Source organism: Arachis duranensis, chromosome 9 (assembly GCF_000817695.3).
Source record: "Arachis duranensis cultivar V14167 chromosome 9, aradu.V14167.gnm2.J7QH, whole genome shotgun sequence".
NCBI classification, from domain to species: Eukaryota; Viridiplantae; Streptophyta; class Magnoliopsida; order Fabales; family Fabaceae; genus Arachis; species Arachis duranensis.
In genome coordinates this window covers 60,061,016-60,122,416 of record NC_029780.3, presented here as the reverse complement: position 1 = coordinate 60,122,416, position 61,401 = coordinate 60,061,016, and the positions used below count along the sequence as shown (strand labels likewise).

Here is a 61,401-nt window from a genome sequence, read left to right as displayed (position 1 = left end):
AGTTGGTTGCTGAAACCTTCCAAAATCGCCAGGCACGTGTTGCAATAACAGAATCACGTGCGGACTACGACGCGTGCGCGCTTGGTACGCGTGCACGTCCCTGGTCGATTCTGCAATGTGCGCGTGGGCGCCTTGTGCGCGTGTGCGTGCTTGATCGAGATCAATTCTTTGGCTTTTGTGCTTCTCTCCACTTGCATGCTTTCTTCCTTGCTCCTTTGATCCATGCCTAGCCTATTTCAACCCTGGAATTACTAGCAAACACATCAAGGCATCTTATGGAATCAAAGAGGAATTAGAATTCATCAAAATAAGGCTTAAAAAGCATGTTTTTACACTTAAGCACAAATACGGGAGAGATAACAAAACCATGCTAATTCATAGGCTAAATGCCAGAAAAGGTTATCAAAATACTCTAAATTCAATACAAGATAAACCCTAAAAATGGGGTTTATCAGTAGATCCTAGGGAAGCATTGGTGTTTGTAATCTTGAAAAAGAGATAGTGAAATTACATTATAGTTGTGATGGAGATTGGATGTAGGCTACAATAAACTAAGTAGCTGAACCAGGATACATCTGGTGTTATTCCCTCTTCTCTACTTCGATTCTGTCTCTGTTACTTAGCAGACAAAATGAAAATGTCTCTCAACTTGGTACGAGACAAAAAATAAAAATATTTCCTAAGTTTCTGTGAGAAAATAAAAGTGTTATATAGCAGAAAAAGAAGCTAAGATTCAACACCCCTTCTCTTAGCCACTGATAACCATCAATTAGTATCAGAGTTTTGTCTCAATAAGATCAAGCTTTGCAGCTTGGAGAAAAGGTCCTGATGGCAAATAATAGTGGTTCTAATGTGGTGGCCTATACTCTGACAAAAGGGCAATCCAGCAACAGACCTCCGTTCTTCAATGAAAAGAACTACAGCTATTGGAAAGAGAGAATGAAGATCTTTGTTCAATAAGTAGATTACAACATCTGGAAGATCATTCTGAATGGTCCCCAAGTCCCAACCAAAATAGGAGTAGATGGCGTGGTCACTCCTAAGACTAAGGCCGAATAGAATGAGGAAGATAAAAAAAATAGAGCTGAACGCCAAAGCTTTCAACTTGCTTAATTGTGCTATCAGCTTCGAGGAGTTCTAAAAGGCATTTAGATGCAAAACAACAAAAGAAATCTGGGACAAGCTTCAAGTTACTTATGAAGGCACTACACTAGTCAAGCAAACCAGAATAGATATGCTGAGCAAAGAGTACAAAATGTTCTCCATGAAGGAAGGAGAAATGAGATGAAATGTTTGAAAAATTCAATGTCATCATCACTGGCTTGAATGCTTTGGGGATCACTCATCTTGAACTTGTGCTAGTAAGGAAAGTTCTGAGAAGTCTCACTAAAGAGTGAAAAACTAAAGCTATAGTTATAGTTGAGAGCAGTGGCATTGATCAAATGACATATGATGATCTGAGAGGAAATTTGCTTGCTTTTGAAATTATTTATTTGAAAAATAACACAAAAAAAAGGAATTGTTCTTAAATCATTCACTAAGTCCCTGAATGATGAATCCAGTGGTAATTTATCTGACGATGATTTTGTTATTTTTGCTAAAAAATTCAGGAAATTGATGAAGCAAATGGAACGAAGCAAAGGAGGCAACTCAAGAAAACAAAAATGATACTTAAGCAAGATCATCTGCCACAACTGCAAAGAAGCTGCACATTACAAGTTTGACTGTCTGAAATTGAAGAAGGAAGAAAAGACCAAGAAGGAAAAGAAGAAGGGGATGATGGCCTCTTGGGAAGACCTAGAAAATGATTATGATGAAGAGGTTGAATCGGAGACCAAATTCCAAACATGTTTCATGGCCGATCAAACTGATGAGGTAATTTTCATTGAACTTACTACTGAAGACCTTCATCTTATGATTGATCATTTCACTGAGAAACTAAGATACATCTTAAATGAAAATCATGAACTTGAATCTCAAAATGACATTCTAAAGACAAAAAATGATTTTCTTAAAGATAAATTAAGGGAAGTTAAAACTGCTATTGATTTTGTTAAAGAAAAAAAGAGGCTAAAGGAAAAACTTAAGGGCTGTGAGAAACAACATTCTGTGATCGCATACTTAAATTGTTTTAAAGAAAATGAAAGGTTGTACAAAGAGGTAAAAAGTCTAAAAGAGGACCTAGCTAACTTTGCTCAATGTTCTGAAAATTTGAATCAACTTTTGGTTAGTCAAAAACCTGTCTATGATAAAGCTGGTTTGGGTTTTCACAAGAAATCTAAAATATTTATTGAAAAATCCCCTTTTTCAAATATGGCTTCCACTTCAGATGACATAAAATTTCAAAACCCAACAAAACTGAAAAAATAGTAACCAAAAAGATTTTGTCGGTTATGCAATCAGAATGGGCATTTTCCTATTCAATGTTTCATAAGTGAAAGAATCATTGGAGATAAAGTGTATAAAGTAATTGAGAACTACAATGGTCTTGGACAATAGAGATGGTTTGACATTAAAGGATCCAAATGATTTGGATACCTAAGGTCACTTGAGAATTTTTGTAGGTTTGCCTAGCATCTAAAAGAAATGACAACATGTGGTATTTGGACAGCGGATGCTCTAGCCATATGACCGGAAGGTCTACATTCTTCATCAAGCTAGATGAGTATGATGAAGGGTTTGCAACTTTCGATGACAATGGAAAAAGGAAAGATAGTGGCCATAGGTAAAGTGGGTAAAAATTTTTCATCCTTCATAAATGATGTTTTTCTTGTTGATGGTTTAAAACACAACTTGCTAAGCATTAGCCAATTATGTGATCTTGGATATTTGGTTATTTTTAGAAGATTGAACTACTTAGTCATTTGTGAAAAATCTGGTGAAATTTTGTTTGAAGCAAAAACATGTAACAATGTGTATGGAATCACACTAGAGGATTTAAAAGATCAAAAAGTAACTTGTTTTACCTCCATGGAATATGAAAAATGGCTTTGGCATAAGAAATTGGGACATGTTATCATGTATCGAATTTCAAAACTTATTAAAAAAAATTTAGTTAGAGGAATTCCCAAAACTAAATTTGACAAGGACTTCACTTGTGATGCTTGTCAATTGGGCAAACAAATAATATATTTTTTAAGCCCAAAGATGGAATCTCTACCAAAAGTCCATTAGAAATATTGCACATTGATCTTTTTGGTCCTACTAGAACTAAAAGTTTAGGAGGTAAACATTATGGCTTGGTAGTAGTTGATGACTACTCTAGATTTGGATGGGTACTTTTCTTAGCTCACAAAAATGATGCTTTCAATGCTTTTCCTTCTCTTTGTAAAAGAATTCAAAGCGAAAAAGATTTGAAAATTGCGCATATAAGAAGCGATCATGGTAAAGAATTTGAAAATCAACATTTTGAAAATTTCTGTGATGAGTTTGGAATTTCTCATAATTTTTCATGTCCTAGAACTCCCCATAAACTGGGGTTGTTGAAAGGAGAAATCGAAGTCTTCAAGAAATGACTAGGGCAATGCTTTGTGAAAATGAGGTTCCTAAATTCTTATAGGCAGATGCTATAAACATAGCTCGCTACATTTTAAATAGAACCATCATTAGAAAACATTTGAAGAGAACTGCCTATGAACTATGGAAAGGAACCCCTTCAAATCTCAAATACTTTCACATATTTGGATACAAATGTTTTGTATTAAATAACAAATATAACATTGGAAAATTTGATCCAAAGTCTTATGAAGGTGTGTTTGTAGGATACTCAACTACAAGTAAAGCTTATAGAATCTATCTCAGAGAACATAGGACTATTGAGGAATCCATACATATGTCTTTTTCTGATACTAACTTCATTCCAAGTGCTATAAATGATGATGCAGGAAATAAAGTTGAGTGAAGTCCTCAAGTGAATCAAGATAATGTCGATTCAGGTCCCTCTATGGAAACTGTCAGTTCTGTACCTGCTCCTCAGAACGAAGGAGACATTTATGTTTTGTCTCCTGATGATGCCAGAGAAGTTAGATCGATGAACGATGCAGAACCAAGTCAAGGCTAAGGTGAATCCTCATCCCAAAAGCCTAGAGAGTGGAAGTTCTTGAAAAACTACCCACATGATTTTATCATTAGAGATCCATCTCATGGAGTAACTACAAGATCCTCAAGAAAGAAAGCCGAAACTAACAATGTTGCTCTCTTATCCCATTCAGAACCTCAAAATGTAAAGCAAGCTCTTGAAGATCCCTCATGGGTAAAGGCCATGGAAGAAAAGTTAAGTCAATTCGAAAAGAATGAGGTTTGGTCTCTCATACCTTACCCAAATGGTAAGAAGGTAACGGGTACAAAGTGGATTTTCAGAAATAAATTGGGTGAGGTAATGCATATGCATCTGAGATAGATTAGTGAGCTAGTTTAGTTAGTTTTAGCTTAGTTTCATGCATTTTCCTTGTAATAAACAAGCATTTGGATGTCTTATTTCTTCATGCATTAATGCATCAAGTACTAGTTAAATTGTGGTCAATTTCATGAAAATAATACAAGATTATATTGCTTTTAAATCAATGAAATATCTTGTGATTATTCATGGAATGGCAAAACTTTGATGCAATTGTTGTGGTTGATGACAAGTGAAGCAGAGAAGTAACAGGGGATGGCAAAAAGCAGAGCATTAGCAATGAACGTCCAAGCCACAAACACCAGGGGAGAGCGTTATTGGCGCTAACACTAGCCTCACAAACTCTAGCAAAGAGAGATGGTAGCAACATTATTGGCGCTAATGCTAGCCTCACAAACGCCAGCAAAGAGAGATGCTGGCAGCGTTATTCGCGCTAACTTGACCCTCACAAATGCCATGCAAGATATTAAAGGGCGTTAGCAGCGTTAACGTTGGCCCATTAATGCCAGACTCAAAGAGATGGGAGCGTTGGCCAGGCCAACACTGTTCTAACAATGCCCAAGGTCAACAAGCACCATGCAACGTAGCGTTAGTAACGCTAACGCTAGCTTCAGTAACGCTAGGCACAACGTTAGTAGTGCTAGCGCCACTTCAGCAACGCCAGGGTCTAAATGGCATGCACGCTTCAGTGTTATTAACGCTAACGCTATGCCTAATAACGCCTGCGATAGTTTTCAAACTTGAGATTGGAGAAATTGGCCATGGTGCGTATGCACGACCCAGTGCACGTACACACAAAATGATGATATTTCAGGCATGTGTACACATGGGACAGAATGCTTATGCACAAGGGCAGATTTTACAATGGTGCTTACACACGTGCAGTGGTGCGTACACACAACTGAAGAATATCGTTGGTAAAGCTAACGCTGGGGAAACGCTACGTGAGCCTGGGAGTAGAATTTTCGTAACGTTAGCAACGCTATCGTCAACCCACTAACGCCAACTCCATGTTACCAATGCCAAGTACACAAAAGGGATCTGATTGAAGATTTGAAAGGTCCACTTCCAGAGATTTGAAGGTGTACCTCAGGAGCTCGAAAATTTGTATAAATAAGTGGTACTTTGAAATAGGAAAGGATTTTTGGGACATTCTGAATACCACACTCTAGATCACTTTTACTTTCATCTCTCTTGTTTGTGCTTCTCTTTTTCTTCTTATTTTTGGATACTTAGTTTAATTTTCAGTTTGGAATTTTCTTTGTAGTGAAGCTATGAGCAATAAACCCCAATTCATTAGGGGGGGACTCTATTTTAGTTTCAATGGATTAATACTTATTATCTTCTTCTCAATTCAAGTGTTATTTATCTTAGAGAAAATCTTTGTGCTTCATAGACCCAATCACCATCAAGAGAGGGATTGAATCTACTTAAATTTCATGATGAACTTGAGAAAGGAGTCATGAAATTCAGATTGTGATTTGTCTCTCATAACCCTCTTGATTGATACATTCTTAGTAGATAAGTGAGATATAATCTCTTTGAATTGAAATCCTAGGGGTAGTGTGGCATTAAGATTAGGAATTGAGTTTCATCTTTTCTCATGAGTAGTTAGATCAAGAGATTGGCAATTGTTTATGACAAGAGAAATTAGATTACCGAGAGATTGGAATCCAATTACTTATAATCTGCTATAGATCTATTTCACATGATTGAGAAGGAAATGATGAACTATTGATTCAGGAAGGATTATAATATCTCCAATCCCTAATGATATCACCCATTATCATTTTTTATCTTAATTCTCTTAAATTGCCAATTTAATTTGACACCCATTACCCCAATGTCCTTTACAATTATGCAATTTACATTTCTCTGCCATTTACATTTCTGCTTTTAGTTTCTTGCAATTTAAATTTCTTCCATTTACATTTACATTTCTCTTTAAATTCCATTACTCTTTATTCTTATGCATTTTACTTTTCTTGTTATTGTACTTGTTGAATATACAAAAAAATTCATTAAATGTCTGTTTAACTAGAATATCCACTTAACTAAGGTTGCTAGATCTATCAATCTCTGTGGGATCGACCTCACTCAAAGTGAGTTATTACTTGTTACGATTTGGTATACTTGGCGGTGGAATCATTGTATAATTTTTCCGTATCAAGCTTTTGCGCTGTTGCCGGGGATTCATATAGATTGACAATGATTAAGTTGATGGATACCTAGATTAAACTTTTTTTTCTTCTATTTTGCACACTAACTGTTTGACACTTGGTGTCACCTAACTCTAACCTCACTCTTTTGAGAGTGATCACTCTTTCAAGTTGGTTTGTTTGTGTTCTGGTGTGTGCTAAGAGGAAGAAGAGGAGGATCAACTTCTTTTGATTTTAAACCTGAGAGGACTTTCCTAAGGTTAAGGAGAGACGCAAGAGGCAAAGGGGTTATTGGTGAAGAGGAGGAAGACCTAGATCAAGAATGGAGGATGACATACACCATCAACATGAAAAGGTTGCTAACAATAATGTTCAACCTAGTAGAAGGATGTTAGCCTCTTATACCATTCCCAATCCCAGGAATTATGGAAGCAGCATACTTACTCCTAATGTGCATGCAAATAATTTTGAGCTCAAACCTCAGCTCATCACTCTAGTCCAGAACAATTGTCAGTATGAAGGAGGTCCCTTAGAAGACCCCAATCAACACTTGTCTGTATTTTTGAGAATATGTGATACAATTAAGGCAAATATGGTGTATCCTTACATATATAAGCTGCTTTTGTTTCCCTTCTCTCTAAGAGACAAAGCATCTCAATGGCTAGAAAGATTTCCCAAGGAAAGCATCACAAATTGGGATGATTTGTTTAACAAGTTTTTAGCCAAGTTCTACCAACCCCAAAGAATCATCAAGTTGAAAACAGCGGTGCAAACCTTCAGGAAAATGAAGGGAGAATCACTTTATGAGGCTCGGGAGAAACACAAAGCACTAATAAGGAGGTGCCTGATGAGCGGATAATTTATATGCTTTTTGGCATTGTTTTTAGGTAGTTTTTAACATGATCTACTTAATTTTAGGGATGTTTTCATTAGTTTTTATGCTAAATTCACATTTCTGGACTTTACTATGAGTTTGTGTGTTTTTCTGTGATTTCAGATATTTTCTGGCTGAAATTGAGGGACCTGAGCAAAACTCTGATAAGAAGGCTGACAAAGGACTGTTGATGCTGTTGGATTCTGACATCCCTACACTCGAATTGGATTTTCTGGAGCTACAGAACTCCAAATGGCGAGCTCTCAACGCCGTTGGAAAGTATACATCCAGAGCTTTCCTGCAATATATAATAGTCCACACTTTATTCAAGATTTGATGACGTAAACTGGCGCTCAATGCCAGTTCTATGCAGCATTCTGGAGTCAAACGCTAGAAACACGTCACGAACCAGAGTTGAACGCCCAAAACACATTACAACTTGGCGTTCAACTCCAAGAGAAGACTCAGCTCGTGGATAGATCAAGCTCAGCCCAAGCACATACCAAGTGGGCCCCAGAAGTGGATTTATGCATCAATTACTTACCTCTGTAAACCCTAGTAGCTAGTTTAAGTATAAATAGAACTTTTTACCTTTGTATTATTAATCCTGGATCCTGAATTGTATTTTTTGATCCGGTGACAGAGTATTTGGACCGTTTTCACTGAGAGGATGGGATGTAGCCATTGACAACGGTGATGCCCTACATACAGCTTGCCATGGAAAGGAGTAAGAAGGATTGGATGAAAGGAGTAGGAAAACAGAGATTCAACAGGGACAAGCATCTCCATACGCTTATCTGAAATTCCCACCATTAATTTACATAAGTATTTCTATCCTATTTTATTTATCTTTTAATTATCTAATCCAATCACATTTGAATCAGCCTGACTGAGATCTACAAGATGACCATAGATTGCTTCATACCAACAATCTCCCATAGATTGCTTCATACCAACAATCTCCGTGGGATCGACCCTTACTCACGTAAGGTATTACTTGGACGACCTAGTGCACTTGCTGATTAGTTGTGCGGAGTTGTGACTAAATGTAATTCATGTGTGAGAGCTACCAAATTATTGGAGCCATTGTTGATGATCACAATTTTGTCCACCAAGTTTTTGGATCCGTTGCCGGGGATTGTTCGAATATGGACAACTGACGGTTCATCTTGTTGCTCAGATTAGGTAATTTTCTTTTCAAAAACTTTTCAAAAATCTTTCAAAAAAATATTTTTATCCCTATTTTCAAAATTTTTTTTTAAAAATAAATCATTCTATGGCTTCAAAACATTTAAGAATGGATTCCAGAGTTTCATGAAGCATGTTGAATCCTGGCTGGCTGCAAAGCCATATTCAAACTCCTTTGGAATTGGTCTTCAACTAATCACCACAATGCATGTAATTCCATCCTAAAGCTGACTGGCTATTAAGCCATGTCCAACCCTTTGATTGGAGCTTTGGGCTAATATTGAAAGATTCCTGGAATTCTTCTTAAAGATTTTGAATTTCTTATTTTCTTTTTCCTATATGTTTTTCGAAAAAATAAAATAAAATACAAAAAAAAATTAGAAAAAAATCAAAAATATTTTGTGTTTCTTGTTTGAGTCTTGAGTCAATTTTTAAGTTTGGTGTCAATTGCATGTTTTTAAAATTATTATGCATTTTTTGAAAATTCATGCATTCATAATGTTCTTCATGATCTTCAAGTTGTTCTTGGTAAGTCTTCTTATTTAATCTTGATGTTTGCTTGTTTTGTATCTTTTGTTGTTTTTCATATGTATTTTTTGTTTGTTAGAGTCCAAGCATTAAAGAATTCTAAGTTTGGTGTCTTGCATGTTTTCTTTGCATAAAAAATTTTTCAAAAATATGTTCTTGATGTTCATCATGATCTTCAAAGTGTTCTTGGTGTTCATCTTGACATTCATAGTGTTCTTGCATGCATCTTGTGTTTTGATCCAAAATTTTTATGTTTTGGGTCATATTTGTGTTTTTCTCTCTCATAATTAAAAATTCAAAAATCAAAAAAAATATCTTTTCCTTAATTTTCTCATAATTTTCGAAAATTTGAGTTGACTTAGTCAAATATTTTTAAAATTAGTTGTTTCTTACAAGTCAAGTCAAATTTTCAATTTTAAAAATCCTATCTTTTCAAAAATTTTTCAAAAATCAAATCTTTTTCATTTTTATCTTATGATTTTCGAAAATTTAAAAATATTTTTCAAAAATCTTTTTTAATTTTATCTTTATTTTCGAAAATTATGCTAACAATTAATGTGATTGATTCAAAAATTTAAAGTTTGTTACTTTCTTGTTAAGAAAGGTTCAATCTTTAAATTTTAGAATCATATCTTTTAGTTTCTTGTTAGTCAAGTAATTAATTTTAATTTTAAAAATTAAATCTATCTTATCTTATCTTTTATATCATATCTTTTTCAAAATTTTGTCTTATCCAAAAATTTGATTTCAAAATATCTTCTTATCTTCTTATCTTTTCAAAAATGATTTTCAAATCTCTTTCAATCAACTAACTAACTTTTTGTTGGTTTCTTATCTTTTTCAAAACCACCTAACTACTTTTCTATCTCTAATTTTTTCAAAACCACCTAACTACTTTTTTATCTCTAATTTTCGAAATTATCTCCTTCTTTTTCAAAAATTATTTTTAATTAATTAATTGTTTCAAATTTTAATTTTAATTTTAATTTCTTATCTTAATTTTCAAAAATCATTAACTCCTTTTCAAAAATATTTTCGAAAATCTCTTTCTCATCTTCTTCTATTTATTTATTTATTTACTAACACTTCTCTTCACCTCTCTTCATCTCAATTCACTACCCCTATCCTCACCCTTCTGTTTGGAGGCTCCTTTCTTTATCCCATTTCTTCTTCTACTAATAATAAGGAACCTCTTTACTGTGACATAGAGGATTCCTCTTCTTTTCTTGTTTTCTTCTCTTTCATATGAGCAGGAACAAGGAAAAAGGCATTCTTGTTGAAGCTGATCCAGAACCTGAAAGGACTTTGAAGAGGAAACTAAGAGAAGCTAAATTACAACAATCCAGAGACAACCTTATTGAAATTTTCGAACAGGAAAAAGACATGGCAGCCGAACCTAACAACAATAATGCAAGGAGGATGCTTGGTGATTATACTACACCTACTTCCAAGTTTGATGGAAGAAGCATCTCAATTCCCACCATTGGAGCAAACAATTTTGAGCTGAAACCTCAACTAGTTGCTCTAATGCAACAAAACTGCAAGTTTCATGGACTTCCATCAGAAGATCCCTATCTTTTAACTGAGTTCTTGTAGATCTGTAAGACTGTAAAGACGAATGGAGTAGATCCTGAAGTCTACAGGCTCATGCTTTTCCCTTTTGCTGTAAGAGACAGAGCTAGAACATGGTTGGATTCACAACCTAAAGATAGCCTGGACTCATGGGATAAGCTGGTCACGGCCTTCTTGGCTAAATTCTTTCTTCCTCAAAAGCTGAGCAAGCTTAAATTGGATGTTCAGACATTCAAATAAAAAGATGGTGAATCCCTTTATAAAGCTTAGGAAAGATACAAGCAACTGATCAAAAGGTGTCCTTCTGACATGCTTTCAGAATGGACCATTCTGGATATATTCTATTATGGTCTATCTGAATTCTCTAAGATGTCACTGGACCATTCTGCAGGTGGATCCATTCACCTAAAGAAAATGCCTGCAGAAGCTCAAGAACTTATTGACATGGTTGCAAATAACCAGTTCATGTACACTTCTGAGAGGAATTCCGTGAATAATGAGATGGCTCAGAGGAAGGGAGTTCTTGAGATTGATGCTCTGAATGCCATGTTGGCTCAGAATAAAGTGTTGACTCAGCAAGTCAACATGATTTCCCAAAGTCTGAATGGATGTCAAAATACATCCAACAGCACTAAAGAGGCATCTTCTGAAGAAGAAGCTTATGATCCTGAAAACCCTGCAATGGCAGAGGTAAATTATATGGGTGAACCTTATGGAAACACCTATAATTCACCATGGAGAAATCATCCAAATTTCTCATGGAAGGATCAACAAAAGCCTCAACAAGGTTTTAATAATGGTGGAAGAAATAGGCTCAACAATATCAAGCCTTATCCATCATCTTCTCAGCAACTGACAGAGAATTATGAACAGAATACCTCTAACTTAGCAAATTTAGTCTCTGACCTGTCTAAGGCCACTTTAAGTTTCATGAATGAAACAAGGTCCTCCATTAGAAATTTGGAGGCACAAGTGGGCCAGCTGAGTAAGAAAGTCACTGAAACTCCTCCTAGTACTCTCCCAAATAATACAGAAGAGAATCCAAAGAGAGAGTGCAAGGCCATTGATATAGTCAATATGGCCGAATGCAAGGAGGAAGGGGAGGACGTGAATCCCAATGAGGAAGACCTCATGGAATGTCTCCCAACCAAGAAGGAGTTCCCTATTGAGGACCTAAAAGAATCTGAGGCTCATATAGAGACCATAGAGATTCCATTAAATCTCCTTCTGCCATTCATGAGCTCTGAAGATTATTCTTCCTCTGAAGAGGATGAAGATGTAACTAGAGAGCAAGTTGCTCAATATCTAGGAGCCATCATGAAACTGAATGCCAAGTTATTTGGTAATGAGACTTGGAAAGGTGAACCTCGCTTGCTCATTAGTGAACTTGATACATGGGTTCAGCAAACTCTACCTCAAAAGAAACAAGATCTTGGGAAATTCTTAATATCCTGTATCATAGGCACCATGACCTTTAACAAGGCTCTGTGTGATCTAGGGTCAGGCATAAACCTTATGCCACTCTCTGTAATGGAGAAACTGGGGATCATTGAGGTACAGCCTGCCTCATTCTCATTACAATTGGCAGACATGTCAGTAAGACAAGCTTATGGATTAGTAGAGGATGTGTTGGTAAAATTAAAGGCCTTTACATTCCTATTGATTTCATAATCTTAGACACTAGGAAGGAGGAGGATGAATGCATCATCCTTGGAAGACCTTTCCTAGCAACAGCAGAAGCTGTGATAGATATTAACAGAGGAGAATTAGTCCTTCAATTGAATGGGGACTACCTTGTGTTTAAGGCACACGGCTATCCTTCTGTAACAAGGGAGAGTAAGCATGCAGAGCGTCTCTCAATACAGAGTCAAACAGAGCCCCTACAATCAAACTCTAAGTTTGGTGTTGGGACTATACAACATTGATCTGATCACCTGTGAGGCTCCATGAGAGCCCACTGTCAAGCTATTGACATTAAAGAAGCGCTTGTTGGGAGGCAACCCAATTTTTATTTATCTAATTTTATTTTTATTTATTTGTTATTTTGTGTTTTAGTAGGTTCATGATCATGTGGAGTCACGAAAAAAATATTAAAATTAAAAACAGAATCAAAAATAGCAGAAGAAAAATCACACCCTGGAGGAAGGACTTACTGGCGTTTAAACGTCAGTAAGGAGCATCTGGCTGGCGTTCAACGCCAGAACAGAGTATGAACCTGGCGCTGAACGCCAGAAACAAGCAACATCCTGCCATTTGAACGCCAGAAATATGCCATGAGGAAAGCTGGCGCTGAACGCCAGTAACAAGCATGGAACTGGCGTTCAACGCCAGAAACATGCAACACATGGGCGTTGAACGCCTAGAACGTGCACCACTTCGGCGTTTAAACACCAGAATGGTATGCTAAGGCATTTTACATGCCTAATTGGTACAGGGATGTAAATCCTTGACACCTCAGGATCTGTGGACCCCACAGGATCATCACAGAATCTGTGGACCCCACAGGATCCCCACCTAACATATTCCCACCTTACCTCCTAATTAATCCTATAACACACTTTCCCAAAAACCCTTCACCAATCACCTCAATCTCTCTTCCCAATTACCCCCTTCACCACTCACATCCATCCACTCTTCCCCATAAACCTCACCTACCTTCAAAATTCAAAAATATTTCCCACCCAAACCCACCCTAAAATGGCTGAACCTACCCTCTCTCACTTCCCTATATAAACCCCTCCATTCTCCTTAATTTTCACACAACACACACCTCTCTTCTCCTTCTTTGCCGAATACACCTCTCCCCCTCTCCTCCATATTTTCTTCTTCTTCTTCTTCTTTTCTTTCTTCTCTTGCTCGAGGGCGAGCAATATTTTAAGTTTGGTGTGGTAAAAGCATAAGCTTTTTGTTTTTCCATTACCATTGATGGCACCTAAGGCCAGAGAATCCTTTAGAAAAGGGAAAGGAAAGACAAAAGCTTCCACCTCCGAGTCATGGGAGATGGAAAGATTCATCTCCAAAGCCCATCAAGACCACTTCTATGATGTTGTGGCCAAGACGAAGGTGATCCATGAGGTCCCTTTCAAGCTCAAAAAATGAGTATCCGGAGATCCGACATGAGATCCAAAGAAGAGGTTGGGAAGTTCTAACCAACCCCATTCAACAAGTCAGAATCTTAATGATTCAAGAGTTCTATGCCAATGCATGGATCATTAGGAACCATGATCAAAGTGTGAACCCGAGTCCAAAGAATTATCTTACAATGGTTCGGGGGAAATACTTAGATTTTAGTCTGGAAAATGTGAGGTTGGCGTTCAACTTACCCATGATGCAAGGAGATGCACGCCCCTATACTAGAAGGGTCAACTTTAATCAAAGGTTAGACCAAGTCCTTATGGACATATGTGTGGATGGAGCTCAATGGAAAAGAGACTCCAAAGGCAAACCGGTTCAACTAAGAAGACTGGACCTCAAGCCTCTGGCTAGAGGATGGTTGGAGTTCATTCAACGCTCCATCATCCCCACTAGCAACCGATCTGAAGTTACTGTGGATCGGGCCATCGTGATTTATAGCATCATGATTGGAGAGGAAGTAGAAGTTCATGAAGTCATCTCCCATGAATTTTACAAAATAGCCGATAAGTCCTCTACTTTGGCAAGGCTAGCTTTTCCTCATCTTATTTGCCATCTATGTTACTCAGCTAGAGTTATCATAGAAGGAGACATCCTCATTGAGGAGGACAAGTCCGTCACTAAGAAAAAGATAGAGAAAACAAGAGAGCCTACTCATGGAACCTAAGAGACGCATGAGGAAGCTCATCACCAAGAAATTCCTGAGATGCCTCAAGGGATGCACTTTCCTCCCAACAACTATTGGGAACAACTCAACACTTCCTTAGAAGATTTGAGTTACAATGTGGATCAATTAAGGGTGGAGCATCAAGAGCACTCCATCATTCTCCATGAAATTAGAGAAGATCAAAGGGCAATGAGGGAGGAGCAACAAAGGCAAGGAAGGGACATAGAAGAGCTTAAGGACATCATTGGTCCTTCAAGAAGAAGACGCCACTAAGGTGGATTCATTCCTTGTTCTTTTTTTTTTCTGTTTTTCGGTTTTTATGTTATATGTTTATCTATGTTTTGTGTCTCTACTTCATGATCATTAGTAGTTAGTAACTATGTCTTAAAGTTATAAATAAATTCCATGAATCCTTTACCTCTCTTAAAAGAAAAATGTTCCTAATTCAAAAGAACAAGAAGTACATAATTTTTGAATTTATCCTTGAATTTAGTTTAATTATATTGATGTGGTGACAATACTTTTTGTTTTCTGAATGAATGATTAAACAATGCATATTTTTGATCTTGTTATTTATGAATGTTAAAATTGTTGGCTCTTGAAAGAATGATGAACAAAGAAAAATGTTATTGACAATCTGAAAAATCATGAAATTGATTCTTGAAGTAAGAAAAAGCAGTGAAAAAGCAAAAGCTTGCGAAAAAAATGGCGAAAAAAATTTAGAAAGAAAAAGAAAAAGCAAGCAGAAAAAGCCAATAGCCCTTAAAACCAAAAGGCAAGGGTACCCTTAAAACCAAAAGGCAAGGGTAAAAAGGATCCAAGGCTTTGAGCATCAATGGATAGGATGGCCCAAGGAAATAAAATCCAGGCCTAAGTGGCTAAATCAAGTTGTCCCTAACCAAGTGCTTGTGTCATGAAGGTCCAAGTGAAAAGCTTGAGACTGAGTGGTTAAAGTCGTGATCCAAGGAAAAAAGAGTGTGCTTAAGAGCTCTGGACACCTCTAACTAGGGAATCTAGCAAAGCTGAGTCACAATCTGAAAAGGTTCACCCAATTATGTGTCTGTGGCATTTATGTATCCGGTGGTAATACTGGAAAACAAAGTTCTTAGGGCCACGGCCAAGACTCATAAAAGTAGTCGTGTTCAAGAATCAACATACTTAACTAGGAGAATCAATAACACTATCCGAAATTCTAAGTTCCTAGAGACATATTTTGGGATTTATAGTATATTCTCTTCTTTTTATCCTATTTGATTTTCAGTTGCTTGGGGACAAGCAACAATTTAAGTTTGGTGTTGTGATGAGCGGATAATTTATACGCTTTTTGGCATCGCTTTTACGTAGTTTTTAGCATGATCTAGTTACTTTTAGGGATGTTTTCATTAGTTTTTATGCTAAATTCACATTTCTGGACTTTACTATGAGTTTTTGTGTTTTTCTGTGATTTCAGGTATTTTCTGGCTGAAATTGGGGGACCTGAGCAAAACTCTGATAGGAGGCTGACAAAGGACTGCTGATGCTGTTGGAATCTGACCTCCCTACACTCGAAATGGATTTTCTGGAGCTACAGAACTCCAAATGCGTGCTCTCGACGGCGTTGGAAAGTAGACATCCAGAGCTTTCCAGCAATATATAATAGTTCATACTTTATTCGTGATTAGACGACATAAATTGGCGCTCAACGCCAGTTCCATGCTGCATTCTGGAGTCAAACGCCAGAAACACGTCACGAACCAGAGTTGAACGCCCAAAACACGTTACAACTTGGCGTTCAACTCCAAGAGAAGCCTCAGCTCGTGGATAGATCAAGCTCAGCCCAAGCACATACTAAGTGGGCCCCGGAAGTGGATTTATGTATCAATTACTTACCTCTGTAAACCCTAGTAGCTAGTTTAAGTATAAATAGAACTTTTTACCTTTGTATTATTCATCCTGGTTCCTGAATTGTATTTTTTGATCCTATGATCACGTTTGGGGCCTGGCCATTCGGCCATGCCTGGACCTTCACTACTTATGTATTTTCAACGGTGGAGTTTCTACACACCATAGATTAAGGGTGTGGAGCTCTGTTGTACCTCGAGTTTTAATGCAAGTACTTCTATTTTTTATTCAATTCGACTTATTCTTGTTCTAAGATATTCGTTGCACTTCATCTTGATGAATGTGATGATCCGTGACACTCATCATCATTCTCACCTATGAACGCGCGTGATTGACAACCACTTCCGTTCTACCTTAGACCGGGCGCATATCTCTTGGATTCCTTAATCAGAATATTCGTGGTATAAGCTAGAATTGATGGCGGCATTCATGGGAATCCGAAAAGTCTAACCTTGTCTGTGGTATTCCAAGTAGGATTTCGGGATTGAATGACTGTGATGAGCTTCAAACTCCTGAAGGCTGGGCATTAGTGACAGACACAAAAGAATCACGGGATTCTATTCCAACCTAATTGAGAACCGACAGATGATTAGCCGTGCTATGACAGAGCATTTGGACCATTTTCACTGAAAGGATGGGATGTAGCCATTGACAACGGTGATGCCCTACATACAGCTTGCCATGGAAAGGAGTAAGAAGGATTGGATAAAAGCAGTAGGAAAACAGAGATTCAACAGGGACAAGCATCTCCATACGCTTATCTGAAATTCCCACCATTAATTTACATAAGTATTTCTATCCTATTTTATTTATCTTTTAATTATCTAATCCAATCACATTTGAATCAGCCTGACTGAGATCTACAAGATGACCATAGATTGCTTCATACCAACAATCTCCGTGGGATTGACCCTTACTCACGTAAGGTATTACTTGGACGACCTAGTGCACTTGCTGGTTAGTTGTGCGGAGTTGTGACTAAGTGTAATTCACGTGTGAGAGCTACCAAATTATTGGAGCCATTGTTGATGATCACAATTTCGTCCACCAAATTTTGAAAAGTATGTTTATATGTGACTTATGAGCCTTCGGGCGATGCTTGTGAATATTATGCGGGGACGCCCGTATTGTGATGTTGACGTAACTGCTCTATATACATATGAATGCAACTATATGGTTTTGTCTACATGATTAAAATTAGATAAGTTCTCTAAGACAAAACATGGGGCAGATTTCACTAATTCAATTCATATTGTAAAAGCAGATAAATTTGTAAGAAGATAGCTTGTGAAAGTAGGGAATACAGGACTGAGCATTGAACCCTTACTGTTGGTGCGTGTGCACTCTAATCATCTCTAGTATATGGGCTAATGACTCTATCCTTCTCTAATCATGCCTTTCGAAAATTTTGTTTTTCACCTAACCAATCAACAATTTTAAAATGCACATGCAAACATCATGAGGTCTTTTCGTGGTTGTAATGGGGCTAAGGTAAGGGTGAGTATACACGTATGGCTAAGTGAGCTTATACTTTGAATCTTTAATTAACCTAAGCTCTCACCTAACATACATATATTCTATATAATTTTAACATTCATCTTAGCTACCCAGAATCTCCTTTTCACATTCCATATTCATGCATCAACCTTTATTTTAATTTTACCATATGTGCATTGATTATTAAACTCTGACTTATCATTGGGGTGATTTTGTCCCCTTATTTATTAACATAAAGGAAAAATTTTATTTTATTTTACTTTTTTTATCAATGCACATAGATTTGTAATTTTTCTTTTATGGTTTCACATGAATAGGTACCCAATTTCCCTTTATTTCAACACGACATATTTTCCTATTACCCTTTATTCCTACAATTTTCCCATACTCAGTTAACACACAAATTCTATCTTAAGCTAACCAAAGATTCAATTGGGATTTTCAATTATTTTTCTGCTTAAGGCTAGTAATGTGGTAAAATATAGAACAAATGGGATTAAAAACGGCTCAAAGTGGTTAACAAATGTAATTAAAAGGGCTGGCTTATTTGGGTATGTGAGCTAAACAAAAAATGGCCTCAATCATATGCATGCACATAACACATTAACATTGGACATATAAGATAAAACAAAATTTAGATCACAGTCATAGAGAAGAAAACACACGAGAAAAAAAAATGTTTATGGTTAAATAGTGTAACCATGTATTTAGGCTCAAAGTCTCACGGGTTGTGTGTTCTTTTAGCTCAAAAATCCTATTCCAATTTCAACTTCAACAAATTTAACATAAATGTTTTGATCTAAATTAGTAGTGAAATTTTCGAAAAATATATGGTCTTAAAAGAAACTTATTGTCTTTTCAATCAAGTAGAACATGCATGCAATTAACCTACTAATATGTAATCTATCCTATTCTAAAGAAAAAGAAGTTGGTGTTAGGGGGAAAGAATTACATCCGGAAGTCAGGTACTGACCGACCTCCCCACACTTAAGGCTTTGCACCGTCCTCGGTGCCATCTGTCAGGAACAAGGGTGGGCTGGTGGCAGTATCTCCACAGTCGGGACCGTCATGGCTCCCTGTGCTGGTAAAGGAAGTGGAGTCCAAAGTGCCTGGGTCCTCGTCAGGTCTGTGGTTGCCTGTGAGTAGCTCCTTGAGGTATTTGAATCTGCGGTAATTGCGGTGCTCGCGGAGCTTTGCTTTCTGACCTTGTTGGTCTAACCTCTTCACTATTTGATGCAGCAGCTGGTTAGTAGATGGTGGAATGTCTGGTAGTGGAAAGTGGTGGCCTAAGATATCTCCTGTTAGGGACGTACTGATCATCCTGTGGAAGTATGGCCTTGGTGTCCCCAGCTCTGTAGGAGACTCCAGCTGCTGAGACAAGATCTGAGACCAAGGCGGGGAAAGGAAGGTTGGCCGCGATTTGCACGTGTCCCATAGCATTCCGGATGTGTCTTGGTAGATTTAGAGGTTGGTCTGTAAGGATGCACCATAGTAGAATGGCCATGTTTGCGGTGAAGGAGGACTCATGAGTGCTCGAAAAGACGTAATGGGACATAATCTATGCCCATACGTGAGCCTCTAAGGTGAGTGCAAAAGCCGAGATCCCCTTAGGACGGGAACGATGGTATCCGAAGATCCATTTGCTGCCAGGTTGTGTAATAACTCTGAGAACAGCGTCCCAGTCAAATTTGTACGCCTGGCGCTTGAGTGCAGTTTCTTGAAATGCGTCCAATCCTTCTGGAGCAGGGGGGAAGATCTAGGGCTCGCTGAATGGCCTCTTCTGTAATGGGGACTTGCTTCCGATGGACATAAACAGACTGCAGAGTTGGCAGGTGAAAATTGGAGTAGAACTCAACTACCCAAGAAAGGTTAACCTGTCGTGGTTGTCTCTGTAGGAATCCCCAATGTCTTTGTGCAATTTATGGCTCAACAAAGTTGGCAATACGAGGTGGAAGGATAAGAAGGTGTTCGTTGTTATAATTCTGAGCTGCTAGAATGGGGAACATCTGCTCATAGTAACGATTGAGAAATCGTGCAGTGTCCTTTGTTGGGGAGGCTTTCTCCTTTTCATCGACCTTTATAATCCTTTTGATTCTTTTTGTTAAGGGCTTCACTGCAGTTGAAGATGGCTCTGCCACTAATGCTCTTTTAGTTCCTTTCCTTGCTGTGGATTTGGTGGTAGCTTTCTCCTTGCCTTTCTTGGTGGCCATCCTGAATGGAAACGAGTAAAGACATGAATATTTTAAGGGTTATAGTAAGGAAGAGAATGGAAAAGGTGGTAATCAATGCACAGGAAACAATAATGATGTGAACACATGGTCATGACTACATGTGGCAAATCAACAATGAAAATATAGCAAGTGCATTTGGTGACAGTTAAATGCAAGGTGTTTATTGGCATGCCGGCAAGGGCATGAGTAGTATAGATCAAGCATTCAATGTCCAAGTTAGATTACCAAGTCTTTCAAACAAACAATATGCTTGTAATAACAAATATATTTAATTAATAAAATATAAGAAGGGTTTTGTGAAAAGCAGGCATTTAGAGTAGTAGAGTGAAAGAAATCTAAAAATAGTGCAAAATGCCATATGGGCGTTTTCACAAACACATAGCATGCATGTTAAATAAGGTATGGAAAATATGGACTGGAACATGCAAGTAACCCTATAAAAATAATGTATAATTGTTAAACAAGTCCTAAACAATTCACAAGCAACATATAAAAATAATGACCCAAATAAATCTCCAATACCAATAGGGGGAAGAGGAAAGAAAAAGAAAACATGGATAGGGAAAGTAGAAGAGAAAGAAAAAGAAAACATGAAAATAAGAAGAAGAATGAAAAAAGTAGGGAGGGGAGAATAGAAGAAAAGACCTTGATAATGGTGGTGGGAAAGAGGGGGTAGAAGAGAGAAAGAAGGGAGGAAGAAGGAGGGGGAGGGAAATAAAATAGAACTGGGAAGAGAAAAGAAAAGATAATCTGGCAGATTTGAATGAGTTGGGCGGCGCAAGCGACGCGGATGCGTGGGGCACACGGTCGCGTGGAAAGCCTGTAAATGAAATGACACGGACGCGTCGGTCACGCAAACGCGTGACTTGATTTGCGCTAGTGGTGCGAGGGCAGCTTCACCCTCGCACAACTCTCTATTTAAAATATGTTTTGCCAAAATTTAGGGTGACACAATCGCGTGGTTGATGCGATCGCGTGGATGGCTAGATTGATAAAATAGCGCGGACGCGTGGTGGCACGCGTTCGCGTGGCAGGGCTTGTGCTTGGAGCACGAGTCCAGCCCAAGTCCAGCTCAACTCTCGGTCATTCACCTTTTTTACGTCGATTTATAGGGCACGCGTTCGCGTGGGTGACACGGATGCGTGGGAGACCTTTTTCTCACATGACGCGGACGCGTGGGCAGCGCGGTCGCGTGGGATAATTTGTGCCACAGGCACACCTCCAGCCACACTTTCGCGTGACTCTCTGTTTCTTTTCTTTTCATGTCGAAGGCACTTGTGACACGGACGCATCATCAACGCTGTCGCGTCGTGTGCTCTCTCTTTTTTTTAAAGTAAAAATATGCAGTATGCAGTATGTGGATGAAATGCAAAAGACAGGCATTAGTACTGAGAAGAGTTATTGACAAGGGAGGATAAAGAGAGGGGAGGAACGATCATACTATGGTGGGTTGTCTCCCACCTAGCACTTTCCTTTAACGTCCTTAAGTTGGACGCTCCACTAGCTCAGTCTCCTGCTGTGGGCGGATCTTCCAAGAGGAAGATCTCTAGTTCCTGGTTTTTCACCATCTTTTCACCATGGAATAACTTCAAGCGATGTCCATTGACCTTGATAAGTTCAGAGCTTGAAAGATGGCTCAAGTGAAAGACTCCGTATGGTTCCACCCGCTCTAGTTGATACGGACCATCCCATCTGGATCTCAGCTTGCCTGGCATGAGTCGCATTCTGGAGTTGTAAAGTAGGACTAAGTCTCCTGGTTGGAATTATCTTCTCTTAATGCTCTTGTCATGCACAGCCTTCACCTTCTCTTTATACAGCCTGGAGTTTTCATAAGCTTTAAGGTGAAGGCTCTCTAATTCTTGTAGTTGCAACTTCCGTTCAGCTCCGGTTCTCTCATAGTCCATGTTGCATTCCTTTACTGCTCAGAAGGCCTTGTGTTATAACTCAACTGGAAGATGACAGGCCTTTCCATAAACCAAGCGGAAAGGACTCATCCCAATCGGTGTCTTGTATGCTGTCCGATATGCGCAAACGCGTCTTGGAGCCTGGTGCTCTAGTACTTTCTATGAGGCTTGACTACCTTTTGCAGTATGTACTTTATCTCTCTGTTAGACACCTCTGCTTGCCCATTAGTCTGGGCGTGATAGGCGGTTGATACTTTATGAATGATCTCGTGCCTCTTTAGTAAACCTGTTAGTCTTCTGTTACAAAAGTGAATGCCTTAATCGCTCACGATTGCTCGCGGTGATCCAAAGCGACAAATAATATGGTTTCTAACAAAGAAAACAATGATGTTAGCATCATCAATATGGGTAGGAATGGCTTCCACCCATTTAGAAACATAATCTATAGCTAACAGTATATAAAGGTGGCCATTAGAATTTGGAAATGGACCCATGAAATCAATGCCCTAAACATAAAAAATTTCATAGAAAAGCATAATTTGTTGAAGCATTTTATCCCTCTGGGATATATTACCAAACCTTTGGCACGGAGGACAAGATTTACAAAGATCAGCAGCATCTTTAAAAAGAGTAGGCCACCAGAATCCACAGTCTAAAACTTTTCTAGCAGTTTGTTGAGGGCCAAAATGTCCTCCACTCTTAGATGAGTGACAGGCCTCTAAAATGGACTGGAATTCTGATTGAGGTACACACCGTCTAATTACCTGGTCAGCACCACACCTCCAAAGATATGGGTTATCCCATACATAATATTTGGACTCGCTTTTCAGCTTGTCTCTCTGATGCTTAGTAAAATTGGGAGGAAAAGTATGGCTAACTAGATAATTAGCTACAGGTGCATACCAAAGGGCTACATCAGATACTGCCTGTAAGCTATCAAATGGGAATTATCATTGATAGGAATGGAGTCATCTTTAATGTGCTCAAGGCGACTCAAGTGGTCAGCCACTAAATTTTGGTTACCACTCCTATCTTTAATTTCCAGATCAAATTCTTGCAACAGTAGCATCCAACATATTAGCCTTGGTTTAGACTCCTTTTTAGCTAATAAATACTTTAGAGCTGCATGATCTGAGTACACTACCACCTTAGTACCAAGTAAATAGGCTCAGAATTTATTCAGAGCAAAAATAATAGCTAGAAGCTCTTTTTCAGTAGTAGCGTAATTAGATTGAGCAGCATCTAAAGTCTTAGATGCAAAAGCAATTACAAAAGGGTCGTTACCTTCATGTTGAGCCAGTGCTGCTCCTACTGCATGATTGGAGGCGTCACACATGATTTCAAATGGTTGACTCCAGTCTGGTCCCCTCACAATCGGAGCTTGAGTCAAGGCGGTCTTTAGCTTATCAAACGTTTGTTTGCAATCCTCACTGAACTTGAACTCAATGTCTTTCTACAGTAGTCTGGATAAGGGTAGTGCTACCTTACTAAAGTTCTTAATGAATCTCCTGTAAAAACCTGCATGGCCAAGGAACGAACTGACTTCCCTTACAGAGGAGGGGTAAGGTAAACTAGAAATAACATCCACCTTTGCTGGGTCTACAGAGGTACCAGTATTGGAGACAACATGTCCTAGAACAATACCTTGTTTTACCATAAAATGACACTTTTCAAAATTGAAAACAAGGTTTGAATTAACACACCTGTCCAATACTTTAGACAAACTATCCAAGCAAAGGTTAAATGAATCACCATAAACGCTAAAGTCATCCATAAAAATTTCCATACAAGTCTCAATGAGATAAGAGAAAAGATTCATCATACACCTCTGGAAAGTAGCTGGTGCATTGCACAAGCCAAATGGCATTCTTTTATAAGCATAAGTCCCAAAAGGACATGTAAAGGTAGTCTTTTCCTGATCCTTAGGAGCTATATGGATTTGAAAATAACCTGTATAACCATCTAAAAATCTGTAGTGAGATTTACCTGACAGGCGATCAAGCATCTGATCAATGAATGGCAAGGGATAATGATCCTTGCGAGTGGCTTGGTTGAGACACCTGTAGTCAATGCAAACTCTCCATGCGTTCTGCACTCTGGTTGTCAGAAGTTCTCCTTGCTCATTTCTTATTGTTGTGACTCCAGACTTTTTGGGCACCACTTGTACTGGGCTGACCCATTCGCTATCTGAAATGGGGTAAATGATATCTACTTCAAGTAGTCTGGTTACTTCCTTTTTGACAACTTCTAAGATGGTAGGATTCAATCTTCTCTGAGGTTGACGGACAGGCTTTGCTCCTTCTTCTAAGAATATTCTATGTTCACAAACTTGAGGGCTGATGCCTACTATATCCGCCAAGCTCCATCCAATCGCTTTCTTATGCGTCCTCAATACACTAAGCAGTTGTTCTTCTTGTTGGGAAGTGAGCTCCCTTGCAATGATAACTGGGAACTTCTGCTTGTCCTCAAGGTATGCATACTTGAGGTGTGGAGGAAGGGGCTTTAATTCCATTTTCCGCTCATAGTTTGGTTATGGATTCTCTGGGGCTGGTGAAAATGGTAATGAATATTCAGTATGTTCAGAGGGTGTCCCCACACTTGGATCTTACTCCATGCGACTCTCTTCCATTTCTTCCTGGTGGGTTGCAGCTATAATCTCATCAATGATGTCACATTGCAATATGGAGTGATCTTCAGGGGGATGCTTCATAGCTTCATCTAGATTGAAGCTCACTGTTCTGCCATCTACCTCAAAGGAATAGGTACCCGAAAAGGCATCCAGCTTGAATTTTGAAGTCTTCAAAAATGATCTACCAATGAGGATTGACGAAGGTCTCCCTAGGTCATTTTGGGGCATCTCCAGGATATAAAAGTCAATGGGAAACATGAGCCCCTTAATACTCACAAATACATCTTCAGCAATTCCAACCACTGTGATAATGCTTTTATCTGCTAACACAAAACGAGCTGCCGACCTTTTTAAGGGAGGGAGCCTTAAAGCATTATATATAGACAAGGGCATAATACTCACGCATGCTCCTAAATCACACATACAGTCAGAAAATATCACACCTCCAATGGTAAAGTTAACCATGCATGGGCCTGGGTCACTATATTTTTCAGGTATATTTCCCATTAAAGCAGATATAGAACTACCTAAAGGAATAGTTTCTAATTCATTAATTTTATCTTTATGTATGCACAACTCTTTTAGAAACTTTGCATATTTAGGCACTTGTTGAATAACATCAAAAAGGGAAACAGTTACCTCAACCTTTTTGAAGATCTCTACCATTTTGTGATCAAGTTCCAACTGCTTTCTGGGCTTCTTAGCAAGTTGTGGAAATGGAATAGGAGTGGCGTCCTTTATAGCTTCAGCTTGCTGGGGTTTTGCATTCCTTGGTTGGGCTGCTTCTGCTTCAGCCATGTCTTGTGCTTCATCTACTTTTTCAACATCCTCTACCTCAACCGTGTCCGTAGCTGGGGCGTGTTCTGGCGGGCTCGATTCCTCTGGATTCTTCTCTTGCAGTGTGGTTCCAGATCTCAGGGCAATGGCATTGATGCCAGCCTTGGGGTTAGATAATGGTTGAGAGGGGAGTCCACCAGAGCTTGAGGACGGGTTGTTAGAGTTATTCAGCGATCCAATCTGTGAGACAAGGGCATGCAAGGTAGAGTTCAGACCATTTAGAGTAGAAGTAAGGTTGTTTTCCATGGCCTGCTGTCTCTGATCAATAGATTGTAGTAACTTATCATTATGAGATGAAGAGCGATAAGTGATCTGAGGGGTCTGCTGAGATGCTTGAGGTTGCCTTAGATGAGGTACTCTGTAGGTCTGATTCTGATTCTGCTGCTTGAAGTTGTTATTGTTATTCCACCTCTGGTTTCCATTGTTATCTCTGCCTCTTCTGTTATGATTGTCCCTCCAACCTTGGTTGGGGTTATCCTGCCATCCATGGTTGTAGCTGCCACTTTAATTATACCCTTGATTGGGGCGGTCATAGAAGTTATGAGTGGCTGCCACAGTGTGGTTTTCCTGTTGGAGTTGCGGACACTCATCAGTATAATGACTGTAATCTGCACAGATTCCACATACTCTTTATGGAACTAACTGTTGGTTGTGCTGTGGTGGAGAACGATGAACTTGTTGAGCTTGTTGTTGACTTAGTTGCATCTGCTTTAGTAAGTTGGTCATTTCACATAAGCTCTAAGTTATAGCAGCAGTCTCTTTGCTAGAGGATACATCTGCAATAGCTCTTGACCGACTTTGTTTCTGCCTGTGATTCCTAGTAGATTCAGCTAAGTCACTAATCAATTGCCATGCCTCTTCCGTGATCTTGTACTTTTTCATAGACCCATTGCTAGTACCTTCCAATGTGGTCTTATCTTGAGATTTCATGCCCTGTGTAAAGTAGTCGAGCAACACCATCTTGTCAATCATATGGTGGGGACATGCTTCCAGAAGATTATTGAAGCGCTCCAAATATTCATAGAGAGTCTCAGATTCATCCTGAACGATCATGGACATGTCTTTCCTCAGTTTATCAGTAACCTCAGCTGGAAAGAATTTTTTCAAAAATTCTCTTCTAAGCGTATCCCAGTTAGAAACAGTTGCTTGAGGTTGAGTGTAGTACCAGTCTCTTGCCTTCCCCTCAAGAGAGAATGGGAAAGCTTTTAATAGAATAGAAGTTTCGTTAGTACCATCACGCTTAACAGTAGAACAAGCAGTCTGAAAATCCCTAAGGTGCTTGATAGGCTCTTGAGCAGGTAAGCCATGAAACTTGGGCATCAAGTTGAGTACTGCAGTCTTTATTTCAAAGTCCACAGCCATTCCTGCCCTATGAAGCCTGAAACACTTAACACACAGATCACGTCATCGAATGGTACGAAGGAAGATAAAAATATACAACTAAAAGGTCTTTAGGAAGCAAGTATTCAATCATAGAATATTTTTAGGAAGGAATTATAAATACATGCAAATCATATGAATAAGTGGGTGAAGACTTGATAAAACCACACAATTAAACACAATATGAATCACAAAATAGTGGTTTATCAACATTCCCATCTTCTCAGCAACAGATGGAGACTTTTAAGCAAAGCATTTCTAACTTAGCAACCATAGTCTCTGAGCTCTCTAAGACCACTCATAGTTTCATAATAGAAATAAGGTCCTCCATAAGAAATCTGGAGGTACAAGTTGTTCAGTTGAGCAAGAGAAGAGTGTAAGGCTATTGATGACCGGAATTCACTCACTATATAATGAATTCGTTCTTTGGCAAGCCCACCAAATTATCGTCAAGTTATAACCAACTATGAGTGTGGTCGAATCCCATAGAGATTGGTCGATTGAGCAACTTTAATTAATGGGTGAATTAGTCAAGCTAATCAATAGAGATTGTTGGAAGCAGAATTCTAAATTAGCAGAAATGTAAATGACTTACAAGCAAAGAAAAGCAATAAAGTGCAAGGAAAGTAAATGGCAAGAATGTCAGGTGCTGAAACATAAATGACTGAATAATAAATGGGAAATGGGTAATGAGAAAAATTAAAGAAAGCTATAAAGAATAGGGAAGATAAGAATAGGGGAAATTCATTGGGATTAGGAGATGTTGCTCTCTTTGGATTAAATTCAGCTCATCTCATCTTCAATCATGCAACTCATTGACCTCTTGGCAATCATGATTGATTGAATCCCAATTCTTGGTGATTCAATCTCTCAAATCTTGATAATCAGCCAATTCCTTGGTCTCATTGCTCATGAAGAGAGATATGCTTGGTCTCTGATTATACCAAACATCCTCATAAATCCAAATAGTGAGTGGATTTTATGTCACCATATCTAATCCCAAAACCCAGATCTTCTCAAGTGTGAGAAGGAATTTCAAGCATGGTTTCATGTTTCATTTTCTAAGGTTCCAATGAAACCCATTTTGCATTCAACCTCTTTCCCAAGATGATTGAACACTAACATGAAGAACGAAATTCCTTCTAGTAAATCAAAGAGATGATGAAGAGAGGAAGAAATTCACTATCATTAATCCATCAAGTACAACAGAGCTCTCTCTCCCAATGAGAGGGAGTTTATCTACTCATAGCTTAGAGAAAAGTACAAGAGATGGAAGAAGATGAAGTGAAGTCAAAACTAAAAACCCAAAACTAACTTGCCAATCCCCCTTTCAGTACTCTCAGGGGGTATATATACTACTTCCTATCACAAGAATTAAAAAGTACCAAAGAGAAGGAAAATTACAACTGAAAAGAAAAAGGAAAAACTTATAAAATGAACCATGTGCCTAGCGTATGACTGGCGTTTAAGTGGCGTGCCACGCCTAGCACCTTAGCATGGCTTCTCGCACCACGCCTGGCTCCCAAGTGGTACGCCTCCTTTGTCTAGCTAACCTGGGGTGCCACGCCTTTGAGCTCAAGTGGCACGCCCAGTGTCTTTCCTTTGCTCAACTAGCCTGGCGTGCCATGCCTTTGAGCTTAAGTGGCAAGCCCAAGGATCTTTTCTCCCCTCTTCTTCTCTGGAATTTTGAACTGGTATGGCGTGCCCGTGTTTGGCATGCCACACCCATAGTAAGCACTTCATCCTTCTTTATTGGAAAACAATACTGGCATGCCACACATAGTAGTTGGTGTGCCACGCCCTTGATGGAGACTTCATTCTTCTTCTCTGAAAGTTAATACTGGCATGCCACGCCCAGTAGCTGGTGTGCCACGCTCTTGATAGGGACTTCATCCTTCTCCTCTGGAAGTTAATACTGGCGTGGCACACCAGTAGGTGGTGTGCCGCACCCTTGTTGATGCATGACTAAGTCCCTCTGGTGTGCCACGTCTAGTGTTCAAATGGCACGCTCATAGTTATTTTGTCTTGGCGTGCCACGCCTAAAATCCCAAGTGGCACGCCCAGTCTTCTTCTTCGTTGTGAGCTTGTGCTGGCATGCGACCCCTTTGAGCTCAAATGGCACGCCCAGTCTTCTTCTTCCTTGTGAGCTTTTGCTGGCGTGCAATGCCTTCGAGCTCAAGTGGCAGGCCCAATGTTGGTATTTAAAGTCTTCAAGCTGGCATACCATGCCTAGAACTAAAGTGGCACGCCCCAGGTACAAGCAAGGTTGGTGTGCCACGCCTTCGAACCCAAGTGGCACACCCAGTGTTGAACCTTCATCTTTCTTCTCTGGACCAATGAACTGGCGTGCTACGCCTTCGAGTAAAAGTGGCATGCCCATTGTTTATAATGGATTTGGTGTGCCAGACCCAGCCTGGCGTGCCACGTCCCCCTTGTGGTCTTCAAAAGTGCTCTCTGGAAAGTATAGTTGGCGTGCCACGCCTGGCCCTGGTGTGCTACGCCCATATTAAAGCTCATTGTCCATTCTCTGTAATTTATAAATGGCGTGCCACGCCCATTGAAAGCTCCATGGACTTCTTCTCTGGATTTGATTACTGGTGTGCCATGCCTTCGATCTTAAGTAGCATGCCCATTGTAATTCTTTCTCGTTACTTCTCTGGAGTTGTTAACTGGCGTGCCACGCCCCTTAGATGGCGTGCCATGCCCATTCAAATTGTGGGCGTTTGCACCAAGTGGCACGCCCAGCTCACACGCTCAGCTTCTTTTTCTTGTTTCATCCTTATTTTGTTGCTCTTTTCACCTGAAATTCAACAAAACTCACTTCAAAGTAATGTAACATAATATTCACCATTTAATTCTTGAAATAGCATTAATTGAATGAGATTCTACTCTTTTTATGGCCCTTTTTTATTAGAGAAAGAGGTAGATGATGTAATTCATCACAACACCAAAATTAAGCTTTGCTTGTCCCCAAGCAAATCTATCTAAATCATTCTTAATTGATTGAGACTTGACCCTTTCAAGAGTGTATCCACAATAAACTCTTAAACTTTTGAGGATTCTTTTTAAGTGCCTGCCTTAGGAGACCTTTCTATTGATTGTCACTTTGAAGTAGTAAGACTTATTCTTTTTCCTCTGATTGTTCTTTTCTTTCCACTTCTCTTTTGTTGCTATTTGATTGATCACGACTCTAGGTGTTTTGTCTCAAGATGACCCTTTAGATTAAGCTTTCAATTAGCACTCCAAAACCAGTTGGTTTTAGAGTACTAGGTGTTGAAACACCCCTAAGAATTTACTTGCTCAGGTCTCTCTTCTTGACACATCTTCACCACAAGCATCTACTAGCACGTTGGCTTTTTAAACTACTTATTTCTTTCTTTTATCCTAGTAGTTGATGCTCAGAGCCTTGGATCTTTTACTTACTACATCTTAGTTCTATGGATATTCAAGGGTCATCCTTAGCATCTACTTGTTATATCCTCTATGTCTAATTGTTCATTATGATTTATTTACTTCCAGATGTTCAATCATGATTCCATACTTGTTCCTCATCTCTTAATCTTGAATTTCTCACTTGGGTCTTAGTCTCTTTCTCTTGTTTTTACAACAACTCATCCTTGATTCTATGAGAACAAACTACTTTTATTGATGCAATAAAACTTTATCAAATAAAGACATTCTCTTTCTCAAATATAAACATAAACATAAAGGACTCATAAAAAGACTCTAAATCATAAAGAAACTAATCAACAACTAGATAACTAAATAAACTACTAAATAGAAATTTAGAATTGAAATTTTAACCATGGGACTCAACAACCTTGTATTTTTGGAGCAACTTCAATGCATAGGCCCTTTCCCTTTATCCTCTTTCTTTGAGGAAGACTCATCACCATCCTTCTTCTTGGATGTTCCTTCTTGTGCAGGGGTGTCTTTTAGCTTCCAAAAGCCTAGCCCCCTCATACAAGTTCTTTCATCTTCTTTGTGCTTGGCTAGTATTTCTTCCTGCCTAGCACTCAGCTCTTCCATACCTTGCATGAATTTGGGATAACCGGGGTTCAAGACGGCCACAGCATTACACAAGTGATTCAGCTTCGCTTGTATGTTTATCATACTACCTTCTTGAAGTGGTTCTAGCCTCATAGAGATGCCTAAACTTAGCAAGGCTCCTCTGCTACCATTGATTTTGCTCTATAATTTTGTTGAGGCTGCTTTGCATCTCTCCCTAGTGGAATTGGCCTTGTTGCTCTTTCATGTATTCCATACTCCCTTGGAGTTGCTGGATACTTTCTTGCATTTGGTCGTATTGCTTCTGCTAGTCCCTTAGTTGACTTACATCCTCTCTCAAGTGGTTAATGTCTCCTTGCATTTGGTGGATATTTCCTTACATTTTCTTCCAGTTGAAATCTTCAAGGAATTATGGAATTGGTGTAGGAAGTGGTAGGTATAGTGGTTGAACAAAAGCCTCTTCATGTTGTGGTGGCCCTTGTGGTTCTTGTACATGAGCCCTTTGCCCTCTGGCTCCTTGTTGTAGTGGGTTGATGGCCACCACCTTCTCCATTTTCTTGGCAGTAATAGGGTTGTCTTGATCCACCAATATCTCATCAATTACTTTCTGTACTCCAGCTTCATCACAAAGCCTCTGGATAATGCTTGGGAATGCAAGTCTTGTGCTATCCTTGGTGCTTTTTAGCACCCTATGAATGTTATTTGCAATCATTTCCCCCACATTGACATTTTCTCCTTTCATGATGTTGTAGATGAGTACAGCTCTTTCCAAAGTAACCCCCGAAGTGTTGGAGGTGGGGTTGAGGGATCTCCTCACAAAGTCCAACCACCCTCTAGCTTGCGGGCACAAGTCTCTTCTTCTCAGTTGGTTTGGCTTCCATCCTTGTCATTGATACATTGAACGTTTAGAACACAAATCTCATTTAGGATTTCCTCAAACCCAGAGTCAAGTTGTTTAACCCTTTCTTCTAGCTCTGGATGGAATTTGTGCGCTTCACCATCAGCATGTTGTCTACGTTGGAAGGGCTATAGTCAATGCTCTTCCCCCTCACATAGCTTTGATAGTCATAGGTTTGCCCAGGCTGAGGCACAGCATTGGTATAAAATTCCTTTACCAAGCTCTCTACCACCTTCTTTGGTGGGTTGCAAAAAAGCGCCCAGCCTCTATTGTTGATCTCTATATTGATTTCTCTGTGCTCATTCCTCCCTAGTTAGAATCCAACTTCAGGGACGATTTGCCTCTCACTCACCCACCCATAAAACTGATTTTGGTGGAAGAGTGAAAGAACTTGAACTCATTATAACTTGATGAGGCAGAGCCAGTTTTCTTGGTCTTTTTTTCTTTGATCTAGAGGCTTTTGGTAGTGCCATTTAGATGAGAAAAGAGGATCTGAAAGGGTGATAGAAAGGGTTGAAAGAGGGAAAGAAAGAAGCAAAGCAAAAGTTTACTCTAACACCAAACTTAAGACTTGATTATCCCAATCAAGAAAGCAAGAAAGAGGATGGAAAGAAAGAGAGAAAATAAGAAATGCAGAAGGAAGGTTTTGGTTGTGAATAGTAAGGGTTGTAGTGTGGAAAAAGATGGAAAGGTGAGTAGTATTTATAGGGGTGAGAAGAGATGTCTAGAAGGTGGGAATTGGAATAAAAAATTGAATGTTTTCCCACTTGGGAGAGGCACCTAGCGTGGAAAGAGGTGCCAACCCCTATCTCTTAAGCTTTCTTCAGGTGTTTGATTCCCAAAGTGTAAGTACACTTTGACTCCTTAACTTGATAAGCTATCAATGTCATATGGGCCCCTCCTCTTTCCTGAAAATACAATTTGAAACCCCCATTAGTAATTAGAGAGAATGCTTTATATTCTTCTAATTAAAAGGCATTTAATGGGTGTCTTTTGGACATCAAACTTAAATTCATTGCATATAGTATTTGGTCACATGATTGGACTTTATTGTGTACATTATGAGTGGAATAAATTTAATTCGTTCACACTCTTCCACTTCCAATTTATATGTGCATAATAAAGTGGTCATTTATGTACCCACTAATTTACTAATTGCCTTCAAACATGAATGAAATGGGCTGTACATATGGCTCTCTTACGATGGTGGCCACACCAAACTTAATTTTGGGCTTACTCCAAAGATTAATCCAATTATTTTGATGTAAGCTCAAATTAAGTGGGTTAGTGGCCACACAAAACTTAGCTCTTTAGCTAGTTTCTTAGCCCAATTAATCAACCTGAAATAATGCAGCATGCATCTTTACAATTCCAATAAACTAGAGAACTTTGAAAAAAAAAAGAAGCAAATCAAGGAACTATCAACTAATTAACTATCAAATAAAATTGAAAATTAAAAAACCTAAATGCGTAAACGTAAAACATCATAGAAAGCAGGAAATTGAAAGGATACGAGTGTTGGGGTGCCTCCCAACTAGCGCTTCTTTAATGTCACTAGCTTGACGATTCTTCCTTCTTTAGCTGAGGTTATAGTTCACTCTTTGCTCATCCAATGAGTCTCCTAAGTAATGCTTAAGCCTATGGCCATTGACAGTGAAAGTCCTTTGTGTCTTATCCTCCATAAGCTCCACATGACCATAAGGAGAAGCCTTAAGAATTGTGAAGGGTGTGGACCATCTTGACTTTAGTTTTCCTGGGAAGAACTTGAGCCTTGAGTTATTGAATAACACTTTTTGACCTTTTCTAAACTCTCTCCTTGCTAGCTTTTGATCATGCCATTTCTTTGATTTTTCCTTGTAAATCTTGGCATTTTCATAAGCTTGGGATCTGAATTCATCTAACTCATTGAGTTGCAACAATCTTTTTTCTCCAACAGCTTGATTATCAAAGTTTAGCATCTTTAGAGCCCAAAGTGCTTTATGTTCAAGCTCCACTGGTAGATAACAAGACTTCTCAAACACCAATTGGTGTGGAGACATACCAATGGGTGTCTTAAAAGCTGTTCTATAAGCCTATAGTGCATCGTCTATCTTCTTGGACCAATCTCAAGGATTCTCTTCAGCTCTCTATTTGAAACTTCAGCTTGACCATTGGTCTGTGGGTGGTATAGGATTGCTATCTTGTGCTTGACACCATATTTTAGGAGAAGTGTCTCAAGTTGCTTGTTGCAAAAATGAGTTTCCCCATCACTTATAAGAGCTCTTGGAACTCCAAACCGGCTGAATATATTCTTCCTCATGAAATTAAGCACCACTTTATTATCATTTGTTGGAGTAGCTATGCCTTCTACCCATTTTGACACAGACTCCACAGCCACCAATATGTAGTTGTTTGAGTGTAAGGGTGAGAATGGTCCCATGAAATCAATTCCCCTAAACATCAAACACCTCTAACTTCATGATGAATCTATGTGGCATTTCATTCTTATTGGGTAGGTTGCCAGCTCTTTGCATTCATTGCACCTTGTCACAAACTCTTTTGCATCCTTGAATATTGTAGGCCAAAAGAATCTACATTGAAACACCATGGCTGCAGTCCTTTCTCCACTAAAATATCCTCCATATGTGGATCCATGGCAATGCCAAAGGACCTCTTGTCCTTCCTCATGAGAAATGCATCTTCTTAGAATTCCATTAGGAAACTTTTTGAATAGGTAAGGATCAACCCAAATGTAGTGCTTGGCATCATTGATAAGCTTTCTTCTCATATGCTTGTTGATATTGGAAGGTAGCTCTCCAATAGCCTAAAAATTTGCTATATCTGCAAACCAGGGAGCTTCTTGGATCATCATCAACTGTTCGTCCAGAAAGCTCTCATTCACTGGTGGGCTATGTGCTTCATCTTCCTAAATTGGGATTATAGAAAGGTGGTCAGCCACTTTATTTTCTGCTCCACTTCTATCCTTAATCTCAATATTAAACTCTTGAAATAGCAAGATCCACCTTATCAGTCTAGGCTTAGATTCTTACTTGGTTAACAAATATTTAAGAGCTGCATGGTCAGTAAACACAATGACTTTAGAACCAATGAGATATGATCTAAACTTATTAAATGCAAAGACTATAGCATGGAGTTCCTTCTCTCTGGTGTTGTTCTTTTGAGTCTCATTAAGAACTTTGCTAGCATAATAGATGACATGCACTAGCTTGTCTCTCCTCTATCCTAAAACAGCACCAATAGCAAAATCTGATGCATCACACATCAATTCAAAAGGTAAATTCCAGCTAGGTGGTGTTATAATAGGTGCAGAGGAAAGTTTGTTTTTAAGCTCATCAAAGGCTTGTATGCATTCTCTATCAAAGATAAAAGGTACATTAAAGGCAAGCAAGTTACTTAAAGGTTTGGCAATCTTTGAAAAGTCTCTAATGAACCTTTTATAAAACCCAGCATGCCCCAAGAAACTTCTAATTACTTTGACATTGCAAAGTGCGGATAATTTCTCAATCACTTCCACCTTAGCTCTGTCCACCACTATGCCTTTTTTAGAGATTTTGTGACCAAGAACCACCCCTTCAGTGACCATAAAATGACACTTTTCCTAAGCACCAAAGCAAGGTGGTGCAAGCATTTAAAAAATGAATCACCAAATACAGAAAAGTCTTTCATGAATACTTTAATAAACCTTTCAATCATGTCAGAGAACATATATAGCATGCACCTTTGGAGTGTGGCAGGTGCATTACACAATCCAAAGGACATTCTCTTGCTTTTTAGGGTCCACCACAATCTAATTATAGCCTGAGTATCCATCCAAGAAATAGTAGTATTCATGTCCGGCAAGCCTCTCTAACATTTGATCCATGAAGGATAGAGGAAAATGGTCCTTTCTTGTGGCTTTATTGAGCTTCCTATAATCTATGCACATGCGCCATCCAGTCACTGTTCTTGTTGGTATCAATTCATTTCTTTCATTTGGCACAACATTGATTCGTCCTCTGAGATTGGGTAGATCACCCCTACTTGCCACAACTTCAGCACTTCTTTTTGCACCACTTCATTCATTCTTGGATTTAATCTTTTTCGTGGTTGTCTTGCGGGCTTGGCATCTTCCTCAAGAAGGATTTTATGCATGCACATTGAAGAGCTGATCCCTTTTAAATCTGAAAGTGTCCATCCTATGGCATCCTTGTGTTGTCTCAACAAATTGATAAGCTCCTCTCCTTGCTCCTCACTCAAGCTTGAATTAACGATGACTGGATATGTGTCATTGTCACCCAAGTAGGCATGCTTCAAGCTTGGAGGCAGGGTCTTCAACTCCAACTTTGGTGCTTCAACTTCCTTCTTGCTTGCCTTCTCAAATATGATTGAGCCTTCCATGATTTCTTGTGGTAGTTCACCAGCTGAAACTTGTTGGTCTTGCTCCCCAACTTCTTTACATTGTTCCTCTTCTAGGACTCCTTGAACTAGCTTCTCCATTATGTCCACCATCATGCATTCACCAAAGGACTCCTTTGGGTAGCTCATTGCCTTGAAAACATTGAATACCATCTTCTCTTCATGCAGTCTTAAGACTAACTCTCCCTTTTGTACATCAATTATAGCTCCAACAATGGCTAAGAATGGTTTTCCTAAGATCATTGATGTGTGACGATCGGACTTTCTATCCGTAAAGAAATTCACAAATATAATCGCATTGTAAGTATAGTTTCTAACCCAACAGAGAATCCTTTCGTACAAAAGTTTTGTTTGTCAATTAAGCAAACCCAATAAAAATAAATAACCGAAGTATTCAAACCTCAAGTCGTCTTCTCAAGGAATTGCAGGGAGGTGTATTTTATTATTGGTTATGGAAAAAGTATATTTTTGGGATTTTTAAAAGGGTTGAACAAGTAATTTAATTGACAAGAAAAATAAATTAATAATTAATAAAACTCTTGGCAAAGTATGAGAACTGGAATTCCTATCCTAGTTATCCTTATCAGGTATGATAAGAATTGGGTTTTAACCTCACATGGTCAACCTTTACTAAACAAAGGAAGGTCAAGTGGACTAATTAGCTTGATCCTCAAGTCCTAGTAAACCCTTATGGAAGGACTAGCTTTAGAGTGATCCAGATCAATTAGTAATTCCAATTTCAATCAACAGCTGAGTTTGATAACTCAAGTGTCTCCAATTAATCAACCAAAGCTAAGAATGTAAAAAGCTAAATAAAAATCATAGCTCTGACATACCTCAAACTGCGTTTAAACATAAATTCAAATCTAACATGGAAAGGTTCATGAGCTAAATTGAAAAGATAAATATCAATTAAAGTAATAAAATAAAAGTAGAAAACAAATTAAAGGAATGTTGAACCTGTGATGAAGAAGAAATAATCCTAAATCCTAAAACTAGGAGAAATCCTAATTCCTAAAACCTAAGAGAGAGGAGAGAACCTCTCTCTCTAAAAACTACATCTAAATTATGAAAAGTAAATTATGAGTCGTCAACCCTTCATTCCACCACTTTGCAGCCTTTAATTTGTATTTTCTGGGCTGGAAACAGGGCCAGAAATAGCTGGGACCGAATTCAAACACGTGCAGGTCCCTGGAATTTCTGCAGAACGACACATCTGTGTGATTCACGCATGCGCATCATTTTGCTCTATGGCCACTATAATAAATTATATTTCAAATAGAAGCCCCAGACGTTAGCTTTCCAACGCAACTGAAGCCGCATCATTTGGAGCTCTGTAGCTCAAGTTATGGCTGTTTGAATGCAAAGAGGTCAGGCTGACAGCTTTGGTAATTCCTTCAGTTTCTTGTATTCCTTCCACTTTTGCATGCTTCCTTTCTATCCTATGAGCCATTCCTACCCTGTAATCTCTAAAATCACTTAACACACATATCAAGGCATCGAATGGTAATAAGAGAGATTTAAACATAGTAAAATTTCAAGTCCAAAGAAGCATGTTTTCAATCATAACACAAAATCTGAAAGGAAAAAGTAAAACTTGCAAATCATATGAATAAGTGGGTAAAGAGTTGATAAAAAATCACTCAATTGAGCACAAGATAAACTATAAAATAGTGGTTTATCAACCTCCCCACACTTCAACATTAGCATGTCCTCATGCTAGCTCAAGAGAAGCTATAAAGGTGTGAAGAGGAATGATAGAGAGTATGCAATGCAACCTATCTATGTGAATGCAACTACATGCAAAATGTTTCTACCTACTTGGTTAAAAGTAAAAAAGTTCTCCAAGACAAATATGAATCAAATTCCACTAGATCAAATTACATAATAAAAAACAAGTAAACTTGTAAGAAGATAGCTCATGAAAGCAGGGAACATAGAATCAAGCATTGAACCCTCCTGGTAGTGTATGTGCACTCTAATTGCTCTAGTGTATAGGGTAATTCACACTATTCTTCTCTTGTCATGCTTTCTAAAACTTTGTTCTTCATCTAACTAATCAACAAATATTTAATGTACCGATGCAAACATCATGAGGTCTTTTCAAGGTTGTAATGGGGCTAAGGTAAAGGTGAGGATATATGTATGGCCAAGTGAGCTATAAATTGAATCTTTGACTAACCTAAGCTCTCACCTATACACACACTCTATATACTTTTAAATTCATGCCTAGCTATCCAAAATTCCTACTTTTGTATCACATACTCATGTACCACATTTTTTATATTTATTTATCACATGTGCATTGATCTTTCTATTAAAGCTTAACATTGGGATATTTTTGTCCCCTTATTTATTTACTTATTTATTGAATATTTTTGGATTTTTCTCTTTTATTTTTTTTATTTTTTTATTTTTAGAAAAATAAACATAACTTATCAATGCACATGGATTTTTCATTATTTTTCTATTTTGGTTTTTCATGAGTAGGTACCCAAATTCTCAATATTTTATCAAAGTAAAAACATAACACATTCCAATATTAACCCATGTTCCCACAGTTTCCCCACAATTAGTTGATACACAATCTCTATCTTAAGCTAACCAAAGATTCAATTGGGATATTTAATTTATTTTTCTGCTTAAGGCTAGTGATGTGGTAAAATATTAAACAAATGGGGATAAAAGGCTCAAGGTGACTAACAAGGTGATTGAAAGGGTAGGCTTTTTTTTGGGGGGGGTAAGTGAGCTAATAATCAAATGATGGCCTCAATCATATGCAAGCATGTAAATACACTAAATAGTGGACATATAGAATGGAACAAAGTAAAGATTGCAATTATAGAGAAGAAAACACACAAGAATAAAATATTTATGGTTAAATAATGTAACCATATAAATAAGCTCAAAATCTCACAGGTTGTGTGTTATTTAGCTCAAAAACCATGTTCCAAATACAACTTCAAACAAATTTAACACATAGAAATTTTAATTTTTTTATTTAAATTAGTGAAAATTTTCAAAAATAGGGTCTTAAAAAGAAACTCATTACTTTAACCAAGCAGTAGCTAAATGCATAAAAAAAAACATTGGTGTTGATAAGAAAATAACTAACCCATGGAGATCGGTGTCGACCTTCCCACACTTAAAGATTGCACCGTCCTCGGTGCATGCTAGGATGTACAAGTGGATGGGCTACTCCAACTAATGCCTTTCTCTATAGATTATGCAGATTGACTTGCCTGTCTCCCCATATAGAAGTTCTTCCTTTTCCCTTCCTCGGTGGCAATCCTGAAAGAAGAGAAAAAGAAGGAAAGTAACCAAGAAATAAAGATAAGAAAATGAATAAAATATGGGTGTTAATGCCAAATAATAAAGGTCTCAATTATATGGTAGCTACAACATGCAAGTGAGAAAACAATAAAAGCAACTGGCATATCAATAGTGCAAAAAGTGCAACAATGGGGGAGAGAGTTAGTAAATAATGAAAGACAATATAAATTCATGTCAATGCAAAAGGAATACAGGGATCATAAAAGATTGATATTGACAGAAAAATAATATCACCCAACATTGTAAAACAAGTCACTAAGCACCACAATAATACAAGAAAAGATACAACAATTGAAAAAAATTTAACACCAATAAAAATATGCACGAAATTAAAATGCAATGAATGAAAGTATGCAAAAAAATTAAGTAAAATAGAATGGAAGTGAAGAAGGATGAGAAGTTAAAGAGAGGAAGAAGAAGTAAGTAAGAAAGGAGGAAGGAAAAATTAGGATTGGGGAGGAAAAGATAAGATTTTTGGCGCTGATCTGAATAAGATGTGCGGCGCAGGCGACGCGAACGCTTGGAGCACGTGATCGCGTGGTGTGTGATAATTATCAGGTGACGCGGACGCATGGGTCACGCGCACGCGTGACCTGATTTGTGCTATTGGTGCGAGTGTAGCCTCGCATACGCACAACTCTCTCTTCTAAACGCACATTGCCAAAATTTAGGGTGACGCGTGCACGTGGGTGACGCGCACGCGTGCATGGCCTTTCTTTTAAAATGATGTGGATGCGTGGGGCACGCGTTCGCGTGGTAGGGCTTGTGCTTCTAGCATGGTTCCAGTCCCGCTCCATCACAACTTGCTGCCATACACCCATTTACATCGATTTTGCGGGGTCACGTGTGCGCGTGGGTGACGCGCACGTGTGGATGGCTGGATTCGCAAAGGGCGCGGATGCGTCAAGGACGCGTTCGTGTGGGCAAGTTTGTGTCTGAGGCACACCTCCAGCCACGCACCCACGTGACTTTCTGTTCAATTCTCTTTGACGCGGACGCGTCAGCGACACTGGCGCGTTGCGTGCGATTCGATTTTTTTTTAATATGCAGAATGCAGAATGCAATGCTGATATGGATGATATGAATAATTCCAGGTTAAATAAAATAAAATAAAATAAAATAAAATAAAACTTAAAAACAAACAAAACGAAATAAAAATTGAAATTGAAAAAGGAACGATCATACCATGGTGGGTTGTCTCCCACCTAGCACTTTTAGTTAAAGTCCTTAACTTTAGACATTTAGTGAGCTCTCTGTTATGGTGGCTTGTTCTTGAATTCATCCAAAAATCTCCACCAATGTTTAGAATTTCAGTAGGCTCCGGGATCCCAAACTAGGCGCAGAAAACCTTCAAGCAAGTTAAAGCAAGTGACAAGGCCCCAAGAGTATTGATTGCTAGACTGAATTCCGGGGTCCCAAATCTTGCTTCTGCACCCGTCTTCTTATCGATCATCATGATTCCATCCGGGTGGTTCAGCTTTAGAATTCTCATGTAAGCACCCAAACATCTTTCTAGACCCATTCAATCGAGTTCTACACCAACCTTTGAATTTAAACTTTGAGCTTTCAACGATAATGAACCTAGGATTGTGTTGCCCACCACTAACCATCTTCCTTTTACTCTTAATGGCACAAAGAGCTCTAAGTTGACCATCCATCTCCAGTAGCCCATATTCAAGTGGGAAGGTAAAGGTCAAGGATAAGAATTTTACCCACTTGAATGTTGTGTTGGATGATAATGGCCTTGGGAGAGGTGTCTCTAATGAACTTGCAAGCTCCACTCCCTTGTGCTCTTCTTTGACAACTTCCACATCTTTGCAAGCTTCTTCAATATCAACCTCTTCCTCTTGGTAGCTTTCTTCCAATTCAATATCTTCTTCATTGCTCACAAAGGGCATGGGAGGTTGTGCCTCTTCTTCTTAAATCTCCATCTCTTGATCAACATCTTCCAAGTCTTCAACTATGATATGCCTTGGAGGTTGTACACCTTCCTCAACATTAATTTCAAATGTCTTGGAAGGAGGCTCTATGACTTGACCTTCCCATGGAGGTTCAACATCTCCTAAGTCTGCAACCACTTTTTCCTTTTCAATAATTGCTGCTTTGTCCAGTTGTTTAAGTATAAAATCATACTCCTCTTTGATGATTTCTTTTCTATGACAACTCCTTCAACTACTCCTTCATCTGCAAAGGTCCCTTCTACATTCACCTTTAGTGCCTGCTCTAACTCCTTATGAAGTATGGATTCGCGAAGATGATTCCTTCTCTCTTGTTTTATGTCAATAGCATCATTGGGATCATGTTGCTCTTGGAATGATGGATGTGGGTGCTCTTCCATGGATGGTGGTGATGGGATGGAGAGATCATTCTGTGGTTGAAAAGGAAGTGCACTAGAGCTTGAGGGTTGAATACTGGAGGTAGAGGGTTGGTCCATACGGGATATGAGATTTTGGAATTTAGAGGTGAGACCAATGAGAGAGGTAAGTGTGCTCTCCATGGAGGTTTAGGGTGGATATGAGGGTTCATTTTTTTGGAAAACAGGTTCATAATACAGAGGTGGTTCTTCTTGATAAGGATATGGAGATGGTGAATATTGAGGTGGTGGTTCTGGGTATGGTTCATATGGTGGTTGGTGTGGTGGATAAGGATTAGGGTCATATGGAGGTGAATGGTTGTAGGTGGCTTGTGAGTATGGTGGTTCAAATGTATGTCGTGGAGGTAATTCATAAGCATAGGGTGGGGCTTGTTGGTAACTACAAGGGGGTCCACCATATCTATCATCTTGGTATGCACCTCGGAATGGCTCTTGACCATAGTAATTTGGTGGAGGTGGGTTGTCACGAAAGGGTCCACCATAACTATTGTCTTGGTATGCATCACAGAATGGTTGTTGGTGATAGTGCATTGGAGGGAGTTGTTGCCGAGAGGGTTGATCAAATCCTTGTGGCTCCTCCCATCTTTGATTCTTCCAACCTTGATGCTTGTTCTCATTAGAGCTTCCATTCCCTACAACAACATTGGAACCAAACTTGAAACCAGAGGGGTGAGAATACATAGTAGCTAAAGAAAATAAAAACTACTAAAAATTAATGAAAATAAACTCCTAAAACTAGAAACACTGACAAAAATATAAGATAAAGATTTGAAAAAGGTTTAAATTTTGAAAAAGTTTGCTTTTTAAAATTTTAAATTTAAATTTTGAAATTTGAATTTTGAATTTTGGAATTTTAAATATTAAAATTTGAAATTTGATTTTGAAATAAGATAAGATAAGATTTTAAAAAAAAATATGATTTTTGAAAAGATTTGAATTTTGAAATTTAAAACTAAGATAAGATAAGATAAAAATTTTAAAATAAAAAACTGAATATTTTTTTTATTTTGTAATTTTTGAAAAAAAATCAATTAAAATAAAGAGAAAAGATATTTTTGAAATTAATGAGAAAAGAGAAAAACAATAAAATGACACAAAACTTAAAATTTTTAGATCAAAGCAAAGAAAACAAAAAAAGAAAAATATTTACAATAACCAATAATAAGGCACCCATTTGCAATTCCCCGGCAACGGCGCCATTTTGATGATCGGACTTTCTATCGGTAAAGAAATTCACAAATATAATCGCGTTGTAAGTATAGTTTCTAAACCAACAGAGAATCCTTTCGTACAAAAGTTTTGTTTGTCACTTAAGCAAACCCAATAAAAATAAATAACCGAAGTATTCAAACCTCGGGTCGTCTTCTCAAGGAATTGCAGGGACGTGTGTTTTACTATTGGTTATTGAAAAAGTATATTTTTGGGGTTTTTAAAAGGGTTGAACAAGTAATTTAATTGACAAGAAAAATAAATTAATGATTAATAAAATTCTTGGCAAGGTATGAGAACTGGAATTCCTATCCTAGTTATCCTTATCAGGTGTGATGAGAATTGGGTTTTAACCCCACTTGGTCAGCCTTTACTAAACAAAGGAAGGTCAAGTGGACTAATTAGCTTGATCCTCAAGTCCTAGTCAACCCTTATGGAAGGACTAGCTTTAGAGTGATCCAAATCAATCAGTAATTCCAATTTCAATCAACAGCTGAGTTTGATAACTCAAGTGTCTCCAATTAATCAACCAAAGCTAAGAATGTAAAAAGCTAAATAAAAATCATAGATATGAAATATCTCAAACTGCGTTTATACATAAATTCAAATCTAACATGGAAAGGTTCATGAGCTAAATTGAAAAGATAAATATCAATTAAAGTAATAAAATAAAAGTAGAAAACAAATTAAAGGAACATTGAACCTGTGATGAAGAAGAAATAATCCTAAATCCTAAAACTAGCAGAAATCCTAATTCCTAAAACCTAAGAGAGAGGAGAGGTTCCTCTCTCTGTAAAAACTATATCTAAATTATGAAAAGTGAATTATGAGTCATCTCCCCTTCATTCCTCCACTTTACAGCCTTTAATCTATATTTTCTGGGTTTGAAACTGGGCCGGAAATAGCCCAGAAATCGCTGGGACCGAATTCAAACACGTGTAGGTCGCTGGAATTTCTGCAGAATGACGCGTCCGCGTGATTAACGCGTGCGTGTCATTTTTCTGTACAGCCACGATAGAGAATTATATATCAAATCGAAGCCCCAGACGTTAGCTTTCTAACGCAACTAGAGCTGCATCATTTGGACCTCTGTAGCTCAAGTTATGCCGTTTGAGTGCGAAGAGGTCATGCTGATAGCTTTGGCAATTCCTTTAGTTTCTTGTATTCCTTCCACTTTTGCATGCTTTCTTTCCATCCTCTGAGCCATTCCTGCCCTGTAATCTCTGAAATCACTTAACACACATATCAAGGCATCGAATGATAATAAGAGAGAAATTTGAACATAGTAAAATTTCAGGTCCAAAGAAGCATGTTTTCAATCATAGCACAAAATCCGGAAGGAAAAATTAAAACATGCAAATCATATGAATAAGTGGGTAAAGAGTTGATAAAAACCACTCAATTGAGCACAAGATAAACCATAAAATAGTGTTTTATCAATGTGCTAGCCTCTTCCTTCATATCAGGTACAACAAAATCAGCTGGAAAAATAAACTCTCCCACTTTCACCAACAAATCTTTCACTACCCCATGGGGGAATTTGAATGTCCTATCAGCTAATTGAAGAGCCATTCTTGTTGGTTTGGCCTCTTCAATTCTCATTCTTTTTATCATGGCCAAGGACATAAGGTTGATGCTAGCTCCTAGATCACACAATGCCTTCTCAATGCTTATATCCCCTATGATGCAGGGGATTTGGAAGCTCCCAGGATCTTTCATCTTTTGGGGAAGCTTCTTTTGTATGATGGCACTACATTCCTCAATGAGCACCACAATTTTCTTTTCTCCCCAGTTTCTTTTCCTTGTCATGAGCTCCTTTAGAAACTTGGAATAGAGTGGCATTTGCTCTAATGCCTCAGCAAAAGGTATGTTAATTTGAAGCTTCTTAAAGATCTACAAGAACCTAGAAAACTGGCTGTCTTTCCCATCCTTTCTCAACCTTTGTGGGTAGGGTGCTTTTGGTACATAGGGCTTCAAGACTTACTTTGGAGGGGCTGGATTAGGTGTCTCTTCTTCTTTCTTGGTTTCTGAGTCATTTGCAGCCTCTTCTCCTTGCAAGTTATGGCTTGAGGATGTCTCCTCGACCACCTTCCCACTTATTAGTATGATGGCCTTGCATTCCCCTCTTGGGTTAGCCATAGTATCACATGGAAATGTATGTGCAGGCATTGGTATCTGTTTGGACAAGCTCCCTAGTTGTGATTCCAATTTTGAAATCGCTGCCCCTTGGTTCCTTATGTTAGATCTGGCCACCTCTTGGATTGCATTTATCTTTTTTTTCAGCTTGCAATTGTCACTTTATAACAGTGGCAATACTCCCTACCAATTGTGACATAGAAGTGAAAGAGTATTTTCGTATGGTTAGGAATTTCACACAAAATAATTCCGTTGGTAGTATAGTTCCCAACCAACTAACACTCAAATCAAATTTAAATAAGTTTTGGTTGTCACAAGTACAAACCCCAATAAAAATTAACCGAAGTATTCAAACCTTGGGTCGTCTAATAAGGAATTGCAATGAAGTGATCAATTATTGGCTATGAAGAACAAGGGGGTTTGATTTTATAAGTGGCAAGAAAATATAAAAACAAGGAATTAAATGATAAGAACTAATAAAATAAAGGAAAAGAACTCTTGGCTAGACATAGGTAATTGAGATCACCATCCTTGTCTACAAACCATATATTGAAAATTATGAGGGACCAACCCATTAAGTCTACTCTTATGCTTGAAGTAAGTATAAATCGCTAAATGGATTAGATTGGGCCTAAAATGCTTCATAAATCGCTAGCCACAAGTTGCCTTTAGTGAGTCACGCTGATCCTGCGATGCGTGTGTGTGGAACAACGTGTACGCATCTCTAAATGGCAGACGACTATAACAAATTCTATATCATTTTGAAGCTCCGGATGTTAGCTTTCCAACGCAACTAAAACTGCCTCATTTAGACCTTTGTAGCTCAAGTTATGATTGATTAAGTGCGAAGAGGTCAGGATTGACAGCTTTACGATTCTTTCATTTTTTCGTGAGTTCTCCATTTTTAAATGCTTTTTCTTCGTTCCCTCAATCCAGTATTTACTTTCTGAACCTGAAATCACTTAACAAATATATCAAGGCATCGAATGGAATTAAAGTGAATTAAAATTAGAAATTTTAGGACCTAAAAAGTATGTTTTTACACTTAAGCACAAATTTAAGGAGAATTACAAAACCATGCTATTTCATTGAATAAATGTGGGAAAATTTGATAAAACTCCCTAAATTAAGCACAAGATAAACTACAAAATTGGGGTTTATCAAACCTTCCCACACTTAAACCAAGCATGTCCTCATGCTAAGAATAAAGAAGGACAAGAAAAGGGTTATGAACATTTATTCAATGCAAAGAAACTATATGCACCTATCTATATGAATGCAACAAAATGCAGTGATTCTACCTACTTGGTTAAAAATGAATCAATCTACAAGAACATATATAAACATGTAGGGCTAACATAGTATGATGATTCATGAATTCTACCAATTCAAATATCAAAATGAAGTTCAAATAGATTTGCAAGAGGAAAGCTCGTGGAGACCGGGAACAAGGAATTGAGCATTGAACCCTCACCGGAAGTGTATCCGCTCTAGTCGCTCGAGTGTATAGGGTTGATCACTCAATTCTCTTCTAATCATACTTTCCATGATTTATTTTTCATCTAACAATGAACAATTATTCAATGCATGCATACATTCATCATGAGGACTTATTCATAGTTTGTAATGGGGCCAAGGTCAAGGTAAGGATGTATATGGTCAAGTGATCTTGAAATTTGAATCTTTAATTAACCTAAACTCTCACCAAACACATATAACAACCTATACAATTCTAATACAATACCTATCTACCCATGATTCCCACTTTTTTTCACATACTCATGCATTCTCTTTAATTCACATTCCATATGCATTGTTATTGTTATTTTACTTTGGGGCATTTTTGTCCCCTTTTTATTGCATTTTTTTTCTTTTGTATATTTTTTTTCTTTTACATATTATTTTTTCTTTTTATTTCTTTTTCTACATACATATTTTTTTCTTTATCATTTTTGTTTCACAATAAAGTACATACAAACGTATCAATGCATATGGTTTACATATTTAACGTGTGAGTATGTACCCAATCCCATGATTTTCAACAAAAATACAAAATACACTTTTACCTCAACCAATGTCACAAGTTTTCCATACCCAAATGATACACACCCTCGCTAGCCTAAGCTAATCAAAGATCCAAATTAAGGGACATCTATTATTTTTCACTTAGGGGTATTGATGTGCTAAAATTAAGAACAAAAGGGATTAAATTGTCTCAAAATTAGCTCAAAATTGGCTAACAATGGTTGATGAAAGGTAGGCTATTTGGGTAAGTGAGCTAAATGAAATGATGGCGTCAATCATATAAATGCATATATACATAGAATAATGGACATATAGAATCAAACAAATCAAGGATTACAATCATAGAAAGAGAATAATACACACAAGAATGAAAATAAGTGGTTATATGGTATAACCACACAATTGGGCTCAAAAATCACATGCTTGTGTTCTTAGCTCAAAAACCATGTTCCAAAATAAATTCTCCAAGCAAGTTCAACACAAATTTTTTATCAAATTGGTAGGGTGCCCTAAAATAGTTTTCTTGGAAAAGAAATCATCACTCTAACCAAGTAGTCCTAAGATAAACAAATAAAAAATGGTAAAATATGTACAAATTCTAACTATCATGCAACCTATAATGCAATGCAACAACTAGTAACATTGGTGTTGAAAATGGAAGTGGTTACCCACGGATGTCGGTCATCGACCGAACCTCCCCATACTTGAAGATTGCACCGTCCTCGATGCATGCAAAGAAGAGCAATGTGGATGGGTTACTACCATTGATGAGCTCCTTCAAAAGGTTGTGTGGATGAACTTGTTCGTTGCCCCATTTAGAAGCCTTTCCATTCCTTTCCTTCTTGGTGGCTAACCTAAAAGGAAAGAAAAAGAAAGAAAATTAAGCCTACAAAAAAGATATCAAAGCAATAGAACATAAGCAGGGGCTAATGCCAAATAAGAGCAAGGTTCTCACTACATGTTAGCTACACATGTAGGTGAGAAAACAATATAAGCTAATGGCATATCAAACACTTGATGCAAGAGTAGAGTCAAAGCATGAAGAGCACTAAAAAGCATCAAGTTCAAATAGAAAAGAGTGGGTCATGAAAGACATGCAAGTTCATATCAATGCATAAAGGATGCAAGAGTCACAAAAGATTAAGCATTGATTTAAAAGTTTCATCACCCAACAATATCAAACAAGTCAAGAAGCACCAAGATTAACCAAAAAATTCTCAACAATTGAGTAAGAGAATTCAACACCATTATTAAAATAAGAAATTTAGAAAAGAAACTAAAAATAAGTTATAAGAACAAAATTAAAATGCAATGGATGATAATATGCAAATGCAACGTGGTGGACGAAATTGTGATCATTAACAATGGCTCCAATAATTTGGTAGCTCTCACACGTGAATTACACTTAGTCACAACTCCGCACAACTAACCAGCAAGTGCACTGGGTCGTCCAAGTAATACCTTACCTGAGTAAGGGTCGATCCCACGAAGATTGTTGGTATGAAGCAATCTATGGTCATCTTGTAGATCTTAGTCAGGCTGATTCAAATGTGATTGGATTAGATAATTAAAAGATAAATAAAATAGGATATAAATACTTATGTAAATTAATGGTGGGAATTTCTGATAAGCGTATGGAGATGCTTGTCCCTGTTGAATCTCTGTTTTCCTACTGCTTTCATCCAATCCTTCTTACTCCTTTCCATGGCAAGCTGTATGTAGGGCATCACCGTTGTCAATGGCTACATCCCATCCTCTCAGTGAAAATGGTCCAAATGCTCTATCACAGCACAGCTAATCATCTGTCGGTTCTCAATCAGGTTGGAATAGAATCCCGTGATTCTTTTGCGTCTGTCACTAATGCCGAGCCTTCAGGAGTTTGAAGCTCGTCACAGTCATTCAATCCCGGAATCCTACTCGGAATACCACAGACAAGGTTAGACTTTCCGGATTTCCATGAATGCCGCCATCAATTCTAGCTTATACCACGAAGATTCTGATAAGGAATCCAAGAGATATGTGCCCGGTCTAAGGTAGAACGGAAGTGGTTGTCAATCACGCGCGTTCATAGGTGAGAATGATGATGAGTGTCACAGATAATCACATTCATCAATTTGAAGTGCAACGAATATCTTAGAACAATAATAAGTCGAATTGAATAAAAAAAACAGAAGTACTTGCGTTAAAACTTGAGGTACAGCAGAGCTCCACACCCTTAATCTATGGTGTGTAGAAACTCCACCGTTGAAAATACATAAGTAATGAAGGTTCAGGCATGGCCAAATGGCCAGCCCCCAAACGTGATCACATGATCAAAAAATACAATTCAGGATCCAGGATGTCTAATACAAAGGTAAAAAGTTCTATTTATACAAAACTAGCTACTAGGGTTTACAGAAGTAAGTAATTGATGCATAAATCCACTTCCGGAGCCCACTTGGTGTGTGCTTGGGCTGAGCTTAATCTATCCATGAGATGAGGCTTCTCTTGGAGTTGAACGCCAAGTTTTAACATGTTTTGGGCGTTCAACTCTGGTTCGTGACGTGTTTCTGGCGTTTGACTCCAGAATGCAGCATGGAACTGGCATTGAGCGCCAGTTTACGTCGTCAAATCTTGAATAAAGTATGGACTATTATATATTGCTGGAAAGCTCTGGATGTCTACTTTCCAACAGCGTTGGGAGAGCACCATTTGGAGTTCTGTAGCTCTAGAGAATCCATTTCGAGTTCAAGGAGGTCAGATTCCAATAGCATCAGCAGTCCTTTGTCAGCCTCCTATCATAGTTTTGCTCAAGTCCCTCAATTTCAGCCAAAAAATACCCAAAATCACAGAAAAACACACAAACTCATAGTAAAGTCTAGAATTGTGAATTTAGCATAAAAACTATTGAAAACATCCCTAAAAGTAACTAGATCATATTAAAAACTACCTAAAAACAATGCCAAAAAGCGTATAAATTATCCGCTCATCACAACACCAAACTTAAATTGTTGCTTGTCCCCAAGCAGCTGAAAATCAATTAGGATAAAAAGAAGAGAACATGCTATAAATCCCAAAATATCAATGAATATTAATTCTAATTAGATGTGCGGGACTTGTAGCTTTTTGCTTCTGAATAGTTTTGGCATCTCACTTTTTCCTTTGAAGTTTAGAATGATTGGCTTCTCTAGGAACTTAGAATTTCAGATAGTGTTATTGATTTTCCTAGTTAAGTATGTTGATTCTTGAACACAGCTACTTTTATGAGTCTTGGCCGTGGCCCTAAGCACTTTGTTTTCCAGCATTATTACCGGATACATAAATGCCACAGACACATGACTGGGTGAACCTTTTCAGATTGTGACTCAGCTTTGCTAAAGTCCTCAGTTAGAGGTGTCCAGGGTTCTTAAGCACACTCTTTTTGCTTTGGATCACGACTTTAACCACTCAGTCTCAAGCTTTTCACTTGGACCTGCATGCCATAAGCACATGGTTAGGGACAGCTTGATTTAGCCGCTTAGGCCTGGATTTTGTTTCCTTGGGCCCTCCTGTCCATTGATGCTCAAAGCCTTGGATCCTTTTTGCCCTTGCCTTTTGGTTTTAAGGGCTATTGGCTTTTTCTGCTTGCTTTTTCTTTTTCTTTCTATTTTTTTTGCCATTTTTTTTTGCAAGCTTTTGCTTTTTCACTGCTTTTTCTTGCTTCAAGAATCAATTTCATGATTTTTTAGATTATCAATAGCATTTCTCAAGATCAAAAAATATGCATTGTTCAAGCATTCATTCATTAAACAAAAAGTATTGTCACCACATTAATATAATTAAACTAAATTCAAGGATAATTTCGAAATTCATGTACTTCTTGTTCTTTTGAATTAAAACATTTTTCATTTAAGAGGGGTGAAGGATTCATGGAATTATTCATAGCTTTAAGACATAGTTACTAAATACTAATGATCATGTGGTAGAGACACAAAACATAAACAAACATATAGCATAAAAATTGAAAAAAACAAAGAAATATGAACAAGGAATGAGTCCACCTTAGTGATGGTAGCGTCTTCCTCTTGAAGAACCAATGGTGCTTTTTGAGCTCCTCTATGTCTCTTCCTTGCTTCTGTTGCATGATCCCTAGTAATTTTGGTGCTCCTATCCTTAGTTGCTCCCAATAATTGTGTGGAGGACAATTTATCCCCTAAGGTATCTCAGGGATCTCTTAATTTACCACTGAGCTATAGACCCTTTAGATGAATCTTTCCATCTCCCATGACTCAGAGGTGGAAGCTTTTATCTTCCCTTTTCTCTCTTTTTTTTTGAGCTTTCTCTGGCCTTAGGTGCCATCAATGGTTATGGAAAAACAAAAAAGCTATGCTTTTACCACACCAAACTTAGAATGTTACTCGCCCTCGAGCAAAAGAAGAAATAATAGAAGAAGAAGAAGAAGACATGGAGGAGATGGAGGGATGTGTGTATTTGGCTATATTGGTGGGATTGGGTGGGAAAGAGATTGATGGATGTGAGTGGTGAATGGAAAACAGAAGGGATAACCATGAATGGAGAGAGAGAGGGTGAGGTAGATGGGGATCCTGTGAGGTCCACAAATCCTGAGGTGTCAAGGATTTACATCCCTACACCAATGAGGCATGTAAAATGCCTTTGCATACAATTCTGGCATTTGAACGCCAGATTGATGCTTGTTTTGGGCGTTCAACGCCAGCTTTATGCTTGTTTTGGGCGTTCAATGCCCATCTGCAGCATGTTTCTGGTGTTGAACGCCAGCTTTCCTCAGTGTGCAATCCTGGCATTTAAACGCCAGATTGCTGCATGTTTCTGGCGTTCAAGGCCAGATCCATGCTCTATTCTGGCATTGAACGCCAGCCAGATGCTCCTTACTGGCATTTTTAATTCTGTTTTTAATTTTTGTATTTTTTTCGTGACTCCACATGATCATGAACCTAATAAAACAAAAAATAACAATAAAATAAAAATAAAATTAGATAAATAAAAATTGGGTTGCCTCCCAACAAGCGCTCTTTTAATGTCACTAGCTTGACAGTGGGCTCTCATGGAGCCTTTAGAGAAGTTCAAACCACGATGAAGGCCTCCCAATACCAAACTTAGAGTTTGAATGTGGGGTCTTCTCAACACCAAACTTAGAGTTTGGTTGTGGCCTCCCAACACCAAACTGAGAGTTTGATGGTGGGGGCTTTGTTTGACTCTGTTTTGAGAGAAGCTTTTCATGCTTCCTCTCTATGTATACAGAAGAACACCATTGGGTCTTAAACACAAGGTAGTGCCCATTCAATTGACGGATTAATTCTCCTCTATTAACATCTATCACAGCTCCTGCTGTGGCTAGGAAAGGTCTTCCCAGCATGATGCATTCTTCCTCCTCCTTCCTAGTGTCTAAGATTATGAAATCAGTAGGGATGTAAAGGCCCTCAACCTTTACTAACACGTCCTTTACTAATCCATAAGCTTGTCTTACTGACTTGTCTGCCAATTGTAATGAGAATAAGGCAGGCTGTACCTCAATAATCCCCAGCTTCTCCATTATAGAGAGTGGTATAAGATTTATGCCTGACCCTAAGTCACACAGAGCTTTCTCAAAGGTCATGGTGCCTATGGTACAGGGTATTAAGAATTTCCCAGGATTTTGTTTCTTTTGAGGTAAAGTTTGCTGAACCCATGTATCAAGTTCACTAATGAGTAAGGGATGTTCACCTTTCCAAGTCTCATTACTGATAACAGGTCATCTTAGCCCAGTTTCACTAGCCTTTTTCCTTTGTTTTCAATAGGTTTTATGCACTTTCTCGAGCCATAAGTAAGCCATTTGGGTAGAATTTCATGTTTTCCTTGGATTAAATCAGCCACCTTTTAATTGACACAAAATCATGAGGTTTAAGCTAAAATTAATTGGTTTTAAATGAATTTTAAGCTTTGTGAATTTTGTGATACTTTGATTGGTTGTTTTGATTACTTGTAGGTGAAGAAAAGAAAGAAACAAGGGAAGCGTGGCCTAAGGAAGGAAAAAGCGTGGCCTATGACCATTTGTTCCTTGGCATCATGAACTGACATGCATTAATGCTTATGCATGCATTCAAGCCAATGAATCATGGCATTACATGAATGAACGTTCAAGTTCATTAATTAGCATTGCTAATAAAAATTAATGCATGTATAAAGCATTTGATCATTAATGAATGAATGCTACGTTAATACATTGGCTTTAATTAATAAAGCTAATAAAAGCATGCAATATTAAAGCCAACTGGCTAAAGAACATATCAAGCCCTTTCAACGTTAATGCAATTGGCTTTATTAATTAATTAATGAATACATGCATGATTTTTAATTGCCAATTAATAAATGAATGAATATTAGCATTCATTGGCATAGCACATGCACCAGGGGAGGCCAACGTTTGCGACCAAGTTTGCCTCAAACGTGAGGTCAAACGTTGGCGCCATTTTATCATGGAGAAGCACCCCTGATTGATGCCTTGGATGAGCAACGTTTGCGCCAACGTTTGCCTCAAACGTTGGGCCAAACGTTGGCTAAAAGAGAAGCATGGGAGGGCCACGTTTGAGCTCACGTTTGACCTCAAACGCTGGCTCAAACGTGGACGGCAGCAGAACATGGCCGAGCTGCATAATTGGCACGAAGGCGTTTGAGTCAACCTTTGCCTCAAACGTTGACTCAAACGTAAATCCCCAAGACCCAAGTTGCAAACAGATTTCTTCCCAACACCAAGAGCAATCAACAGAGGCTTATGTCAACCCAATTCCATCAAGACCAAGGGCCCAATTCAAGGCTTGAAGATCATTAGAAGATAGTGTATAAATAGATTAGAATTTAAGTTTTTTGGAGAGCTTTCCTTTTAGAATTTTTAATATTTACAGTAGAGAGCTCATCTTTACATTTGAGTTGTTGCTTTTAGAATTTGAGAGTTCCTGGGAAGTAGAATTGAATTCTCTTCTTCTGGGTTATTTTTGCTTTCTTTTCTACATACTTTGTTTGAGTCTTGGGTGTTGAGAATTGGGGAAATTCTGTCTCAATCTCACCTTGAGATCTCTTGTTTACTTTTTCTGCACAATTGAATTTGAATTTCTCTTCACTGCTTTATCTTCTTTCTGCTGCTTGGTATTTACTTTTCTTGCAATTGAATTTTAAATTTGGATCTAGGAAGGCATCGAGATCTAGACTTGATTATCTAGTCTCTTGGGTCCTGAGATCTAGAGTTATCATTTTATTTTCTCTGTTGAATGCTTTTCAAGTTCATTTACATTTCCATTTTAGATCCGGTTCAATTCAAGTCATCTTCTACTCTTCTATGTGTTAAGATTTACTGTTCTTTTGTTTAATTTTTGCAATCCCACATCCCTGACCCATTTACAATTCAAGCCATTTACGTTTCTTGCACTCTAACATTCTGTAATTTACATTTCTTGCGTTCTAAGTTTCTGCCATTTAATTTCTTGTTCTTTAAGATTCAACATTTTTATTTTCTGTTCTCTTTAATTTCCTGCAATTTACCCTTCCCCTTTTACATTCCTTGCTATTTAGCTACTGCCAATTACAAATCAATCAACCAATACTTGATTTGCTTGACTAAATCAACCACTAAACTAAAATTGCTCAATCCTTCAATCCATGTGGGATCGGGGGATCGACCTCACTCCCGTGAGTTTTTATTACTTGATGCGACCCGGTGCACTTGCCGGTTAGATTGGTGTTGTTTTGGGAGAGATCTTTGTCTCAACCAAAATTTACCCATCAAGTTTTTGGCGCCGTTGCCGGGGATTGAAATAGATTGACAATGATTAAGTGAGGTGGTGATCTAGATCAAGCACTTTCTCTTTATTTTTCTCTAATTTTGACTAACCCACTAACTGTTTGAATTTTTGCCTAAACTAACACTAACTTTGCTCTCTCAGTAGAGTACATTGCTTTTCTGGTTCTGTGTCCGTTTCTTGTTGTTCTGTACAACAAAAGCAATTTTCTTCTGATTTTCTCTCAAAGCCTATTAACTGTTTGACACATTGTGTCAACTAATCCTCTGACTACATTCTGGCATGAGAATATCCAATTTTCATTTGGATTGTTTGTGATTGTGCAGATCATGGAGGAAAGGAATTCTACAGCAAGAGGAGAAAAACTGAGGCATTATGATTTTCAGCCTCCATAATCAAAGAGCAAGATGTCAAGCTAGTGACAATAAAAGAGTGCTTGTTGGGAGGCAACCCAACCGGAGGTAACTTTCTTTTCATATATGTTTCAATAAAAAGGTTAATTAGTTTTATCTATATTGCAAGAAGCTAAGTTTGGTGTTGCACACCAAAACAATCTAAGGGAGAATGAAGGATTCTAAGTTTGGTGTTCCACCAAAATTCCATCATACAATATATTCTCACCTTCTGCATAATGCTAGCTTCAAGCATTTAGACAAACTAATTAACTATTCTGCTGTTTTCAGTTTTATTGCTTTTGAAAAAAAAAAGAGAAAAAGAGTTTCACACATGGTTAATCTGATGAATGAGAACCATTGGCAAGGTACTAAGTTTGGTGTTCCCATACCAAAGTAAGTTCAAAGGCCCACAAAATAAATCATGCATGCTAACCATTTTTCAAGTGCTTGGGGAACAAGCAACTTTCAATATCACTGCAGAGTACCATACAAACTTTTGGAAGGATTAAGCATCATCAACCAAAGAGATGAAAGAGGAATGTGAAGACCAGCAATGATGATGATGAGAAGGAAGAAAGCAAGCGAACTCCAAAAGGTTGTATTGTTAAGTGATTATTTTACATCAAATACTGCTATGATTGAAAGTGATATTATACCCCTATCTTTCCGTCTGTCTAGTATAGTTTTTCTGCAATTCAATAAGCAAGATGCTTGATCATTTACAACATTATACTCTCCAAAACTTGTTTGCACTCAATATTTCAAAAAAATGCATCACATGAAAGTTCTTTGAAAAGAGGAATTGAGGAATTAAACAATTTTGAGGCAAGCAAAAGATTAGGAGAAGTGGTGGTTCTAGTTGTGTGATTATGCATTGAGGTTGCATGCTTTATGAAAACTTGCATGGGAGCTCATAGGCAGGACATAGAGTTCAAAGAGATATTGTGGAGATTGTCAAACATTTATTGATCCAAGAAGCAGCAAACAAAACAAAAGAAAATAAAGAAAATACAAAAACAAAAAGAACATGGCCCAAGGCTCTAAGCATCAATTACTAGGAAGAAAAGAAGAAAGAAGCAAGAACTCAAAGAGTTATTATCCTAGTAAATGCTTGTGGTCGAATTGTGTCAGAGAGAGAGGCTTGAGCAAGTAAATCCTAAGGGGTGCTTTAACACCTAATACCTTAAAACCAACTGGTTTATGAGTATTGATTGAAAGCTTATCTAAAGAGCCGCTTTGAGACATGACACTTAGAGTCAAAGCCAGAACACAAGAATCATAAGCTGCTTCAAGGTGATTACCTATAGAGAGATCTCCATGATATCATTTGGATGAAAGTCCTAAGACCTAAGACTTCCAATATGTAAGGACTAGTAAGCACTGAAGCCCTTACATGAGCATATAATTTAGAGTTCACCCCACTGTCACTTAATCACTTCACTCACAGGCATTACAAGTTATTCTTCAATCCATCTTTATTGAAAGAACATTTGAGCAAAATTCTTTTCTTGCTTTGGGACAAGCAAGCTTTAAGTTTGGTGTTGTGATGACAGGTCATCTTAGCCCAGTTTCACTAGCCTCTTTCCTTTGTTTTCAATAGGTTTTATGCACTTTCTCGAGCCATAAGTAAGCCATTTGGGTAGAATTTCATGTTTTCCTTGGATTAAATCAACCACATTTTAATTGACACAAAATCATGAGGTTTAAGCTAAAATTAATTGGTTTTTAAATGAATTTTAAGCTTTGTAAATTTTGTGATAATTTGATTGGTTGTTTTGATTACTTGTAGGTATAGAAAAGAAAGAAACAAGGGAAGCGTGGCCTAAGGAAGGAAAAAGCGTGGCCCATGACCATTTGTTCCTTGGCATCATGAACTGACATGCATTAATGCTTATGCATGCATTCAAGCCAATGAATCATGGCATTACATGAATGAACGTTCAAGTTCATTAATTAGCATTGCTAATAAAAATTAATGCATGTATAAAGCATTTGATCATTAATGAATGAATGCTACGTTAATACATTGGCTTTAATTAATAAAGCTAATAAAAGCATGCAATATTAAAGCCAACTGGCTAAAGAACATATCAAGCCCTTTCAACGTTAATGCAATTGGCTTTATTAATTAATTAATGAATACATGCATGATTTTTAATTGCCAATTAATAAATGAATGAATATTAGCATTCATTGGCATAGCACATGCACCAGGGGAGGCCAACATTTGCGACCAAGTTTGCCTCAAATGTGAGGTCAAACGTTGGCGCCATTTTAGCATGGAGAAGCACCCCTGATTCATGCCTTGGATGCGCAATGTTTGCCCCAACGTTTGCCTCAAACGTTGGGCCAAACGTTGGCTAAAAGAGAAGCATGGGAGGGCCACGTTTGAGCTCACGTTTGACCTCAAACGCTGGCTCAAATGTGGATGGCAGCAGAACATGGCCGAGCTGCATAATTGGCACGAAGGCGTTTGAGTCAACGTGTGCCTCAAACGTTGACTCAAACGTAAATCCCCAAGGCCCAAGTTGCAAACAGATTTCTTCCCAACACCAAGAGCAATCAACAGAGGCTTATGTCAACCCAATTCCATCAAGACCAAGGGCCCAATTCAAGGCTTGAAGATCATTAGAAGAGAGTGTATAAATAGATTAGAATTTAAGTTTTTTGGAGAGCTTTCCTTTTAGAATTTTTAATATTTACAGTAGAGAGCTCATCTTTACATTTGAGTTGTTGCTTTTAGAATTTGAGAGTTCCTGGGAAGGAGAATTGAATTCTCTTCCTCTGGGTTATTTTTGCTTTCTTTTCTACATACTTTGTTTGAGTCTTGGGTGTTGACAATTGGGGAAATTCTGTCTCAATCTCACCTTGAGATCTCTTGTTTACTTTTTCTGCACAATTGAATTTGAATTTCTCTTCACTGCTTTATCTTCTTTCTGCTGCTTGATATTTACTTTTCTTGCAATTGAATTTTAAATTTGGATCTAGGAAGGCATCGAGATCTAGACTTGATTATCTAGTCTGTTGGGTCCTGAGATCTGGAGTTATCATTTTATTTTCTCTGTTGAATGCTTTTCAAGTTCATTTACATTTCCATTTTAGATCCGGTTCAATTCAAGTCATCTTCTACTCTTCTATGTGTTAAGATTTACTGTTCTTTTGTTTAATTTTTGCAATCCCACATCCATGACCCATTTACAATTCAAGCCATTTACGTTTCTTGCACTCTAAGATTCTGTAATTTACATTTCTTGCGTTCTAAGTTTCTGCCATTTAATTTCTTGTTCTTTAAGATTCAGCACTTTTATTTTCTGTTCTCTTTAATTTCCTGCAATTTACCCTTCCTTTTTTACATTCCTTGCAATTTAGTTACTGCCAATTACAAATCAATCAACCAATACTTGATTCGCTTGACTAAATCAACCACTAAACTAAAATTGCTCAATCCTTCAATCCCTGTGGGATCGACCTCACTCATGTGAGTTATTACTACTTGATGCGACCCGGTACACTTGCCGGTGAGTTTTGTGTCGGATCATTTTCCGCACATCAAGTTTTTGGCGCCGTTGCCGGGGATTGAAATAGATTGACCAATTCAAGGCTTGAAGATCATTAGAAGAGAGTGTATAAATAGATTAGAATTTAAGTTTTTTGGAGAGCTTTCCTTTTAGAATTTTTAATATTTACAGTAGAGAGCTCATCTTTACATTTGAGTTGTTGCTTTTAGAATTTGAGAGTTCCTGGGAAGGAGAATTGAATTCTCTTCCTCTGGGTTATTTTTGCTTTCTTTTCTACATACTTTGTTTGAGTCTTAGGTGTTGAGAATTGGAGAAATTCTGTCTCAATCTCACCTTGAGATCTCTTGTTTACTTTTTCTGCACAATTGAATTTGAATTTCTCTTCACTGCTTTATCTTCTTTCTGCTGCTTGATATTTACTTTTCTTGCAATTGAATTTTAAATTTGGATCTAGGAAGGCATCGAGATCTAGACTTGATTATCTAGTCTGTTGGGTCCTGAGATCTGGAGTTATCATTTTATTTTCTCTGTTGAATGCTTTTCAAGTTCATTTACATTTCCATTTTAGATCCGGTTCAATTCAAGTCATCTTCTACTCTTCTATGTGTTAAGATTTACTGTTCTTTTGTTTAATTTTTGCAATCCCACATCCATGACCCATTTACAATTCAAGCCATTTACGTTTCTTGCACTCTAAGATTCTGTAATTTACATTTCTTGCGTTCTAAGTTTCTGCCATTTAATTTCTTGTTCTTTAAGATTCAGCACTTTTATTTTCTGTTCTCTTTAATTTCCTGCAATTTACCCTTCCTTTTTTACATTCCTTGCAATTTAGTTACTGCCAATTACAAATCAATCAACCAATACTTGATTCGCTTGACTAAATCAACCACTAAACTAAAATTGCTCAATCCTTCAATCCCTGTGGGATCGACCTCACTCATGTGAGTTATTACTACTTGATGCGACCCGGTACACTTGCCGGTGAGTTTTGTGTCGGATCATTTTCCGCACATCAATTACCAAACAACTTGGCATTCAGCTTCATGATAGCTCCTAAATATTGAGCAACTTGCTCTCCAGTTACATCTTCATCCTTTACATAGGAAGAATAGTCTTCAGAGCTCATGAATGGCAGAAGTAATTTTTTGGAATCTCTATGGTCTCTATATGAGGCTCAGATTCCTTTAGGTCCTTAATAGGAAATTCCTTCTTACTCGAGAGACGTCCCCTGAGGTCTTCCTCATTGGGATTCACGTCCTCCCTCTCCTCCTTGCATTCGGCCATATTGACTATGTCAATGGCCTTGCACTCTCTCTTAGGATTTTCTTCAATATGGCTTGGGAGAGTACTGGGAGGAGTTTCAATGACCTTCTTGCTCAGCTGGCCCACTTGTGCCTCCAAATTTCTAATGGAAGATCTTGTTTCACCCATGAAACTTAAAGTGGCCTTAGACAGATCAGAGACTATGTTTGATAAGTTAGAGGGACTCTGTTCAGAATTCTCTTTCTGTTGCTGAGAAGATGATGGAAAAAGGTTGCTATTGCTAAACCTGTTTCTTCCGCCATTATTAAAGCCTTGTTAGGGCTTTTGTTGATCCTTCCATGAGAAATTTGGATGATTTCTCCACGATGAATTATAGGTGTTTCCATAAGGTTCACCCATGTAACTTACCTATGCTATTGCAGGGTTTTCAGGATCATAAGCTTCTTCAGAGGCTGCCTCTTTAATACTGTTGGATGCATTTTGCCATCCATTCAGACTTTGAGAAATCATGTTGACTTGCTGAGTCAACTCTTTGTTCTGAGCCAATATGGCATTCAGAGCATCAATTTCAAGAACTTCCTTCCTCTGAGGCGTCCTATTATTCACAGAATTCCTCTCAGAAGTGTACATGAATTGGTTGTTTGCAACCATGTCAATGAGTTCCTGAGCTTCTGCAGGTGTTTTCTTTAGGTGAATGGATCCACCTGCAGAATGGTCCAATGACATCTTGGAAAACTCAGATAGACCATAATAGAATATATCTATTATGGTTGATTCTGAAAACATGTCAGAAGGACACTTTTTGGTCATCTGCTTGTATCTTTCCCAAACTTCACAGAGGGATTCACCATCTTTTTGTTTGAAGGTCTGAACATCCACTCTAAGCTTGCTCAGCTTTTGAGGAGGAAAGAATTTACCCAAGAAGGCCATGACCAGCTTATCCCAGGAGTCCAGACTATCTTTAGGTTGTGAGTCCAACCATGTTCTAGCTCTGTCTCTTACAGTAAAGGGAAAAGCATGAGCCTGTAGACTTCAGGATATACTCCATTAGTCTTAACAGTCTCACAGATCTGCAAGAACTCAGTTAAAAACTGGTAAGGGTCCAATAATTTGGTAGCTCTCACACGTGAATTTCACTTAATCACAACTCCGCATAACTAACCAGCAAGTGCATTGGGTCGTCCAAGTAATACCTTACGT

The 61,401-nt window shown here is 38.1% G+C and overlaps 2 protein-coding genes and 1 non-coding gene across 7 annotated transcripts; 2 read left to right on the top strand and 1 right to left on the bottom strand.

Moving 5' to 3' along the window:
• The first annotated feature begins 1,609 nt into the window (after positions 1-1,609).
• Positions 1,610-16,076, top strand: LOC107465450 (uncharacterized). 5 transcript variants are annotated; one of them, XR_008002786.1, is made up of 4 exons: positions 1,610-1,875; positions 2,612-2,725; positions 3,885-4,061; positions 4,212-4,512. XR_008002786.1 is itself a non-coding variant. In XM_052254633.1 (3 exons), exons 1-3 carry the CDS (start codon positions 1,805-1,807, stop codon positions 16,031-16,033), a joined length of 252 nt encoding a protein of 83 aa, XP_052110593.1. In that variant the 5' UTR covers positions 1,610-1,804; the 3' UTR covers positions 16,034-16,076. The 5 variants fall into 5 exon arrangements, 3 of the variants coding, with proteins under 3 accessions (XP_052110593.1, XP_052110591.1, XP_052110592.1); XM_052254633.1 differs by lacking the exons at positions 3,885-4,061; positions 4,212-4,512 and adding an exon at positions 15,967-16,076; XM_052254631.1 differs by lacking the exons at positions 3,885-4,061; positions 4,212-4,512 and adding an exon at positions 15,967-16,076 and having other exon boundaries at positions 2,565-2,725.
• Positions 16,077-33,358: 17,282 nt separating this feature from the next.
• LOC107465449 (uncharacterized) lies at positions 33,359-33,820 on the bottom strand. The gene has a single exon (XM_016084429.1). The coding sequence runs from the start codon at positions 33,818-33,820 to the stop codon at positions 33,359-33,361; it is 462 nt and encodes a 153-aa protein (XP_015939915.1).
• A 27,165-nt stretch (positions 33,821-60,985) lies between these two features.
• LOC127741825 (small nucleolar RNA R71) lies at positions 60,986-61,089 on the top strand. The gene has a single exon (XR_008003030.1). It is a non-coding gene; the product is annotated as a small nucleolar RNA R71 (small nucleolar RNA).
• Positions 61,090-61,401: the final 312 nt, after the last annotated feature.

Excerpts from the sequence above, each read along its gene's own strand:
- LOC107465450 (XM_052254631.1), top strand. The coding sequence starts at position 1,777 with ATGATGGCCTCTTGGGAAGACCTAGAAAATGATTATGATGAAGAGGTT. Across the intron at positions 1,876-2,564 it reads TGGCCGATCAAACTGATGAG|GTTTGCCTAGCATCTAAAAG; the intron begins GTAATTTTCATT and ends GAATTTTTGTAG. Across the intron at positions 2,726-15,966 it reads AGGAAAGATAGTGGCCATAG|GTATTTTCTGGCTGAAATTG; the intron begins GTAAAGTGGGTA and ends CTGTGATTTCAG.
- LOC107465449 (XM_016084429.1), bottom strand. The coding sequence starts at position 33,820 with ATGTCTCCACACCAATTGGTGTTTGAGAAGTCTTGTTATCTACCAGTG.